At 45.6% G+C, this 70,574-nt stretch overlaps 2 long non-coding RNA genes across 2 annotated transcripts; both read left to right on the top strand.

The window, feature by feature from the left end:
* Positions 1-17,211: 17,211 nt before the first annotated feature.
* Positions 17,212-27,456, top strand: LOC140695455 (uncharacterized). The gene is made up of 3 exons (XR_012071140.1): positions 17,212-17,357; positions 25,823-25,895; positions 27,267-27,456. It is a non-coding gene; the product is annotated as an uncharacterized lncRNA (long non-coding RNA).
* A 333-nt stretch (positions 27,457-27,789) lies between these two features.
* On the top strand, positions 27,790-43,338 carry LOC140695458 (uncharacterized). Its single transcript, XR_012071143.1, has 3 exons — positions 27,790-27,912; positions 41,660-41,732; positions 43,107-43,338. It is a non-coding gene; the product is annotated as an uncharacterized lncRNA (long non-coding RNA).
* The last annotated feature ends 27,236 nt before the right edge of the window (positions 43,339-70,574 follow it).

Genomic DNA, 70,574 nt, shown 5'->3' with positions numbered 1-70,574 from the left:
CTTGTGCATGGGTGCCCTTTACTCCCGATGACACCTACTGGTCAATGTTGGCATTTCAAGGTGTAACATCCCTCTCAAGGAAAATACAAGAGGAAAACGAACTAAATATATACATTTAGCTTTGAATCCAAAGAACCTAGAGGCATTATAGCTATGAGAATCCTGCTGCAGCTATGCTAGGCTACTGAGAACCAGGTGTTCTTCTATCAGTGATGAGAACGCTTAATCATCCGATCATGTTGGGTAAAGCACTTGAATGCAACCAAGTCTGCACCCCCATGAGAGATTGCCCCCGGGGGCTTGACTCAATTGAAAGACGGTCCACATAAGCTGTTGTCTTTCATGTCATTGGCGACTTTTACAGTTCCGTTCACTATCTGACTTCTAATATTTACCTAGACTGTTTTGAAAAACGAGGCCTAATACAGATTCAAGTTCAGTCAAAGATTCCCCTCACTTACCACACTCCCTTCACCCCAGAGAAGACATAAACCCAGCATTTGCTGAATCTAGCGGAAGGCCATCGTTTCTTTGTGGGAGCTAAGTATTCAATTCCTATCTATTTCATACGAGAGTATTTGACCTTTATGGGGTTCCCTGTTGTTCTCAGAGAATGAAGCTAGAGGAACTCTGATTCTAGGAGAGGCTTGCTCTTCTCTTACTGGCTTCATTGCAGCTCAGGTACTGATCCCTCAAAATGGATGCCTGAGTGGAGGGAGGGAAGAGCAAGTGCTTGATAGCTAGGCCCAAACCTGGGAAAAGGCTTACCTGGGCTTGGTGCACTTTGATCTGAATGGCTGGAATTGCCCCTTGGGTCGTGTGGATTATCTGACCTCTTTCAAGAACATGAGCGTTTTTATCATCTCTGCCATCTCTTCTCTTTAGACGTCAGGGATCTTGGACCCGTTCATGAGCAGAGAATTGAGGAACTTCCTCCAGTCCACGGTGGCCCTCCGTAGGTTTCTGCTAGTATGAGCGAGGTTCAATATGTCTCATGAATGCCTTTCGAGCCTGCTATCCTCTACAGCTGTCTCCAGGCCAGTATTCTCTATTGTAGCAGAACATCTCTCATCAATGTGTTCGCATCTCTCCTCAATCCGTGCAGCCATGTTTTCGGCCAGCAATCTCTTCGTGTCTCCATAAAGTCGACTTCAACAGGACTGGGCAAGTCTGAAAGGACCTCGGAGCCTCTCCAGTAAGCTGAAGACAGGCAGATCTTCACTGTCTGCCCTTTCAGGTTCTGGAAACTGACCCGTGAACTCAGGTCTTTGGGCAGCAGCAGTATCTCGAACTGACACAGCTTCCCGGACCAAAGACCTAAGCCAAGCTCCACAGAGGGCGGCAGCCCCTCCATCGCACTGATCCACCCACAGAACTCTGCCCGGTTACCTAGGATCCACCAGCCACAACAAGCCTCGCGGTACACACCAACATTCCACCTGGAATCCAACGGCTAACTGCCATCCCCAATGCTGCTGCATCTTGTCAGTGTTGGGGGAGGGGCTGCATCCGACGAGAGGTTCCTAAGGTAAATGTGATTCTACCCACTAGCGTCCCATGGGCCTTTGTTCTTCCCTCTTTCCTTTTGTTCAGATCTGTATGCACTGTAGCAACGGAGGGAAGTGTGTCCATTTTCAGTTGATGTTTCACACGTCTTTAAACTTTCTAACAGTTCACAGTACACAGAGACCCACTAGGGAAACTATTGTTCCTGTAATATGGGCACACCCGCAATACATAGCCGTCGGTTGATTTCTGCTGAAACACCCGCATTCACGGGACAACTATCCATTTGTTTCAAGGGGCTGAATTCCTAGGACTGATACAATCCCCAATGTGCACTTTACTGCCTGTCTCTTTTGATCTTAGTACACTTTTGCGGAGCTACTTTTCCTTGTTATAGGCTTGTGCCATTTCTTCTCGACGTAGTGTAGAAGATGGCATTCATCATCCTGTTGGAAGACTTGCAAGGCTATATCACGGACTAGGAATCCATTGGATTCCAAATCGGCATTTGGGTTAGGTCACGATATGCTCATATGAATCAATATTTACGAATATAAATGCACGCCTCTGATTTCCGAATACAGGTGTGCTGAGTACATTCAAGCCGCGATACTGGGTCGATGCGTACTGAATGATCTTTGACATCACCTTGAGTAATTTCTTTTGAATATTCATGTTACCCTACCCTTTGGTGTTGTTTGTTTGTTTGATTCTTTCTTGGTCTGCTTCTCGTTTGCTTTGCAAACACGTCAGGCCATGCATCTCTCCGTTTGCTTCCAACAGATAGTCATATAAGCTGACTCCCTTAAGATAGTGCTTCCAATCCCCTATGATTTCCTGCTTCCCTCTCCCATCTTTAGGGTTTTGATGTCCTCCTTGCTTTCTTCTTGTTTCTTCTTTCCACTCATGCTTTTCTTGCATTTCCAATAAGGGTTTTCTTCTTTCCATTTCATCTTGCTGCTTATCCCTTCAGGGGAGAATTCTCAACCTTTCTTTTAGGATAAGTTTCGAACTGCTGAATTCTTTTAAGATTTGCAGTCTGTGGCATTCTCTAGCTCTGCTGTTATTAGAAATGGTGGTCATGTGGCATAGGCTACCCTAGATGGCAGCATTTTGCCATTCAAGCTATGGTCTATGTCCTGGCACTCCTCCCTGTCCTGCAATATTGCTGCTGAGATAGCAGCTGAAACCCCTCTGGAGGTTCTCTTGTGACTATGTTGCTTTCCTCCAGGCGCATTTTAAATCACTGGGATGCTCATGAACTTTGTTGATTTGGATCATACAGCTGCTGCTAAGTCTATTGGGATTCCAACTCTTTTGGACGCTGTGTACTTCCTGAATTCGCCTAGATGATTCTATCTTGGCTTTCAGCAAGTTTCAGTCTGATTTTTCTACACATAACTTTTCAAACATTGTTTGTTTCTTTATCTCTTGCTTTTCCATCTGGGACTCTTTCGAATTTTAGTCTTTCATGCCTTGTCTTCAACCAGGATTCAACAGCAATGTTTTCATTGGTTTGCACTTGCTTTCCTATGTGTGCTTCTCACCGAGGGATTTCTGTTCCCCTGTCTTCAAGGTCTTTCACGCGTCACTCTGCAATATCTCGTCTGCTTAGGACGGAATGTTAGCCCTGATATTTTCTCATCCACTGAGTTTTCTGAGATTAGTTGGCTCGTCTTTCGGCTTTCTCTTCCCCTTTTCTGGTATTCTGCCTTTTGTGATTCTGAGACACTGTTGTTCTTCAGTGTTTCCCTCACCTCCATTTTCAATACTTGCTCTGGAGAGCGTTTTGCAGTCTAGTTGTCTGAAAGCTTATCTTTAGGGCCTTCAATCTCTTTGGAACTGAAAATGGTACTTCCTTTTCCTTTTACTGTATTTCTTCATCTCTACTGGTCAGGTAATTTCAGGTATCTAATGTAGACTTCTAGGGCTTGGTTAAGTGAAAACTTTAGACTCTAGGCTCTACACAATTGCATGGGATTTCTGTGAGGACAAATTTTCCTAGACTTTGATGCCATGTCCTGTTCCTGTGTGTGCTGTCTGGTCTATCTCCAATTGCTGGTGTTGCCTTTGTTGTGATGAACACCCCATACTATTTCGATTTAGATAACCTCACTTTGATTACGCTTATCTCACAAATCTGAAAGAGCACAGGACACTTCCTCTGGTGGAAATGGAGCTTCTAAAGGTTCTCAGCTCTGCATTCTACTCTATGTTATTTTGGAGTGTTTCCAGAAGAGCAGAGTGTGAGTGCGCTTGTGCTTTGTAGTGCCACGGGAATGTCCCACTGAAACCAGTTCTTCCAAGAGCTTCTCTGTCTACAGAAACACCAGTGGAAGCATATCTATGGATGTCACACATCAGGGCCTGCTGGAATGATCCCGCAGCCCGAACTTGGTGTCCTCGCTGCCGAACAGTGCTGGTGCCATCCAAAATATAGCATCCGCTTTTGAGAGATAAACTGAAGGAAATCCTTCCTCTTCTCACGCTGTGGTCTTGGACCACACTTCTTTGTCCTCTCATCCTTGTGGCACGGGTGCACGAAGGCAACCACAGAGCTGTTGCACATCCTGTGCCTCAAACCAAACCATAATCACAGCCCAGGTTATGAATGTAGCAGATCCTAAGGCTTTTCATTCTGAATTCAAACCCAAGGCCCCCTGGATCCCTCAGACCCGATGCACAATATCTCTGATTCAGCCCCACACATGCTCTATTGGCAAAATGCCAAATTGGTCTCTGGTCCTGCAGATGCACTGGGTGTGGCCATGGGACATATCGATAATTTCAACTGCGTGCGCCAGGGTGGTTGCTTGCTCATTGGGGTCCCAGGTCGGTTTGCTCTCTTGATAGGACCCACCACATCCCACAACGCACTCCAGATCCCTGAGACTCAGCGGGTGCCATCATCCGTAGCCCTATCCCCACCTGAACGCTGCCTCTGCTACCTCAAATTTGGCAGCTCGGAGCTTGGTCTCAGAATCAACTGTGGGGATATTTTGCACTGGATTCTTTGAGTTCTGTCAGCCAAGCATCTGCTGTGCACTCTTCTAACACTCAGCGCATCACCTTCAATCCCATGTCTCCTGTCCGCTTGAGAGTGTGCGTCCAAGTTAAAGAGAGTTTCACCTTTACTGCTCCATCAACAGGGCTCAGACCATGCACTGGTATCCATTCCCTGCTTTTCCTTCTCCTGCTTCCAGGTGTTCTGAGGCCTCATCCTGTCTTTGGAAGTAACAGAACTCTCTTCGGCAAGTGTCCTGTGCCAAGGGCTGGGTGAGTGAATGTTTCCATTGCTGTGTTCATGGGAGCGAGTGAACGAAGGTTGCACTGCTTCTCTGTCAACTGGGCATCGATGAATCAACACTTTCTAGATACATTTCACAGAAATGTGATTTTTTTTTATCTCTTTGTTTCTATACAGCCGTGGTGGGAGGGATTGTCGGAAGACTCCAGTTTTGACATTGTGTTGATATCTCATTTGCAGTCTTGAAAAATTTAATAGAATTTATAGAAATGTTTTGGGAGTTATACGAAAATGAAGTTAGTTTCTGAAACATACTAAATCGACCTAGAAGCCAGACTTGTCAATTTCGGTAACATTTTGTCAGCTCTAAGGAAAACATAGACAGATAGAATGCAAAGTAGCAGTCCGAACTGTTAAAGGGGTCATGTCAACTCTTTACTGTTGAAGCCTCCGAAACCAACAGGAACCATGAAATAACTAATGGAAACATGAAATAGCCCCCAAGCTTGGATTCACTTGTGCATGTGGTGCCCTTTACTCCCGATGACACCTACTGGTCAATGTTGGCATTTCAAGGTGTAACATCCCTCTCAAGGAAAATACAAGAGAAAACGAACTAAATATATACATTTAGCTTTGAATCCAAAGAACCTAGAGGCATTATAGCTATGAGAATCCTGCTGCAGCTATGCTAGGCTACTGAGAACCAGGTGTTCTTCTATCAGTGATGAGAACGCTTAATCATCCGATCATGTTGGGTAAAGCACTTGAATGCAACCAAGTCTGCACCCCCATGATAGATTGCCCCCGGGGGCTTGACTCAATTGAAAGACGGTCCACATAAGCTGTGTCTTTCATGTCATTGGCGACTTTTACAGTTCAGCTCACTATCTGACTTCTAATATTTACATAGACTGTCTTGAAAAACAGAGGCCTAATACAGATTCAAGTTCAGTCAAAGATTCCCCTCACTTACCACACTCCCTTCACCCCAGAGAAGACATAAACCCAGCATTTGCTGAATCTAGCGGAAGGCCATCGTTTCTTTGTGGGAGCTAAGTATTCAATTCCTATCTATTTCATACGAGAGTATTTGACCTTTATGGGGTTCCCTGTTGTTCACAGAGAATGAAGCTAGAGGAACTCTGATTCTAGGAGAGGCTTGCTCTTCTCTTACTGGCTTCATTGCAGCTCAGGTACTGATCCCTCAAAATGGATGCCTGAGTGGAGGGGAGGGAAGAGCAAGTGCTTGATAGCTAGGCCCAAACCTGGGAAAAGGCTTACCTGGGCTTGGTGCACTTTGATCTGAATGGCTTGGAATTGCCCCTTGGGTCGTGTGGATTATCTGACCTCTTTCAAGAACATGAGCGTTTTTATCATCTCTGCCATCTCTTCTCTTTAGACGTCAGGGATCTTGGACCCGTTCATGGAGCAGAGAATTGAGGAACTTCCTCCAGTCCACGGTGGCCCTCCGTAGGTTTCTGCTAGTATGAGCGAGGTTCAATATGTCTCATGAATGCCTTTCGAGCCTGCTATCCTCTACAGCTGTCTCCAGGCCAGTATTCTCTATTGTAGCAGAACATCTCTCATCAATGTGTTCGCATCTCTCCTCAATCCGTGCAGCCATGTTTTCGGCCAGCATCTCTTCGTGTCTCCCATAAAGTCGACTTCAACAGGACTGGGCAAGTCTGAAAGGACCTCGGAGCCTCTCCAGTAAGCTGAAGACAGGCAGATCTTCCACTGTCTGCCCTTTCAGGTTCTGGAAACTGACCCGTGAACTCAGGTCTTTGGGCAGCAGCAGTATCTCGAACTGACACAGCTTCCCGGACCAAAGACCTAAGCCAAGCTCCACGGAGGGCGGCAGCCCCTCCATCGCACTGATCCACCCACAGAACTCTGCCCGGTTACCTAGGATCCACCAGCCACAACAAGCCTCGCGGTACACACCAACATTCCACCTGGAATCCAACGGCTCACTGCCATCCCCAATGGCTGCTGCATCTTGTCAGTGTTGGGGGAGGGGCTGCATCCGACGAGAGGTTCCTAAGGTAAATGTGATTCTACCCACTAGCGTCCCATGGGCCTTTGTTCTTCCCTCTTTCCTTTTGTTCAGATCTGTATGCACTGTAGCAACGGAGGGAAGTGTGTCCATTTTCAGTTGAATGTTTCACACGTCTTTAAACTTTCTAACAGTTCACAGTACACAGAGACCCACTAAGGGAAACTATTGTTCCTGTAATATGGGCACACCCGCAATACATAGCCGTCGGTTGATTTCTGCTGAAACACCCGCATTCACGGGACAACTATCCATTTGTTTCAAGGGGGCTGAAATTCCTAGGACTGATACAATCCCCAATGTGCACTTTACTGCCTGTCTCTTTTGATCTTAGTACACTTTTGCGGAGCTACTTTTCCTTGTTATAGGCTTGTGCCATTTCTTCTCGACGTAGTGTAGAAGATGGCATTCATTCATCCTGTTGGAAGACTTGCAAGGCTATATCACGGACTAGGAATCCATTGGATTCCAAATCGGCATTTGGGTTAGGTCACGATATGCTCATATGAATCAATATTTACGAATATAAATGCACGCCTCTGATTTCCGAATACAGGTGTGCTGAGTACATTCAAGCCGCGATACTGGGTCGATGCGTACTGAATGATCTTTGACATCACCTTGAGTAATTTCTTTTGAATATTCATGTTACCCTACCCTTTTGGTGTTGTTTGTTTGTTTGATTCTTTCTTGGTCTGCTTCTCGTTTGCTTTGCAAACACGTCAGGCCATGCATCTCTCCGTTTGCTTCCAACAGATAGTCATATAAGCTGACTCCCTTAAGATAGTGCTTCCAATCCCCTTTGATTTCCTGCTTCCCTCTCCCATCTTTAGGGTTTTGATGTCCTCCTTGCTTTCTTCTTGTTTCTTCTTTTCCACTCATGCTTTTCTTGCATTTCCAATAAGGGTTTTCTTCTTTCCATTTCATCTTGCTGCTTATCCCTTCAGGGGAGAATTCTCAACCTTTCTTTTAGGATAAGTTTCGAACTGCTGAATTCTTTTAAGATTTGCAGGTCTGTGGCATTCTCTAGCTCTGCTGTTATTAGAAATGGTGGTCATGTGGCATAGGCTACCCTAGATGGCAGCATTTTGCCATTCAAGCTATGGTCTATGTCCTGGCACTCCTCCCTGTCCTGCAATATTGCTGCTGAGATAGCAGCTGAAACCCCTCTGGAGGTTCTCTTGTGACTATGTTGCTTTCCTCCAGGCGCATTTTAAATCACTGGGATGCTCATGAACTTTGTTGATTTGGATCATACAGCTGCTGCTAAGTCTATTGGGATTCCAACTCTTTTGGACGCTGTGTACTTCCTGAATTCGCCTAGATGATTCTATCTTGGCTTTCAGCAAGTTTCAGTCTGATTTTTGTACACATAACTTTTCAAACATTGTTTGTTTCTTTATCTCTTGCTTTTCCATCTGGGACTCTTTCGAATTTTAGTCTTTCATGCCTTGTCTTCAACCAGGATTCAACAGCAATGTTTTCATTGGTTTGCACTTGCTTTCCTATGTGTGCTTCTCACCGAGGGATTTCTGTTCCCCTGTCTTCAAGGTCTTTCACGCGTCCCTCTGCAATATCTCGTCTGCTTAGGACGGAATGTTAGCCCTGATATTTTCTCATCCACTGAGTTTTCTGAGATTAGTTGGCTCGTCTTTAGGCTTTCTCTTCCCCTTTTCTGGTATTCTGCCTTTTGTGATTCTGAGACACTGTTGTTCTTCAGTGTTTCCCTCACCTCCATTTTCAATACTTGCTCTGGAGAGCGTTTTGCAGTCTAGTTGTCTGAAAGCTTATCTTTAGGGCCTTCAATCTCTTTGGAACTGAAAATGGTACTTCCTTTTCCTTTTACTGTATTTCTTCATCTCTACTGGTCAGGTAATTTCAGGTATCTAATGTAGACTTCTAGGGCTTGGTTAAGTGAAAACTTTAGACTCTAGGCTCTACACAATTGCATGGGATTTCTGTGAGGACAAATTTTCCTAGACTTTGATGCCATGTCCTGTTCCTGTGTGTGCTGTCTGGTCTATCTCCAATTGCTGGTGTTGCCTTTGTTGTGATGAACACCCCATACTATTTCGATTTAGATAACCTCACTTTGATTACGCTTATCTCACAAATCTGAAAGAGCACAGGACACTTCCTCTGGTGGAAATGGAGCTTCTAAAGGTTCTCAGCTCTGCATTCTACTCTATGTTATTTTGGAGTGTTTCCAGAAGAGCAGAGTGTGAGTGCGCTTGTGCTTTGTAGTGCCACGGGAATGTCCCACTGAAACCAGTTCTTCCAAGAGCTTCTCTGTCTACAGAAACACCAGTGGAAGCATATCTATGGATGTCACACATCAGGGCCTGCTGGAATGATCCCGCAGCCCGAACTTGGTGTCCTCGCTGCCGAACCGTGCCGGTGCCATCCAAAATGTAGCATCCGCTTTTGAGAGATAAACTGAAGGAAATCCTTCCTCTTCTCACGCTGTGGTCTTGGACCACACTTCTTTGTCCTCTCATCCTTGTGGCACGGGTGCACGAAGGCAACCACAGAGCTGTTGCACATCCTGTGCCTCAAACCAAACCATAATCACAGCCCAGGTTATGAATGTAGCAGATCCTAAGGCTTTTCATTCTGAATTCAAACCCAAGGCCCCCTGGATCCCTCAGACCCGATGCACAATATCTCTGATTCAGCCCCACACATGCTCTATTGGCAAAATGCCAAATTGGTCTCTGGTCCTGCAGATGCACTGGGTGTGGCCATGGGACATATCGATAATTTCAACTGCGCGCGCCAGGGTGGTTGCTTGCTCATTGGGGTCCCAGGTCGGTTTGCTCTCTTGATAGGACCCACCACATCCCACAACGCACTCCAGATCCCTGAGACTCAGCGGGTGCCATCATCCGTAGCCCTATCCCCACCTGAACGCTGCCTCTGCTACCTCAAATTTGGCAGCTCGGAGCTTGGTCTCAGAATCAACTGTGGGGATATTTTGCACTGGATTCTTTGAGTTCTGTCAGCCAAGCATCTGCTGTGCACTCTTCTAACACTCAGCTCATCACCTTCAATCCCATGTCTCCTGTCCGCTTGAGAGTGTGCGTCCAAGTTAAAGAGAGTTTCACCTTTACTGCTCCATCAACAGGGCTCAGACCATGCACTGGTATCCATTCCCTGCTTTTCCTTCTCCTGCTTCCAGGTGTTCTGAGGCCTCATCCTGTCTTTGGAAGTAACAGAACTCTCTTCGGCAAGTGTCCTGTGCCAAGGGCTGGGTGAGTGGATATTTCATTGCTGTGTTCATGGGAGCGAGTGAGCGCAGGTTGCACTGTTTCTCTGTCAATTGGGCATCGATGAATCAACACTTTCCAGATACATTTCACAGAAATGTGATTTTTTTATCTCTTTGTTTCTATACAGCCGTGGTGTGAGGGATTGTCGGAAGACTCCAGTTTTGACATTGTGTTGATATCTCATTTGCAGTCTTTAAAAATTTAATAGAATTTATAGAAATGTTTTGGGAGTTTACGAAAATGAAGTTAGTTTCTGAAACATACTAAATCGACCTAGAAGCCAGACTTGTCAATTTCGGTAACATTTTGTCAGCTCTAAGGGAAACATAGACAGATAGAATGCAAAGTAGCAGTCCGAACTGTTAAAGGGGTCATGTCAACTCTTTACTGTTGAAGCCTCCGAAACCAAGAGGAACCATGAAATAACTAATGGAAACATGAAATAACCCCCAAGCTTGGATTCACTTGTGCATGTGGTGCCCTTTACTCCCGATGACACCTACTGGTCAATGTTGTCATTTCAAGGTGTAACATCCCTCTCAAGGAAAATACAGGAGAAAACGAACTAAATATATACATTTAGCTTTGAATCCAAAGAACCTAGAGGCATTATAGCTATGAGAACCCTGCTGCAGCTATGCTAGGCTACTGAGAACCAGGTGTTCTTCTATCAGTGATGAGAACGCTTAATCATCCGATCATGTTGGGTAAAGCACTTGAATGCAACCAAGTCTGCACCCCCATGATAGATTGCCCCCGGGGGCTTGACTCAATTGAAAGACGGTCCACATAAGCTGTGTCTTTCATGTCATTGGCGACTTTTACAGTTCCGTTCACTATCTGACTTCGAATATTTACCTAGACTGTCTTGAAAAACGGAGGCCTAATAGAGATTCAAGTTCAGTCAAAGATTCCCCTCACTTACCACACTCCCTTCACCCCAGAGAAGACATAAACCCAGCATTTGCTGAATCTAGCGGAAGGCCATCGTTTCTTTGTGGGAGCTAAGTATTCAATGCCTATCTATTTCATACGAGAGTATTTGACCTTTATGGGGTTCCCTGTTGTTCACAGAGAATGAAGCTAGAGGAACTCTGATTCTAGGAGAGGCTTGCTCTTCTCTTACTGGCTTCATTGCTGCTCAGGTACTGATCCCTCAAATGGATGCCTGAGTGGAGGGGAGGGAAGAGCAAGTGCTTGATAGCTAGGCCCAAACCTGGGAAAAGGCTTACCTGGGCTTGGTGCACTTTGATCTGAATGGCTTGGAATTGCCCCTTGGGTCGTGTGGATTATCTGACCTCTTTCAAGAACATGAGCGTTTTTATCATCTCTGCCATCTCTTCTCTTTGGACGTCAGGGATCTTGGACCCGTTCTTGGAGCAGAGAATTGAGGAACTTCCTCCAGTCCACGGTGGCCCTCCGTATGTTTCTGCTAGTATCAGTGAGGTTCAATATGTCTCATGAATGCCTTTCGAGCCTGCTATCCTCTACAGCTGTCTCCAGGCCAGTATTCTCTATTGTAGCAGAACATCTCTCATCAATGTGTTCGCATCTCTCCTCAATCCGTGCAGCCATGTTTTCGGCCAGCATCTCTTCGTGTCTCCCATAAAGTCGACTTCAACAGGACTGGGCAAGTCTGAAAGGACCTCGGAGCCTCTCCAGTAAGCTGAAGACAGGCAGATCTTCCACTGTCTGCCCTTTCAGGTTCTGGAAACTGACCCGTGAACTCAGGTCTTTGGGCAGCAGCAGTATCTCGAACTGACACAGCTTCCCGGACCAAAGACCTAAGCCAAGCTCCACAGAGGGCGGCAGCCCCTCCATCGCACTGATCCACCCACAGAACTCTGCCCGGTTACCTAGGATCCACCAGCCACAACAAGCCTCGCGGTACACACCAGCATTCCACCTGGAATCCAACGGCTAACTGCCATCCCCAATGGCTGCTGCATCTTGTCAGTGTTGGGGGAGGGGCTGCATCCGACGAGAGATTCCTAAGGTAAATGTGATTCTACCCACTAGCGTCCCATGGGCCTTTGTTCTTCCCTCTTTCCTTTTGTTCAGATCTGTATGCACTGTAGCAACGGAGGGAAGTGTGTCCATTTTCAGTTGAATGTTTCACACGTCTTTAAACTTTCTAACAGTTCACAGTACACAGAGACCCACTAAGGGAAACTATTGTTCCTGTAATATGGGCACACCCGCAATACATAGCCGTCGGTTGATTTCTGCTGAAACACCCGCATTCACGGGACAACTATCCATTTGTTTCAAGGGGGCTGAAATTCCTAGGACTGATACAATCCCCAATGTGCACTTTACTGCCTGTCTCTTTTGATCTTAGTACACTTTTGCGGAGCTACTTTTCCTTGTTATAGGCTTGTGCCATTTCTTCTCGACGTAGTGTAGAAGATGGCATTCATTCATCCTGTTGGAAGACTTGCAAGGCTATATCACGGACTAGGAATCCATTGGATTCCAAATCGGCATTTGGGTTAGGTCACGATATGCTCATATGAATCAATATTTACGAATATAAATGCACGCCTCTGATTTCCGAATACAGGTGTGCTGAGTACATTCAAGCCGCGATACTGGGTCGATGCGTACTGAATGATCTTTGACATCACCTTGAGTAATTTCTTTTGAATATTCATGTTACCCTACCCTTTTGGTGTTGTTTGTTTGTTTGATTCTTTCTTGGTCTGCTTCTCGTTTGCTTTGCAAACACGTCAGGCCATGCATCTCTCCGTTTGCTTCCAACAGATAGTCATATAAGCTGACTCCCTTAAGATAGTGCTTCCAATCCCCTATGATTTCCTGCTTCCCTCTCCCATCTTTAGGGTTTTGATGTCCTCCTTGCTTTCTTCTTGTTTCTTCTTTCCACTCATGCTTTTCTTGCATTTCCAATAAGGGTTTTCTTCTTTCCATTTCATCTTGCTGCTTATCCCTTCAGGGGAGAATTCTCAACCTTTCTTTTAGGATAAGTTTCGAACTGCTGAATTCTTTTAAGATTTGCAGGTCTGTGGCATTCTCTAGCTCTGCTGTTATTAGAAATGGTGGTCATGTGGCATAGGCTACCCTAGATGGCAGCATTTTGCCATTCAAGCTATGGTCTATGTCCTGGCACTCCTCCCTGTCCTGCAATATTGCTGCTGAGATAGCAGCTGAAACCCCTCTGGAGGTTCTCTTGTGACTATGTTGCTTTCCTCCAGGCGCATTTTAAATCACTGGGATGCTCATGAACTTTGTTGATTTGGATCATACAGCTGCTGCTAAGTCTATTGGGATTCCAACTCTTTTGGACGCTGTGTACTTCCTGAATTCGCCTAGATGATTCTATCTTGGCTTTCAGCAAGTTTCAGTCTGATTTTTGTACACATAACTTTTCAAACATTGTTTGTTTCTTTATCTCTTGCTTTTCCATCTGGGACTCTTTCGAATTTTAGTCTTTCATGCCTTGTCTTCAACCAGGATTCAACAGCAATGTTTTCATTGGTTTGCACTTGCTTTCCTATGTGTGCTTCTCACCGAGGGATTTCTGTTCCCCTGTCTTCAAGGTCTTTCACGCGTCCCTCTGCAATATCTCGTCTGCTTAGGACGGAATGTTAGCCCTGATATTTTCTCATCCACTGAGTTTTCTGAGATTAGTTGGCTCGTCTTTAGGCTTTCTCTTCCCCTTTTCTGGTATTCTGCCTTTTGTGATTCTGAGACACTGTTGTTCTTCAGTGTTTCCCTCACCTCCATTTTCAATACTTGCTCTGGAGAGCGTTTTGCAGTCTAGTTGTCTGAAAGCTTATCTTTAGGGCCTTCAATCTCTTTGGAACTGAAAATGGTACTTCCTTTTCCTTTTACTGTATTTCTTCATCTCTACTGGTCAGGTAATTTCAGGTATCTAATGTAGACTTCTAGGGCTTGGTTAAGTGAAAACTTTAGACTCTAGGCTCTACACAATTGCATGGGATTTCTGTGAGGACAAATTTTCCTAGACTTTGATGCCATGTCCTGTTCCTGTGTGTGCTGTCTGGTCTATCTCCAATTGCTGGTGTTGCCTTTGTTGTGATGAACACCCCATACTATTTCGATTTAGATAACCTCACTTTGATTACGCTTATCTCACAAATCTGAAAGAGCACAGGACTCTTCCTCTGGTGGAAATGGAGCTTCTAAAGGTTCTCAGCTCTGCATTCTACTCTATGTTATTTTGGAGTGTTTCCAGAAGAGCAGAGTGTGAGTGCGCTTGTGCTTTGTAGTGCCACGGGAATGTCCCACTGAAACCAGTTCTTCCAAGAGCTTCTCTGTCTACAGAAACACCAGTGGAAGCATATCTATGGATGTCACACATCAGGGCCTGCTGGAATGATCCCGCAGCCCGAACTTGGTGTCCTCACTGCCGAACAGTGCTGGTGCCATCCAAAATATAGCATCCGCTTTTGAGAGATAAACTGAAGGAAATCCTTCCTCTTCTCACGCTGTGGTCTTGGACCACACTTCTTTGTCCTCTCATCCTTGTGGCACGGGTGCACGAAGGCAACCACAGAGCTGTTGCACATCCTGTGCCTCAAACCAAACCATAATCACAGCCCAGGTTATGAATGTAGCAGATCCTAAGGCTTTTCATTCTGAATTCAAACCCAAGGCCCCCTGGATCCCTCAGACCCGATGCACAATATCTCTGATTCAGCCCCACACATGCTCTATTGGCAAAATGCCAAATTGGTCTCTGGTCCTGCAGATGCACTGGGTGTGGCCATGGGACATATCGATAATTTCAACTGCGCGCGCCAGGGTGGTTGCTTGCTCATTGGGGTCCCAGGTCGGTTTGCTCTCTTGATAGGACCCACCACATCCCACAACGCACTCCAGATCCCTGAGACTCAGCGGGTGCCATCATCCGTAGCCCTATCCCCACCTGAACGCTGCCTCTGCTACCTCAAATTTGGCAGCTCGGAGCTTGGTCTCAGAATCAACTGTGGGGATATTTTGCACTGGATTCTTTGAGTTCTGTCAGCCAAGCATCTGCTGTGCACTCTTCTAACACTCAGCGCATCACCTTCAATCCCATGTCTCCTGTCCGCTTGAGAGTGTGCGTCCAAGTTAAAGAGAGTTTCACCTTTACTGCTCCATCAACAGGGCTCAGACCATGCACTGGTATCCATTCCCTGCTTTTCCTTCTCCTGCTTCCAGGTGTTCTGAGGCCTCATCCTGTCTTTGGAAGTAACAGAACTCTCTTCGGCAAGTGTCCTGTGCCAAGGGCTGGGTGAGTGAATGTTTCCATTGCTGTGTTCATGGGAGCGAGTGAACGAAGGTTGCACTGCTTCTCTGTCAACTGGGCATCGATGAATCAACACTTTCTAGATACATTTCACAGAAATGTGATTTTTTTTTATCTCTTTGTTTCTATACAGCCGTGGTGGGAGGGATTGTCCGAAGACTCCAGTTTTGACATTGTGTTGATATCTCATTTGCAGTCTTTAAAAATTTAATAGAATTTATAGAAATGTTTTGGGAGTTATACGAAAATGAAGTTAGTTTCTGAAACATACTAAATCGACCTAGAAGCCAGACTTGGCAATTTCGGTAACATTTTGTCAGCTCTAAGGAAAACATAGACAGATAGAATGCAAAGTAGCAGTCCGAACTGTTAAAGGGGTCATGTCAACTCTTTACTGTTGAAGCCTCCGAAACCAACAGGAACCATGAAATAACTAATGGAAACATGAAATAGCCCCCAAGCTTGGATTCACTTGTGCATGTGGTGCCCTTTACTCCCGATGACACCTACTGGTCAATGTTGGCATTTCAAGGTGTAACATCCCTCTCAAGGAAAATACAAGAGAAAACGAAGTAAATATATACATTTAGCTTTGAATCCAAAGAACCTAGAGGCATTATAGCTATGAGAATCCTGCTGCAGCTATGCTAGGCTACTGAGAACCAGGTGTTCTTCTATCAGTGATGAGAACGCTTAATCATCCGATCATGTTGGGTAAAGCACTTGAATGCAACCAAGTCTGCACCCCCATGATAGATTGCCCCCGGGGGCTTGACTCAATTGAAAGACGGTCCACATAAGCTGTGTCTTTCATGTCATTGGCGACTTTTACAGTTCCGTTCACTATCTGACTTCTAATATTTACCTAGACTGTTTTGAAAAACGGAGGCCTAATACAGATTCAAGTTCAGTCAAAGATTCCCCTCACTTACCACACTCCCTTCACCCCAGAGAAGACATAAACCCAGCATTTGCTGAATCTAGCGGAAGGCCATCGTTTCTTTGTGGGAGCTAAGTATTCAATTCCTATCTATTTCATACGAGAGTATTTGACCTTTATGGGGTTCCCTGTTGTTCACAGAGAATGAAGCTAGAGGAACTCTGATTCTAGGAGAGGCTTGCTCTTCTCTTACTGGCTTCATTGCAGCTCAGGTACTGATCCCTCAAAATGGATGCCTGAGTGGAGGGGAGGGAAGAGCAAGTGCTTGATAGCTAGGCCCAAACCTGGGAAAAGGCTTACCTGGGCTTGGTGCACTTTGATCTGAATGGCTTGGAATTGCCCCTTGGGTCGTGTGGATTATCTGACCTCTTTCAAGAACATGAGCGTTTTTATCATCTCTGCCATCTCTTCTCTTTAGACGTCAGGGATCTTGGACCCGTTCATGGAGCAGAGAATTGAGGAACTTCCTCCAGTCCACGGTGGCCCTCCGTAGGTTTCTGCTAGTATGAGCGAGGTTCAATATGTCTCATGAATGCCTTTCGAGCCTGCTATCCTCTACAGCTGTCTCCAGGCCAGTATTCTCTATTGTAGCAGAACATCTCTCATCAATGTGTTCGCATCTCTCCTCAATCCGTGCAGCCATGTTTTCGGCCAGCATCTCTTCGTGTCTCCCATAAAGTCGACTTCAACAGGACTGGGCAAGTCTGAAAGGACCTCGGAGCCTCTCCAGTAAGCTGAAGACAGGCAGATCTTCCACTGTCTGCCCTTTCAGGTTCTGGAAACTGACCCGTGAACTCAGGTCTTTGGGCAGCAGCAGTATCTCGAACTGACACAGCTTCCCGGACCAAAGACCTAAGCCAAGCTCCACGGAGGGCGGCAGCCCCTCCATCGCACTGATCCACCCACAGAACTCTGCCCGGTTACCTAGGATCCACCAGCCACAACAAGCCTCGCGGTACACACCAACATTCCACCTGGAATCCAACGGCTAACTGCCATCCCCAATGGCTGCTGCATCTTGTCAGTGTTGGGGGAGGGGCTGCATCCGACGAGAGGTTCCTAAGGTAAATGTGATTCTACCCACTAGCGTCCCATGGGCCTTTGTTCTTCCCTCTTTCCTTTTGTTCAGATCTGTATGCACTGTAGCAACGGAGGGAAGTGTGTCCATTTTCAGTTGAATGTTTCACACGTCTTTAAACTTTCTAACAGTTCACAGTACACAGAGACCCACTAAGGGAAACTATTGTTCCTGTAATATGGGCACACCCGCAATACATAGCCGTCGGTTGATTTCTGCTGAAACACCCGCATTCACGGGACAACTATCCATTTGTTTCAAGGGGGCTGAAATTCCTAGGACTGATACAATCCCCAATGTGCACTTTACTGCCTGTCTCTTTTGATCTTAGTACACTTTTGCGGAGCTACTTTTCCTTGTTATAGGCTTGTGCCATTTCTTCTCGACGTAGTGTAGAAGATGGCATTCATTCATCCTGTTGGAAGACTTGCAAGGCTATATCACGGACTAGGAATCCATTGGATTCCAAATCGGCATTTGGGTTAGGTCACGATATGCTCATATGAATCAATATTTACGAATATAAATGCACGCCTCTGATTTCCGAATACAGGTGTGCTGAGTACATTCAAGCCGCGATACTGGGTCGATGCGTACTGAATGATCTTTGACATCACCTTGAGTAATTTCTTTTGAATATTCATGTTACCCTACCCTTTTGGTGTTGTTTGTTTGTTTGATTCTTTCTTGGTCTGCTTCTCGTTTGCTTTGCAAACACGTCAGGCCATGCATCTCTCCGTTTGCTTCCAACAGATAGTCATATAAGCTGACTCCCTTAAGATAGTGCTTCCAATCCCCTTTGATTTCCTGCTTCCCTCTCCCATCTTTAGGGTTTTGATGTCCTCCTTGCTTTCTTCTTGTTTCTTCTTTTCCACTCATGCTTTTCTTGCATTTCCAATAAGGGTTTTCTTCTTTCCATTTCATCTTGCTGCTTATCCCTTCAGGGGAGAATTCTCAACCTTTCTTTTAGGATAAGTTTCGAACTGCTGAATTCTTTTAAGATTTGCAGGTCTGTGGCATTCTCTAGCTCTGCTGTTATTAGAAATGGTGGTCATGTGGCATAGGCTACCCTAGATGGCAGCATTTTGCCATTCAAGCTATGGTCTATGTCCTGGCACTCCTCCCTGTCCTGCAATATTGCTGCTGAGATAGCAGCTGAAACCCCTCTGGAGGTTCTCTTGTGACTATGTTGCTTTCCTCCAGGCGCATTTTAAATCACTGGGATGCTCATGAACTTTGTTGATTTGGATCATACAGCTGCTGCTAAGTCTATTGGGATTCCAACTCTTTTGGACGCTGTGTACTTCCTGAATTCGCCTAGATGATTCTATCTTGGCTTTCAGCAAGTTTCAGTCTGATTTTTGTACACATAACTTTTCAAACATTGTTTGTTTCTTTATCTCTTGCTTTTCCATCTGGGACTCTTTCGAATTTTAGTCTTTCATGCCTTGTCTTCAACCAGGATTCAACAGCAATGTTTTCATTGGTTTGCACTTGCTTTCCTATGTGTGCTTCTCACCGAGGGATTTCTGTTCCCCTGTCTTCAAGGTCTTTCACGCGTCCCTCTGCAATATCTCGTCTGCTTAGGACGGAATGTTAGCCCTGATATTTTCTCATCCACTGAGTTTTCTGAGATTAGTTGGCTCGTCTTTAGGCTTTCTCTTCCCCTTTTCTGGTATTCTGCCTTTTGTGATTCTGAGACACTGTTGTTCTTCAGTGTTTCCCTCACCTCCATTTTCAATACTTGCTCTGGAGAGCGTTTTGCAGTCTAGTTGTCTGAAAGCTTATCTTTAGGGCCTTCAATCTCTTTGGAACTGAAAATGGTACTTCCTTTTCCTTTTACTGTATTTCTTCATCTCTACTGGTCAGGTAATTTCAGGTATCTAATGTAGACTTCTAGGGCTTGGTTAAGTGAAAACTTTAGACTCTAGGCTCTACACAATTGCATGGGATTTCTGTGAGGACAAATTTTCCTAGACTTTGATGCCATGTCCTGTTCCTGTGTGTGCTGTCTGGTCTATCTCCAATTGCTGGTGTTGCCTTTGTTGTGATGAACACCCCATACTATTTCGATTTAGATAACCTCACTTTGATTACGCTTATCTCACAAATCTGAAAGAGCACAGGACACTTCCTCTGGTGGAAATGGAGCTTCTAAAGGTTCTCAGCTCTGCATTCTACTCTATGTTATTTTGGAGTGTTTCCAGAAGAGCAGAGTGTGAGTGCGCTTGTGCTTTGTAGTGCCACGGGAATGTCCCACTGAAACCAGTTCTTCCAAGAGCTTCTCTGTCTACAGAAACACCAGTGGAAGCATATCTATGGATGTCACACATCAGGGCCTGCTGGAATGATCCCGCAGCCCGAACTTGGTGTCCTCGCTGCCGAACCGTGCCGGTGCCATCCAAAATGTAGCATCCGCTTTTGAGAGATAAACTGAAGGAAATCCTTCCTCTTCTCACGCTGTGGTCTTGGACCACACTTCTTTGTCCGCTCATCCTTGTGGCACGGGTGCACGAAGGCAACCACAGAGCTGTTGCACATCCTGTGCCTCAAACCAAACCATAATCACAGCCCAGGTTATGAATGTAGCAGATCCTAAGGCTTTTCATTCTGAATTCAAACCCAAGGCCCCCTGGATCCCTCAGACCCGATGCACAATATCTCTGATTCAGCCCCACACATGCTCTATTGGCAAAATGCCAAATTGGTCTCTGGTCCTGCAGATGCACTGGGTGTGGCCATGGGACATATCGATAATTTCAACTGCGCGCGCCAGGGTGGTTGCTTGCTCATTGGGGTCCCAGGTCGGTTTGCTCTCTTGATAGGACCCACCACATCCCACAACGCACTCCAGATCCCTGAGACTCAGCGGGTGCCATCATCCGTAGCCCTATCCCCACCTGAACGCTGCCTCTGCTACCTCAAATTTGGCAGCTCGAAGCTTGGGCTCAGAATCAACTGTGGGGATATTTTGCACTGGATTCTTTGAGTTCTGTCAGCCAAGCATCTGCTGTGCACTCTTCTAACACTCAGCGCATCACCTTCAATCCCATGTCTCCTGTCCGCTTGAGAGTGTGCGTCCAAGTTAAAGAGAGTTTCACCTTTACTGCTCCATCAACAGGGCTCAGACCATGCACTGGTATCCATTCCCTGCTTTTCCTTCTCCTGCTTCCAGGTGTTCTGAGGCCTCATCCTGTCTTTGGAAGTAACAGAACTCTCTTCGGCAAGTGTCCTGTGCCAAGGGCTGGGTGAGTGGATATTTCATTGCTGTGTTCATGGGAGCGAGTGAGCGCAGGTTGCACTGTTTCTCTGTCAATTGGGCATCGATGAATCAACACTTTCCAGATACATTTCACAGAAATGTGATTTTTTTATCTCTTTGTTTCTATACAGCCGTGGTGTGAGGGATTGTCGGAAGGCTCCAGTTTTGACATTGTGTTGATATCTCATTTGCAGTCTTTAAAAATTTAATAGAATTTATAGAAATGTTTTGGGAGTTTACGAAAATGAAGTTAGTTTCTGAAACATACTAAATCGACCTAGAAGCCAGACTTGTCAATTTCGGTAACATTTTGTCAGCTCTAAGGGAAACATAGACAGATAGAATGCAAAGTAGCAGTCCGAACTGTTAAAGGGGTCATGTCAACTCTTTACTGTTGAAGCCTCCGAAACCAAGAGGAACCATGAAATAACTAATGGAAACATGAAATAACCCCCAAGCTTGGATTCACTTGTGCATGTGGTGCCCTTTACTCCCGATGACACCTACTGGTCAATGTTGTCATTTCAAGGTGTAACATCCCTCTCAAGGAAAATACAGGAGAAAACGAACTAAATATATACATTTAGCTTTGAATCCAAAGAACCTAGAGGCATTATAGCTATGAGAACCCTGCTGCAGCTATGCTAGGCTACTGAGAACCAGGTGTTCTTCTATCAGTGATGAGAACGCTTAATCATCCGATCATGTTGGGTAAAGCACTTGAATGCAACCAAGTCTGCACCCCCATGATAGATTGCCCCCGGGGGCTTGACTCAATTGAAAGACGGTCCACATAAGCTGTGTCTTTCATGTCATTGGCGACTTTTACAGTTCCGTTCACTATCTGACTTCGAATATTTACCTAGACTGTCTTGAAAAACGGAGGCCTAATAGAGATTCAAGTTCAGTCAAAGATTCCCCTCACTTACCACACTCCCTTCACCCCAGAGAAGACATAAACCCAGCATTTGCTGAATCTAGCGGAAGGCCATCGTTTCTTTGTGGGAGCTAAGTATTCAATGCCTATCTATTTCATACGAGAGTATTTGACCTTTATGGGGTTCCCTGTTGTTCACAGAGAATGAAGCTAGAGGAACTCTGATTCTAGGAGAGGCTTGCTCTTCTCTTACTGGCTTCATTGCTGCTCAGGTACTGATCCCTCAAATGGATGCCTGAGTGGAGGGGAGGGAAGAGCAAGTGCTTGATAGCTAGGCCCAAACCTGGGAAAAGGCTTACCTGGGCTTGGTGCACTTTGATCTGAATGGCTTGGAATTGCCCCTTGGGTCGTGTGGATTATCTGACCTCTTTCAAGAACATGAGCGTTTTTATCATCTCTGCCATCTCTTCTCTTTGGACGTCAGGGATCTTGGACCCGTTCTTGGAGCAGAGAATTGAGGAACTTCCTCCAGTCCACGGTGGCCCTCCGTATGTTTCTGCTAGTATCAGTGAGGTTCAATATGTCTCATGAATGCCTTTCGAGCCTGCTATCCTCTACAGCTGTCTCCAGGCCAGTATTCTCTATTGTAGCAGAACATCTCTCATCAATGTGTTCGCATCTCTCCTCAATCCGTGCAGCCATGTTTTCGGCCAGCTTCTCTTCGTGTCTCCCATAAAGTCGACTTCAACAGGACTGGGCAAGACTGAAAGGACCTCGGAGCCTCTCCAGTAAGCTGAAGACAGGCAGATCTTCCACTGTCTGCCCTTTCAGGTTCTGGAAACTGACCCGTGAACTCAGGTCTTTGGGCAGCAGCAGTATCTCGAACTGACACAGCTTCCCGGACCAAAGACCTAAGCCAAGCTCCACAGAGGGCGGCAGCCCCTCCATCGCACTGATCCACCCACAGAACTCTGCCCGGTTACCTAGGATCCACCAGCCACAACAAGCCTCGCGGTACACACCAACATTCCACCTGGAATCCAACGGCTAACTGCCATCCCCAATGGGTGCTGCATCTTGTCAGTGTTGGGGGAGGGGCTGCATCTGACGAGAGGTTCCTAAGGTAAATGTGATTCTACCCACTAGCGTCCCATGGGCCTTTGTTCTTCCCTCTTTCCTTTTGTTCAGATCTGTATGCACTGTAGCAACGGAGGGAAGTGTGTCCATTTTCAGTTGAATGTTTCACACGTCTTTAAACATTCTAACAGTTCACAGTACACAGAGACCCACTAAGGGAAACTATTGTTCCTGTAATATGGGCACACCCGCAATACATAGCCGTCGGTTGATTTCTGCTGAAACACCCGCATTCACGGGACATCTATCCATTTGTTTCAAGGGGGCTGAAATTCCTAGGAATGATACAATCCCCAATGTGCACTTTACTGCCTGTCTCTTTTGATCTTAGTACACTTTTGCGGAGCTACTTTTCCTTGTTATAGGCTTGTGCCATTTCGACTCGACGTAGTGTTGAAGATGGCATTCATTCATTCTGTTGGAAGACTTGCAAGGCTATATCACGGACTAGGAATCCATTGGATTCCAAATCGGCATTTGGGTTAGGTCACGATATGCTCATATGAATCAATATTTACGAATATAAATGCACGCCTCTGATTTCCGAATACAGGTGTGCTGAGTACATTCAAGCCGCGATACTGGGTCGATGCGTACTGAATGATCCTTGACATCACCTTGAGTAATTTCTTTTGAATATTCATGTTACCCTACCCTTTTTGTGTTGTTTGTTTGTTTGATTCTTTCTTGGTCTGCTTCTCGTTTGCTTTGCAAACACGTCAGGCCATGCATCTCTCCGTTTGCTTCCAACAGAGAGTCATATAAGCTGACTCCCTTAAGATAGTGCTTCCAATCCCCTATGATTTCCTGCTTCCCTCTCCCATCTTTAGGGTTTTGATGTCCTCCTTGCCTTCTTCTTGTTTCTTCTTTTCCACTCATGCACTTCTAGCATTTCCAATAAGGGTTTTCTTCTTTCCATTTCATCTTGCTGCTTATCCCTTCAGGGGAGAATTCTCAACCTTTCTTTTAGGATAAGTTTCGAACTGCTGAATTCTTTTAAGATTTGCAGGTCTGTGGCATTCTCTAGCTCTGCTGTTATTAGAAATGGTGGCCATGTGGCATAGGCTACCCTAGATGGCAGCATTTTGCCATTCAAGCTATGTTCTATGTCCTGGCACCCCTCCCTGTCCTGCAATATTTCTGCTGAGATAGCAGCTGAAACCCCTCTGGAGGTTCTCTTGTGACTATGTTGCTTTCCTCCAGGCGCATTTTAAATCACTGGGATGCTCATGAACTTTGTTGATTTGGATCATACAGCTGCTGCTAAGTCTATTGGGATTCCAACTCTTTTGGACGCTGTGTACTTCCTGAATTCGCCTAGATGATTCGATCTTGGCTTTCAGCAAGTTTCAGTCTGATTTTTGTACACATAACTTTTCAAACATTGTTTGTTTCTTTATCTCTTGCTTTTTCATCTGGGACTCTTTCGAATTTTAGTCTTTCATGCCTTGTCTTCAACCAGGATTCAACAGCAATGTTTTCATTGGTTTGCACTTGCTTTCCTATGTGTGCTTCTGACCGAGGGATTTCTGTTCCCCTGTCTTCAAAGTCATTCACGCGTCCCTCTGCAATATCTCGTCTGCTTAGGACGGAATGTTAGCCCTGATATTTTCTCATCCACTGAGTTTTCTGAGATTATTTGGCTCGTCTTTAGGCTTTCTCTTCCCCTTCTCTGGTATTCTGCCTTTTGTGATTCTGAGACACTGTTGTTCTTCAGTGTTTCCCTCACCTCCATTTTCAATACTTGCTCTGGAGAGCGTTTTGCAGTCTAGTTGTCTGAAAGCTTATCTTTAGGGCCTTCAATCTCTTTGGAACTGAAAATGGTACTTCCTTTTCCTTTTACTGTATTTCTTCATCTCTACTGGTCAGGTAATTTCAGGTATCTAATGTAGACTTCTAGGGCTTGGTTAAGTGAAAACTTTAGACTCTTGGCTCTACACAATTGCATGGGATTTCTGTGAGGACAAATTTTCCTAGACATTGATGCCATGTCCTATTCCTGTGTGTGTTATCTGGTCTATCTCCAATTGCTGGTGTTGCCTTTGTTGTGATGAACACCCCATACTATTTCGATTAGGATAACCTCATTTTGATTACGCTTATCTCACAAATCTGAAAGAGCACAGGACACTTCCTCAGGTGGAAATGGAGCTTCTAAAGGTTCTCAGCTCTGCATTCTACTCTATGTTATTTTGGAGTGTTTCCAGAAGGGCAGAGTGTGAGTGCGCTTGTGCTTTGTAGTGCCACGGGAATGTCCCACTGAATCCAGTTCTTCCAAGAGCTTCTCTGTCTACAGAAACACCAGTGGAAGCATATCTATGGAAGTCACACATCAGGGCCTGCTGGAATGATCCCGCAGCCCGAACTTGTTGTCCTCGCTGCCGAACCGTGCCGGTGCCATCCAAAATGTAGCATCCGCTTTTGAGAGATAAACTGAAGGAAATCCTTCCTCTTCTCACGCTGTGGTCTTGGACCACACTTCCTTGTCCTCTCATCCTTGTGGCACGGGTGCACGAAGGCAACCACAGAGCTGTTGCACATCCTGTGCCTCAAACCAAACCATAATCACAGCCCAGGTTATGAATGTAGCAGATCCTAAGGCTTTTCATTCTGAATTCAAACCCAAGGCCCCCTGGATCCCTCAGACCCGATGCACAATATCTCTGATTCAGCCCCACACATGCTCTATTGGCAAAATGCCAAATTGGTCTCTGGTCCTGCAGATGCACTGGGTGTGGCCATGGGACATATCGATAATTTCAACTGCGTGCGCCAGGGTGGTTGCTTGCTCATTGGGGTCCCAGGTCGGTTTGCTCTCTTGATAGGACCCACCACATCCCACAACGCACTCCAGATCCCTGAGACTCAGCGTCTGCCACCATCCGTAGCCCTATCCCTCCCTGAACGCTGCCTCTGCTACCTCAAATTTGGCAGCTCGGATCTTTGTCTCAGAATCAACTGTGGGGATATTTTGCACTGGATTCTTTGAGTTCTGGCAGCCAAGCACCTGCTGTGCACTCTTCTAACACTCAGCGCAACACCTTCAATCCCATGTCTCCTGGCCGGTTGAGAGTGTGCGTCCAAGTTAAAGAGAGTTTCACCTTTACTTCTCCATCAACAGGGCTCAGACCATGCACTGGTATCCATTCCCTGCTTTTCCTTCTCCTGCTTCCAGGTGTTCTGAGGCCTCATCCTGTCTTTGGAAGTAACAGACCTCTCTTCGGCAAGTGTCCTGTGCCAAGGGCTGGGTGAGTGGATGTTTCCATTGCTGTGTTCATGGGAGCGAGTGAGCGCAGGTTGCACTGCTTCTCTGTCAACTGGGCATCGATGAATCAACACTTTCTAGATACATTTCACAGAAATGTGATTTTTTTATCTCTTGGTTTCTATACAGCCGTGGTGGGAGGGATTGTCCGAAGACTCCAGTTTTGACATTGTGTTGATGTCTCATTTGCAGTCTTTAAAAATTTAATAGAATTTATAGAAATGTTTTGGGAGCTATACGAAAATGAAGTTAGTTTCTAAAACATACCAAATCGAACTAGAAGCCAGATTTGTCAATTTCGGTAACATTTTGTCAGCTCTAAGGAAAACATAGACAGATAGAATGCAAAGTAGCAGTCCGAACTGTCAAAGGGGTCATGTCAACTATTTACTGTTGAAGCCTCCGAAACCAAGAGGAACCATGAAATAACTAATCGAAACATGAAAAAACCCCCAACCTTGTATTCACTTGTGCATGTGGTGCCCTTTACTCCCGATGACACCTACTGGTCAATGTTGGCATTTCAAGGTGTAACATCCCTCTCAAGGAAAATACAAGAGGAAACGAACTAAATATATATATTTAGCTTTGAATCCAAAGAACCTAGAGGCATTATAACTATGAGAACCCTGCTGCAGCTATGCTAGGCTACTGAGAACCAGGTGTTCTTCTATCAGTGATGAGAACGCTTAATCATCCGATCATGTTGGGTAAAGCACTTGAATGCAACCAAGTCTGCACCCCCATGATAGATTGCCCCCGGGGGCTTGACTCAATTGAAAGACGGTCCACATAAGCTGTGTCTTTCATGTCATTGGCGACCTTTACCGTTCAGCTCACTATCTGACATCTAATATTTACCTAGACTGTCTTGAAAAAGGGAGGACTAATACAGATTCAAGTTCAGTCAAAGATTCCCCTCACTTACCACACTCCCTTCACCCCAGAGAAGACATAAACCCAGCATTTGCTGAATCTAGCGGAAGGCCATCGTTTCTTTGTGGGAGCTAATTATTCAATTCCTATCTATTTCATACGAGAGTATTTGACCTTTATGGGGTTCCCTGTTGTTCACAGAGGATGAAGCTAGAGGAACTCTGATTCTAGGAGGGGCTTGCTCTTCTCTTACTGGCTTCATTGCAGCTCAGGTACTGATCCCTCAAAATGGATGCCTGAGTGGAGGGGAGGGAAGAGCAAGTGCTTGATAGCTAGGCCCAAACCTGGGAAAAGGCTTACCTGGGCTTGGTGCACTTTGATCTGAATGGCTTGGAATTGCCCCTTGGGTCGTGTGGATTATCTGACCTCTTTCAAGAACATGAGCGTTTTTATCATCTCTGCCATCTCTTCTCTTTAGACGTCAGGGATCTTGGACCCGTTCTTGGAGCAGAGAATTGAGGAACTTCCTCCAGTCCACGGTGGCCCTCCGTAGGTTTCTGCTAGTATCAGCGAGGTTCAATATGTCTCATGAATGCCTTTCGAGCCTGCTATCCTCTACAGCTGTCTCCAGGCCAGTATTCTCTATTGTAGCAGAACATCTCTCATCAATGTGTTCGCATCTCTCCTCAATCCGTGCAGCCATGTTTTCGGCCAGCTTCTCTTCGTGTCTCCCATAAAGTCGACTTCAACAGGACTGGGCAAGTCTGAAAGGACCTCGGAGCCTCTCCAGTAAGCTGAAGACAGGCAGATCTTCCACTGTCTGCCCTTTCAGGTTCTGGAAACTGACCCGTGAACTCAGGTCTTTGGGCAGCAGCAGTATCTCGAACTTACACAGCTTCCCGGACCAAAGACCTAAGCCAAGCTCCACAGAGGGCGGCAGCCCCTCCATCGCACTGATCCACCCACAGAACTCTGCCCGGTTACCTAGGATCCACCAGCCACAACAAGCCTCGCGGTACACACCAACATTCCACCTGGAATCCAACGGCTAACTGCCATCCCCAATGGCTGCTGCATCTTGTCAGTGTTGGGGGAGGGGCTGCATCCGACGAGAGGTTCCTAAGGTAAATGTGATTCTACCCACTAGCGTCCCATGGGCCTTTGTTCTTCCCTCTTTCCTTTTGTTCAGATCTGTATGCACTGTAGCAACGGAGGGAAGTGTGTCCATTTTCAGTTGAATGTTTCACACGTCTTTAAACTTTCTAACAGTTCACAGTACACAGAGACCCACTAAGGGAAACTATTGTTCCTGTAATATGGGCACACCCGCAATACATAGCCGTCGGTTGATTTCTGCTGAAACACCCGCATTCACGGGACATCTATCCGTTTGTTTCAAGGGGGCTGAAATTCCTAGGACTGATACAATCCCCAATGTGCACTTTACTGCCTGTCTCTTTTGATCTTAGTACACTTTTGCGGAGCTACTTTTCCTTGTTATAGGCTTGTGCCATTTCTTCTCGACGTAGTGTATAAGATGGCATTCATTCATCCTGTTGGAAGACTTGCAAGTCTATATCACGGACTAGGAATCCATTGGATTCCAAATCGGCATTTGGGTTAGGTCACGATATGCTCATATGAATCAATATTTACGAATATAAATGCACGCCTCTGATTTCCGAATACAGGTGTGCTGAGTACATTCAAGCCGCGATACTGGGTCGATGCGTACTGAATGATCCTTGACATCACCTTGAGTAATTTCTTTTGAATATTCATGTTACCCTACCCTTTTTGTGTTGTTTGTTTGTTTGATTCTTTCTTGGTCTGCTTCTCGTTTGCTTTGCAAACACGTCAGGCCATGCATCTCTCCGTTTGCTTCCAACAGAGAGTCATATAAGCTGACTCCCTTAAGATAGTGCTTCCAATCCCCTATGATTTCCTGCTTCCCTCTCCCATCTTTAGGGTTTTGATGTCCTCCTTGCTTTCTTCTTGTTTCTTCTTTTCCACTCATGCTTTTCTTGCATTTCCAATAAGGGTTTTCTTCTTTCCATTTCATCTTGCTGCTTATCCCTTCAGGGGAGAATTCTCAACCTTTCTTTTAGGATAAGTTTCGAACTGCTGAATTCTTTTATGATTTGCAGGTCTGTGGCATTCTCTAGCTCTGCTGTTATTAGAAATGGTGGTCATGTGGCTTAGGCTACCCTAGATGGCAGCATTTTGCCATTCAAGCTATGGTCTATGTCCTGGCACTCCTCCCTGTCCTGCAATACTGCTGCTGAGATAGCAGCTGAAACCCCTCTGGAGGTTCTCTTGTGACTATGTTGCTTTCCTCCAGGCGCATTTTAAATCACTGGGATGCTCATGAACTTTGTTGATTTGGATCATACAGCTGCTGCTAAGTCTATTGGGATTCCACCTCTTTTGGACGCTGTGTTCTTCCTGAATTCGCCTAGATGATTCTATCTTGGCTTTCAGCAAGTTCAGTCTGATTTTTCTACACATATCTTTTCAAACATTGTTTGTTTCTTTATCTCTTGCTTTTCCATCTGGGACTCTTTCGAATTTTAGACTTTCATGCCTTGTCTTCAACCAGGATTCAACAGCAATGTTTTCATTGGTTTGCACTTGCTTTGCTATGTGTGCTTCTGACCGAGGGATTTCTGTTCCCCTGTCTTCAAAGTCATTCACGCGTCCCTCTGCAATATCTCGTCTGCTTAGTACGGAATGTTAGCCCTGATATTTTCTCATACACTGAGTATTCTGATATTATTTGGCTCGTCTTTAGGCTTTCTCTTCCCCTTTTCTGGTATTCTGCCTTTTGTGATTCTGAGACACTGTTGTTCTTCAGTGTTTCCCTCACCTCCATTTTCAATACTTGCTCTGGAGAGCGTTTTGCAGTCTAGTTGTCTGAAAGCATACCTTTAGGGCCTTCAATCTCTTCGGAACTGAAAATGGTACTTCCTTTTCCTTTTACTGTATTTCTTCATCTCTACTGGTCAGGTAATTTCAGGTATCTAATGTAGACTTCGAGGGCTTTGTTAAGTGAAAACTTTAGACTCTTGGCTCTACACAATTGCATGGGATTTCTGTGAGGACAAATTTTCCTAGACATTGATGCCATGTCCTGTTCCTGTGTGTACTGTCTGGTCTATCTCCAATTGCTAGTGTTGCCTTTGTTGTGATGAACACCCCATACTATTTCGATTTAGATAACCTCACTTTGATTACGCTTATCTCAAAAATCTGAAAGAGCACAGGACACTTCCTCTGGTGGAAATGGAGCTTCTAAAGGTTCTCAGATCTGCATTCTACTCTATGTTATTTTGGAGTGTTTCCAGAAGGGAAGAGTGTGAGTGCGCTTGTGCTTTGTAGTGCCACGGGAATGTCCCACTGAAACCAGTTCTTCCAAGAGCTTCTCTGTCTACAGAAACACCAGTGGAATCATATCTATGGAAGTCACACATCAGGGCCTGCTGGAATGATCCCGCAGCCCGAACTTGTTGTCCTCGCTGCGGAACCGTGCCGGTGCCATCCAAAATGTAGCATCCACTTTTGAGAGATAAACTGAAGGAAATCCTTCCTCTTCTCACGGTGTGGTCTTGGACCACACTTCCTTGTCCTCTCATCCTTGTGGCACGGGTGCACGAAGGCAAACACAGAGCTGTTGCACATCCTGTGCCTCAAACCAAACCATAATCACAGCCCAGGTTATGAATGTAGCAGATCCTAAAGCTTTTCATTTTGAATTCAAACCCAAGGCCCCCTGGATCCCTCAGACCCGATGCACAATATCTCTGATTCAGCCCCACACATGCTCTATTGGCAAAATGCCAAATTGGTCTCTGGTCCTGCAGATGCACTGGGTGTGGCCATGGGACATATCGATAATTTCAACTGCGCGCGCCAGGGTGGTTGCTTGCTCATTGGGGCCACAGGTCGGTTTGCTCTCTTGATAGGACCCAACACATCCCACAACGCACTCCAGATCCCTGAGACTCAGCGTGTGCCAACATCCGTAGCCCTATCCCTCCCTGAACGCTGCCTCTGCTACTTCAAATTTGGCAGCTCGGAGCTTGGTCTCAGAATCAACGGTGGGGATATTTTGCACTGGATTCTTTGAGTTCTGTCAGCCAAGCATCTGCTGTGCACTCTTCTAACACTCAGCCCATCACCTTCAAACCCTTGTCTCCTGTCCGCTTGAGAGTGTGCGTCCAAGTTAAAGAGGGTTTCACCTTTACTGCTCCATCAACAGGGCTCAGACCATGCACTGGTATCCATTCCCTGCTTTTCCTTCTCCTGCTTCCAGGTGTTCTGAGGCCTCATCCTGTCTTTGGAAGTAACAGACCTCTCGTTGGCAAGTGTCCTGTGCCAAGGGCTGGGTGAGTGGATGTTTCCATTGCTATGTTCATGGGAGCGAGTGAGCGCAGGTTACACTGCTTCTCTGTCAACTGGGCATCGATGAATCAACACTTTCCAGATACATTTCACGGAAATGTGATTTTATTTTATCTCTTGGTTTCTATACAGCCGTGGTGGGAGGGATTGTCCGAAGACTTCAGTTTTGACATTGTGTTGATGTCTCATTTGCAGTCTTTAAAAATTTAATAGAATTTATAGAAATGTTTTGGGAGTTATACGAAAATGAAGTTAGTTTCTGAAACATACTAAATCGACCTAGAAGCCAGACTTGTCAATTTCGGTAACATTATGTCAGCTCTAAGGAAAACATAGACAGATAGAATGCAAAGTAGCAGTCCGAACTGTTAAAGGGGTCATGTCAACTCTTTACTTTTGAAGCCTCCGAAACCAACAGGAACCATGAAATAACTAATGGAAACATGAAATAACCCCCAAGCTTGGATTCACTTGTGCATGTGGTGCCCTTTACTCCCGATGACACCTACTGGTCAATGTTGGCATTTCAAGGTGTAACATCCCTCTCAAGGAAAATACAAGAGGAAACGAACTAAATATATACATTTAGCTTTGATTCCAAAGAACCTATAGGCATTATAGCTATGAGAACCCTGCTGCAGCTATGCTAGGCTACTGAGAACCAGGTGTTCTTCTATCAGTGATGAGAACGCTTAATCATCCGATCATGTTGGGTAAAGCACTTGAATGCAACCAAGTCTGCACCCCCATGATAGATTGCCCCCGGGGGCTTGACTCAATTGAAAGATGGTCCACATAAGGTGTGTCTTTCATGTCATTGGCGACTTTTACAGTTCCGTTCACTATCTGACTTCTAATATTTACCTAGACTGTCTTGAAAAACGGAGGCCTAATACAGATTCAAGTTCAGTCAAAGATTCCCCTCACTTACCACACTCCCTTCACCCCAGAGAAGACATAAACCCAGCATTTGCTGGATCTAGCGGAAGGCCATCGTTTCTTTGTGGGAGCTAAGTATTCAATTCCTATCTATTTCATACGAGAGTATTTGACCTTTATGGGGTTCCCTGTTGTTCACAGAGGATGAAGCTAGAGGAACTCTGATTCTAGGAGGGGCTTGCTCTTCTCTTACTGGCTTCATTGCAGCTCAGGTACTGATCCCTCAAAATGGATGCCTGAGTGGAGGGGAGGGAAGAGCAAGTGCTTGATAGCTAGGCCCAAACCTGGGAAAAGGCTTACCTGGGCTTGGTGCACTTTGATCTGAATGGCTTGGAATTGCCCCTTGGGTCGTGTGGATTATCTGACCTCTTTCAAGAACATGAGCGTTTTTATCATCTCTGCCATCTCTTCTCTTTAGACGTCAGGGATCTTGGACCCGTTCTTGGAGCAGAGAATTGAGGAACTTCCTCCAGTCCACGGTGGCCCTCCGTAGGTTTCTGCTAGTATCAGCGAGGTTCAATATGTCTCATGAATGCCTTTCGAGCCTGCTATCCTCTACAGCTGTCTCCAGGCCAGTATTCTCTATTGTAGCAGAACATCTCTCATCAATGTGTTCGCATCTCTCCTCAATCCGTGCAGCCATATTTTCGGCCAGCTTCTCTTCGTGTCTCCCATAAAGTCGACTTCAACAGGACTGGGCAAGTCTGAAAGGACCTCGGAGCCTCTCCAGTAAGCTGAAGACAGGCAGATCTTCCACTGTCTGCCCTTTCAGGTTCTGGAAACTGACCCGTGAACTCAGGTCTTTGGGCAGCAGCAGTATCTCGAACTGACACAGCTTCCCGGACCAAAGACCTAAGCCAAGCTCCACAGAGGGCGGCAGCCCCTCCATCGCACTGATCCACCCACAGCACTCTGCCCGGTTACCTGGGATCCACCAGCCACAACAAGCCTCGCGGTACACACCAACATTCCACCTGGAATCCAACCGCTAACTGCCATCCCCAATGGCTGCTGCATCTTGTCAGTGTTGGGGGAGGGGCTGCATCCGACGAGAGGTTCCTAAGGTAAATGTGATTCTACCCACTAGCGTCCCATGGGCCTTTGTTCTTCCCTCTTTCCTTTTGTTCAGATCTGTATGCACTGTAGCAACGGAGGGAAGTGTGTCCATTTTCACTTGAATGTTTCACACGTCTTTAAACTTTCTAACAGTTCACAGTACACAGAGACCCACTAAGGGAAACTATTGTTCCTGTAATATGGGCACACCCGCAATACATAGCCGTCGGTTGATTTCTGCTGAAACACCCGCATGCACGGGACATCTATCCATTTGTTTCAAGGGGGCTGAAATTCCTAGGAATGATACAATCCCCAATGTGCACTTTACTGCCTGTCTCTTTTGATCTTAGTACACTTTTGCGGAGCTACTTTTCCTTGTTATAGGCTTGTGCCATTTCTTCTCGACGTAGTGTAGAAGATGGCATTCATTCATCCTGTTGGAAGACTTGCAAGTCTATATCACGGACTAGGAATCCATTGGATTCCAAATCGGCATTTGGGTTAGGTCACGATATGCTCATATGAATCAATATTTACGAATATAAATGCACGCCTCTGATTTCCGAATACAGGTGTGCTGAGTACATTCAAGCCGCGATACTGGGTCGATGCGTACTGAATGATCCTTGACATCACCTTGAGTAATTTCTTTTGAATATTCATGTTACCCTACCCTTTTTGTGTTGTTTGTTTGTTTGATTCTTTCTTGGTCTGCTTCTCGTTTGCTTTGCAAACACGTCAGGCCATGCATCTCTCCGTTTGCTTCCAACAGAGAGTCATATAAGCTGACTTCCTTAAGATAGTGCTTCCAATCCCCTATGATTTCCTGCTTCCCTCTCCCATCTTTAGGGTTTTGATGTCCTCCTTGCCTTCTTCTTCTTTCTTCTTTTCCACTCATGCTCTTCTTGCATTTCCAATAAGGGTTTTCTTCTTTCCATTTCATCTTGCTGCTTATCCCTTCAGGGGAGAATTCTCAACCTTTCTTTTAGGATAAGTTTCGAACTGCTGAATTCTTTTAAGATTTGCAGGTCTGTGGCATTCTCTAGCTCTGCTGTTATTAGAAATGGTGGTCATGTGGCATAGGCTACCCTAGATGGCAGCATTTTGCCATTCAAGCTATGGTCTATGTCCTGGCACTCCTCCCTGTCCTGCAATATTGCTGCTGAGATAGCAGCTGAAACCCCTCTGGAGGTTCTCTTGTGACTATGTTGCTTTCCTCCAGGCGCATTTTAAATCACTGGGATGCTCATGAACTTTGTTGATTTGGATCATACAGCTGCTGCTAAGTCTATTGGGATTCCAACTCTTTTGGACGCTGTGTACTTCCTGAATTCGCCTAGATGATTCTATCTTGGCTTTCAGCAAGTTTCAGTCTGATTTTTCTACACATAACTTTTCAAACATTGTTTGTTTCTTTATCTCTTGCTTTTCCATCTGGGACTCTTTCGAATTTTAGTCTTTCATGCCTTGTCTTCAACCAGGATTCAACAGCAATGTTTTCATTGGTTTTCACTTGCTTTCCTATGTGTGCTTCTCACCGAGGGATTTCTGTTCCCCTGTCTTCAAAGTCATTCACGCGTCCCTCTGCAATATCTCGTCTGCTTAGGACGGAATGTTATCCCTGATATTTTCTCATCCACTGAGTTTTCTGAGATTATTTGGCTCGTCTTTAGGCTTTCTCTTCCCCTTTTCGGGTATTCTGCCTTTTGTGATTCTGAGACACTGTTGTTCTTCAGTGTTTCCCTCACCTCCATTTTCAATACTTGCTCTGGAGAGCGTTTTGCAGTCTAGTTGTCTGAAAGCTTATCTTTAGGGCCTTCAATCTCTTTGGAACTGAAAATGGTACTTCCGTTTCCTTTTACTGTATTTCTTCATCTCTACTGGTCAGGTAATTTCAGGTATCTAATGTAGACTTCCAGGGCTTGGTTAAGTGAAAACTTTAGATCTTGGCTCTACACAATTGCATGGGATTTCTGTGAGGACAAATTTTCCTAGACATTGATGCCATGTCCTGTTCCTGTGTGTGTTGTCTGGTCTATCTCCAATTGCTGGTGTTGCCTTTGTTGTGATGAACCCCCCATACTATTTCGATTTAGATAACCTCACTTTGATTACGCTTATCTCACAAATCTGAAAGAGCACAGGACACTTCCTCTGGTGGAAATGGAGCTTCTAAAGCTTCTCAGCTCTGCATTCTACTCTATGTTATTTTGAAGTGTTTCCAGAAGAGCAGAGTGTGAGTGCGCTTGTGCTTTGTAGTGCCACGGGAATGTCCCACTGAAACCAGTTCTTCCAAGAGCTTCTCTGTCTACAGTAACACCAGTGGAATCATATCTATGGATGTCACACATCAGGGCCTGCTGGAATGATCCCGCAGCCCGAACTTGGTGTCCTCGCTGCTGAACCGTGCCGGTGCCATCCAAAATGTAGCATCCGCTTTTGAGAGATAAACTGAAGGAAATCCTTCCTCTTCTCACGCTGTGGTCTTGGACCACACTTCCGTGTCCTCTCATCTTGTGGCACGGGTGCACGAAGGCAACCACAGAGCTGTTGCACATCCTGTGCCTCAAACCAAACCATAATCACAGCCCAGGTTATGAATGTAGCAGATCCTAAGGCTTTTCATTCTGAATTCAAACCCAAGGCCCCCTGGATCCCTCAGACCCGATGCACAATATCTCTGATTCAGCCCCACACATGCTCTATTGGCAAAATGCCAAATTGGTCTCTGGTCCTGTAGATGCACTGGGTGTGGCCATGGGACATATCGATAATTTCAACTGTGCGCACCAGGGTGGTTGCTTGCTCATTGGGGCCACAGGTCGGTTTGCTCTCTTGATAGGACCCAACAGATCCCACAACGCACTCCAGATCCCTGAGACTCAGCGTGTGCCAACATCCGTAGCCCTATCCATCCCTGAACGCTGCCTCTGCTACCTCAAATTTGGCAGCTCGGAGCTTGGTCTCAGAATCAAAGGTGGGGATATTTTGCACTGGATTCTTTGAGTTCTGTCAGCCAAGCATCTGCTGTGCACTCTTCTAACACACAGCGCATCACCTTTAAACCCTTGTCTCCTGTCCGCTTGAGAGTGTGCGTCCAAGTTAAAGAGAGTTTCACCTTTACTGCTCCATCAGCAGGGCTCAGACCATGCACTGGTATCCATTCACTGCTTTTCCTTCTCCTGCTTCCAGGTGTTCTGAGGCCTCATCCTGTCTTTGGAAGTAACAGACCTCTCGTCGGCAAGTGTCCTGTGCCAAGGGCTGGGTGAGTGGATGTTTCCATTGCTGTGTTCATGGGAGCGAGTGAGCGCAGGTTACACTGCTTCTCTGTCAACTGGGCATCGATGAATCAACACTTTCCAGATACATTTCACAGAAATGTGATTTTATTTTATCTCTTTGTTTCTATACAGCTGTGGTGGGAGGGATTGTCCGAAGACTCCAGTTTTGACATTGTGTTGATGTCTCATTTGCAGTCTTTAAAAATTTAATAGAATTTATATAAATGTTTTGGGAGTTTTACGAAAATGAAGTTAGTTTCTGAAACATACTAAATCGACCTAGAAGCCAGACTTGTCAATTTCTGTAACATTATGTCAGCTCTAAGGAAAACATAGACAGATAGAATGCAAACGAGCAGTCCGAACTGTTAAAGGGGTCATGTCAACTCTTTACTGTTGAAGCCTCCGAAACCAACAGGAACCATGAAATAACTAATGGAAACATGAAATAACCCCCAAGCTTGGATTCACTTGTGCATGTGGTGCCCTTTACTCCCGATGACACCTACTGTTCAATGTTGGCATTTCAAGGTGTAACATCCCTCTCAAGGAAAATACAAGAGGAAACGAACTAAATATATACATTTAGTTTGAATCCAAAGAACCTAGAGGCATTATAGCTATGAGAACCCTGCTGCAGCTATGCTAGGCTACTGAGAACCAGGTGTTCTTCTATCAGTGATGAGAACGCTTAATCATCCGATCATGTTGGGTAAAGCACTTGAATGCAACCAAGTCTGCACCCCCATGATAGATTGCCCCCGGGGGCTTGACTCAATTGAAAGATGGTCCACATAAGCTGTGTCTTTCATGTCATTGGCGACTTTTACAGTTCCGTTCACTATCTGACTTCTAATATTTACCTAGACTGTCTTGAAAAACGGAGGCCTAATACAGATTCAAGTTCAGTCAAAGATTCCCCTCACTTACCACACTCCATTCACCCCAGAGAAGACATAAACCCAGCATTTGCTGAATCTAGCGGAAGGCCATCGTTTCTTTGTGGGAGCTAAGTATTCAATTCCTATCTATTTCATACGAGAGTATTTGACCTTTATGGGGTTCCCTGTTGTTCACAGAGGATGAAGCTAGAGGAACTCTGATTCTAGGAGGGGCTTGCTCTTCTCTTACTGGCTTCATTGCAGCTCAGGTACTGATCCCTCAAAATGGATGCCTGAGTGGAGGGGAGGGAAGAGCAAGTGCTTGATAGCTAGGCCCAAACCTGGGAAAAGGCTTACCTGGGCTTGGTGCACTTTGATCTGAATGGCTTGGAATTGCCCCTTGGGTCGTGTGGATTATCTGACCTCTTTCAAGAACATGAGCGTTTTTATCATCTCTGCCATCTCTTCTCTTTAGACGTCAGGGATCTTGGAACCGTTCTTGGAGCAGAGAATTGAGGAACTTCCTCCAGTCCACGGTGGCCCTCCGTAGGTTTCTGCTAGTATCAGCGAGGTTCAATATGTCTCATGAATGCCTTTCGAGCCTGCTATCCTCTACAGCTGTCTCCAGGCCAGTATTCTCTATTGTAGCAGAACATCTCTCATCAATGTGTTCGCATCTCTCCTCAATCCGTGCAGCCATGTTTTCGGCCAGCTTCTCTTCGTGTCTCCCATAAAGTCGACTTCAACAGGACTGGGCAAGTCTGAAAGGACCTCGGAGCCTCTCCAGTAAGCTGAAGACAGGCAGATCTTCCACTGTCTGCCCTTTCAGGTTCTGGAAACTGACCCGTGAACTCAGGTCTTTGGGCAGCAGCAGTATCTCGAACTGACACATCTTCCCGGAACAAAGACCTAAGCCAAGCTCCACAGAGGGCGGCAGCCCCTCCATCGCACTGATCCACCCACAGCACTCTGCTCGGTTACCTAGGATCCACCAGCCACAACAAGCCTCGCGGTACACACCAACATTCCACCTGGAATCCAACCGCTAACTGCCATCCCCAATGGCTGCTGCATCTTGTCAGTGTTGGGGGAGGGGCTGCATCCGACGAGAGGTTCCTAAGGTAAATGTGATTCTACCCACTAGCGTCCCATGGGCCTTTGTTCTTCCCTCTTTCCTTTTGTTCAGATCTGTATGCACTGTAGCAACGGAGGGAAGTGTGTCCATTTTCAGTTGAATGTTTCACACGTCTTTAAACTTTCTAACAGTTCACAGTACACAGAGACCCACTAAGGGAAACTATTGTTCCTGTAATATGGGCACACCCGCAATACATAGCCGTCGGTTGATTTCTGCTGAAACACCCGCATGCACGGGACATCTATCCATTTGTTTCAAGGGGGCTGAAATTCCTAGGACTGATACAATCCCCAATGTGCACTTTACTGCCTGTCTCTTTTGATCTTAGTACACTTTTGCGGAGCTACTTTTCCTTGTTATAGGCTTGTGCCATTTCTTCATGACGTAGTGTAGAAGATGGCATTCATTCATCCTGTTGGAAGACTTGCAAGTCTATATCACGGACTAGGAATCCATTGGATTCCAAATCGGCATTTGGGTTAGGTCACGATATGCTCATATGAATCAATATTTACGAATATAAATGCACGCCTCTGATTTCCGAATACAGGTGTGCTGAGTACATTCAAGCCGCGATACTGGGTCGATGCGTACTGAATGATCCTTGACATCACCTTGAGTAATTTCTTTTGAATATTCATGTTACCCTACCCTTTTTGTGTTGTTTGTTTGTTTGATTCTTTCTTGGTCTGCTTCTGGATTGTTTTGCAAACACGTCAGGCCATGCATCTCTCCGTTTGCTTCCAAGAGAGAGTCATATAAGCTGACTCCCTTAAGATAGTGCTTCCAATCCCCTATGATTTCCTGCTTCCCTCTCCCATTTTTAGGGTTTTGATGTCCTCCTTGCCTTCTTCTTGTTTCTTCTTTTCCACTCATGCTCTTCTTGCATTTCCAATAAGGGTTTTCTTCTTTCCATTTCATCTTGCTGCTTATCCCTTCAGGGGAGAATTCTCAAAATTTCTTTTAGGATAAGTTTCGAACTGCTGAATTCTTTTAAGATTTGCAGGTCTGTGGCATTCTCTAGCTCTGCTGTTATTAGAAATGGTGGTCATGTGGCATAGGCTACCCTAGATGGCAGCATTTTGCCATTCAAGCTATGGTCTATGTCCTGGCACTCCTCCCTGTCCTGCAATATTGCTGCTGAGATAGCAGCTGAAACCCCTCTGGAGGTTCTCTTGTGACTATGTTGCTTTCCTCCAGGCGCAATTTAAATCACTGGGATGCTCATGAACTTTGTTGATTTGGATCATACAGCTACTGCTAAGTCTATTGGGATTCCACCTCTTTTGGACGCTGTGTACTTCCTGAATTCACCTAGATGATTCTATCTTGGCTTTCAGCAAGTTTCAGTCTGATTTTTCTACACATAACTTTTCAAACATTGTTTGTTTCTTTATCTCTTGCTTTTCCACCTGGGACTCTTTCGAATTTTAGTCTTTCATGCCTTGACTACAACCAGGAATCAACAGCAATGTTTTCATTGGTTTGCACTTGCTTTGCTATGTGTGCTTCTGACCGAGGGATTTCTGTTCCCCTGTCTTCAAAGTCATTCACGCGTCCCTCTGCAATATCTCGTCTGCTTAGGACGGACTGTTAGCCCTGATATTTTCTCATCCACTGAGTTTTCTGAGATTATTTGGCTCGTCTTTAGGCTTTCTCTTCCCCTTTTCTGGTATTCTGCCTTTTGTGATTCTGAGACACTGTTGTTCTTCAGTGTTTCCCTCACCTCCATTTTCAATACTTGCTCTGGAGAGCGTTTTGCAGTCTAGTTGTCTGAAAGCTTATCTTTAGGGCCTTCAATCTCTTTGGAACTGAAAATGGTACTTCCTTTTCCTTTTACTGTATTTCTTCATCTCTACTGGTCAGGTAATTTCAGGTATCTAATGTAGATTTCTAGGGCTTGGTTAAGTGAAAATTTTAGACTCTTGGCTCTACACAATTGCATGGGATTTCTGTGAGGACAAATATTCATAGACATTGATGCCATGTCCTGTTCCTGTGTGTGCTGTCTGGTCTATCTCCAATTGCTGGTGTTGCCTTTGTTGTGATGAACACCCCATACTATTTCGATTTAGATAACCTCACTTTGATTACGCTTATCTCACAAATCTGAAAGAGCACAGGACACTTCCTCTGGTGGAAGTGGAGCTTCTAAAGGTTCTCAGCTCTGCATTCTACTCTATGTTATTTTGGAGTGTTTCCAGAAGGGCAGAGTGTGAGTGCGCTTGTGCTTTGTAGTGCCACGGGAATGTCCCACTGAAACCAGTTCTTCCAAGAGCTTCTCTGTCTACAGAAACACCAGTGGAAGCATATCTATGGATGTCACACATCAGGGCCTGCTGGAATGATCCCGCAGCCCGAACTTGGTGTCCTCGCTGCTGAACCGTGCCGGTGCCATCCAAAATGTAGCATCCGCTTTTGAGAGATAAACTGAAGGAAATCCTTCCTCTTCTCACGCTGTGGTCTTGGACCACACTTCCTTATCCTCTCATCCTTGTGGCACGGGTGCACGAAGGCAACCACAGAGCTGTTGCATATCCTGTGCCTCAAACCAAACCATAATCACAGCCCAGGTTATGATTGTAGCAAATCCTAAGGCTTTTCATTCTGAATTCAAACCCAAGGCCCCCTGGATCCCTCAGACCCGATGCACAATATCTCTGATTCAGCCCCACACATGCTCTATTGGCAAAATGCCAAATTGGTCTCTGGTCCTGCAGATGCACTGGGTGTGGCCATGGGACATATCGATAATTTCAACTGCGTGCACCAGAGTGGTTGCTTGCTCATTGTGGTCCCAAGTCGGTTTGCTCTCTTGATAGGACCCACCACATCCCACAACACACTCCAGATCCCTGAGACTCAGCGTGTGCCACCATCCGTAGCCCTATCCCTCCCTGAACGCTGCCTCTGCTACCTCAAATTTGACAGCTCGGAGCTTGGTCTCAGAATCAAATGTGGGGATATTTTGCACTGGATTCTTTGAGTTCGGTCAGCCAAGCATCTGCTGTGCACTCTTCTAACACTCAGCGCATCACCTTCAATCCCATGTCTCCTGTCTGCTTGAGAGTGTGCGTCCAAGTTAAAGAGAGTTTCACCTTTACTGATCCATCAACAGGGCTCAGACCATGCAGTGGTATCCATTCCCTGCTTTTCCTTCTCCTGCTTCCAGGTGTTCTGAGGCCTCATCCTGTCTTTGGAAGTAACAGACCTCTCTTCGGCAAGTATCCTTTGCCAAGGGCTGGGTGAGTGGATGTTTCCATTGCTGTGTTCATGGGAGCGAGTGAGCGCAGGTTGCACTGCTTCTCTGTCAACTGGGCATCGATGAATCAACACTTTCCAGATACATTTCACAGAAATGTGATTTTTTTTTTATCTCTTTGTTTCTATAAAGCCGTGGTGGGAGGGATTGTCCGAAGACTCCAGTTTTGACATTGTGTTGATATCTCATTTGCAGTCTTTAAAAATTTAATAGAATTTATAGAAATGTTTTGGGAGTTATACGAAAATGAAGTTAGTTTCTGAAACATACTAAATCGACCTAGAAGCCAGACTTGTCAATTTTGGTAACATTTTGTCAACTCTAAGGAAAACATAGGCAGATAGAATGCAAACTAGCAGTCCGAACTCTTAAAGGGGTCATGACAACTGTTTACTTTTGAAGCCTCCGAAACCAACAGGAACCATGAAATAACTAATGGAAACATGAAACAACCCCCAAGCTTGGATTCACTTGTGCATGTGGTGCCCTTTACTCCCGATGACACCTACTGGTCAATGTTGGCATTTCAAGGTGTAACATCCCTCTCAAGGAACATACAAGAGGAAACGAACTAAATATATACATTTAGCTTTGAATCCAAAGAACCTCGAGGCTTTATAGCTATGAGAACCCTGCTGCAGCTATGCTAGGCTACTGAGAACCAGGTGTTCTTCTATCAGTGATGAGAACGCTTAATCATCCGATCATGTTGGGTAAAGCACTTGAATGCAACCAAGTCTGCACCCCCATGATAGATTGCCCCCGGGGGCTTGACTCAATTGAAAGACGGTCCACATAAGCTGTGTCTTTCATGTCATTGGCGACTTTTACCTTTCAGTTCACTATCTGACTTCTAATATTTATCTAGACTGTCTTGAAAAACGGAGGCCTAATACAGATTCAAGTTCAGTCAAAGATTCCCCTCACTTACCACACTCCCTTCACCCCAGAGAAGACATAAACCCAGCATTTGCTGAATCTAGCGGAAGGCCTTCGTTTATTTGTGGGAGCTAAGTATTCAATTCCTATCTATTTCATACGAGAGTATTTGACCTTTATGGGGTTCCCTGTTGTTCACAGAGGATGAAGCTAGAGGAACTCTGATTCTAGGAGGGGCTTGCTCTTCTCTTACTGGCTTCATTGCAGCTCAGGTACTGATCCCTCAAAATGGATGCCTGAGTGGAGGGGAGGGAAGAGCAAATGCTTGATAGCTAGGCCCAAACCTGGGAAAAGGCTTACCTGAGCTTGGTGCACTTTGATCTAAATGGCTTGGAATTGCCCCTTGGGTCGTGTGGATTATCTGACCTCTTTCAAGAACATGAGCGTTATTATCATCTCTGCCTTCTCTTCTCTTTAGACGTCAGGGATCTTGGACCCGTTCTTGGAGCAGAGAATTGAGGAACTTCCTCCAGTCCACGGTGGCCCTCCGTAGGTTTCTGCTAGTATCAGCGAGGTTCAATATGTCTCATGAATGCCTTTCGAGCCTGCTATCCTCTACAGCTGTCTCCAGGCCAGTATTCTCTATTGTAGCAGAACATCTCTCATCAATGTGTTCGCATCTCTCCTCAATCCGTGCAGCCATATTTTCGGCCAGCTTCTCTTCGTGTCTCCCATAAAGTCGACTTCAACAGGACTGGGCAAGTCTGAAAGGACCTCGGAGCCTCTCCAGTAAGCTGAAGACAGGCAGATCTTCCACTGTCTGCCCTTTCAGGTTCTGGAAACTGACCCGTGAACTCAGGTCTTTGGGCAGCAGCAGTATCTCGAACTGACACAGCTTCCCGGACCAAAGACTTAAGCCAAGCTCCACAGAGGGCGGCAGCCCCTCCATCGCACTGATCCACCCACAGAACTCTGCCCGGTTACCTAGGATCCACCAGCCACAACAAGCCTCGCGGTACACACCAACATTCCACCTGGAATCCAACCGCTAACTGCCATCCCCAATGGCTGCTGCATCTTGTCAGTGTTGGGGGAGGGGCTGCATCCGACGAGAGATTCCTAAGGTAAAAGTGATTCTACCCACTAGCGTCCCATGGGCCTTTGTTCTTCCCTCTTTCCTTTTGTTCAGATCTGTATGCACTGTAGCAACGGAGGGAAGTGTGTCCATTTTCAGTTGAATGTTTCACACGTCTTTAAACTTTCTAACAGTTCACAGTACACAGAGACCCACTAAGGGAAACTATTGTTCCTGTAATATGGGCACACCCGCAATACATAGCCGTCGGTTGATTTCTGCTGAAACACCCGCATGCACGGGACATCTATCCATTTGTTTCAAGGGGGCTGAAATTCCTAGGACTGATACAATCCCCAATGTGCACTTTGCTGCCTGTCTCTTTTGATCTTAGTACACTTTTGCGGAGCTACTTTTCCTTGCTATAGGCTTGTGCCATTTCTTCTCGACGTAGTGTAGAAGATGGCATTCATTCATCCTGTTGGAAGACTTGCAAGTCTATATCAAGGACTAGGAATCCATTGGATTCCAAATCGGCATTTGGGTTAGGTCACGATATGCTCATATGAATCAATATTTACGAATATAAATGCACGCCTCTGATTTCCGAATACAGGTGTGCTGAGTACATTCAAGCCGCGATACTGGGTCGATGCGTACTGAATGATCCTTGACATCACCTTGAGTAATTTCTTTTGAATATTCATGTTAACCTACCCTTTTTGTGTTGTTTGTTTGTTTGATTCTTTCTTGGTCTGCTTCTCGTTTGCTTTGCAAACACGTCAGGCCATGCATCTCTCCGTTTGCTTCCAACAGAGAGTCATATAAGCTGACTCCCTTAAGATAGTGCTTCCAATCCCCTGTGATTTCCTGCTTCCCTCTCCCATCTTTAGGGTTTTGATGTCCTCCTTGCTTTCTTTTTGTTTCTTCTTTTCCACTCATGCTCTTCTTGCATTTCCAATAAGGGTTTTCTTCTTTCCATTTCATCTTGCTGCTTATCCCTTCAGGGGAGAATTCTCAACCTTTCTTTTAGGATAAGTTTCGAACTGCTGAATTCTTTTAAGATTTGCAGGTCTGTGGCATTCTCTAGCTCTGCTGTTATTATAAATGGTGGTCATGTGGCATAGGCTACCCTAGATGGCAGCATTTTGCCATTCAAGCTATGGTCTATATCCTGGCACTCCTCCCTGTCCTGCAATACTGCTGCTGAGATAGCAGCTGAAACCTCTCTGGAGGTTCTCTTGTGACTATGTTGCTTTCCTCCAGGCGCATTTTAAATCACTGGGCTGCTTATGAACTTTGTTGATTTGGATCATACAGCTGCTGCTAAGTCTATTGGGATTCCAACTCTTTTGGACGCTGTGTACTTCCTAAATTCGCCTAGATGATTCTATCTTGGCTTTCAGCAAGTTTCAGTCTGATTTTTCTACACATAATTTTTCAAACATTGTTTGTTTCTTTATCTCTTGCTTTTCCACCTGGGACTCTTTCGAATTTTAGTCTTTCATGCCTTGACTACAACCAGGAATCAACAGCAATGTTTTCATTGGTTTGCACTTGCTTTGCTATGTGTGCTTCTGACCGAGGGATTTCTGTTCCCCTCTCTTCAAAGTCATTCACGCGTCCCTCTGCAATATCTCGTCTGCTTAGGACGGAATGTTAGCCCTGATATTTTCTCATCCACTGAGTTTTCTGAGATTATTTGGCTCGTCTTTAGGCTTTCTCTTCCCCTTTTCTGGTATTCTGCCTTTTGTGATTCTGAGACACTGTTGTTCTTCAGTGTTTCCCTCACCTCCATTTTCAATACTTGCTCTGGAGAGCGTTTTGCAGTCTAGTTGTCTGAAAGCTTATCTTTAGGGCCTTCAATCTCTTTGGAACTGAAAATGGTACTTCCTTTTCCTTTTACTGTATTTCTTCATCTCTACTGGTCAGGTAATTTCAGGTATCTAATGTAGACTTCTAGGGCTTGGTTAAGTGAAAACTTTAGACTCTTGGCTCTACACAATTGCATGGGATTTCTGTGAGGACAAATATTCATAGACATTGATGCCATGTCCTGTTCCTGTGTGTGCTGTCTGGTCTATCTCCAATTGCTGGTGTTGCCTGTGTTGTGATGAACACCCCATACTATTTCGATTTAGATAACCTCACTTTGATTACGCTTATCTCACAAATCTGAAAGAGCACAGGACACTTCCTCTGGTGGAAGTGGAGCTTCTAAAGGTTCTCAGCTCTGCATTCTACTCTATGTTATTTTGGAGTGTTTCCAGAAGGGCAGAGTGTGAGTGCGCTTGTGCTTTGTAGTGCCACGGGAATGTCCCACTGAAACCAGTTCTTCCAAGAGCTTCTCTGTCTACAGAAACACCAGTGGAAGCATATCTATGGATGTCACACATCAGGGCCTGCTGGAATGATCCCGCAGCCCGAACTTGGTGTCCTCGCTGCTGAACCGTGCCGGTGCCATCCAAAATGTAGCATCCGCTTTTGAGAGATAAACTGAAGGAAATCCTTCCTCTTCTCACGCTGTGGTCTTGGACCACACTTCCTTATCCTCTCATCCTTGTGGCACGGGTGCACGAAGGCAACCACAGAGCTGTTGCACATCCTGTGCCTCAAACCAAACCATAATCACAGCCCAGGTTATGAATGTAGCAAATCCTAAGGCTTTTCATTCTGAATTCAAACCCAAGGCCCCCTGGATCCCTCAGACCCGATGCACAATATCTCTGATTCAGCCCCACACATGCTCTATTGGCAAAATGCCAAATTGGTCTCTGGTCCTGCAGATGCACTGGGTGTGGCCATGGGACATATCGATAATTTCAACTGCGTGCACCAGGGTGGTTGCTTGCTCATTGTGGTCCCAAGTCGGTTTGCTCTCTTGATAGGACCCACCACATCCCACAACACACTCCAGATCCCTGAGACTCAGCGTGTGCCACCATCCGTAGCCCTATCCCTCCCTGAACGCTGCCTCTGCTACCTCAAATTTGACAGCTCGGAGCTTGGTCTCAGAATCAAATGTGGGGATATTTTGCACTGGATTCTTTGAGTTCGGTCAGCCAAGCATCTGCTGTGCACTCTTCTAACACTCAGCGCATCACCTTCAATCCCATGTCTCCTGTCTGCTTGAGAGTGTGCGTCCAAGTTAAAGAGAGTTTCACCTTTACTGATCCATCAACAGGGCTCAGACCATGCAGTGGTATCCATTCCCTGCTTTTCCTTCTCCTGCTTCCAGGTGTTCTGAGGCCTCATCCTGTCTTTGGAAGTAACAGACCTCTCTTCGGCAAGTATCCTTTGCCAAGGGCTGGGTGAGTGGATGTTTCCATTGCTGTGTTCATGGGAGCGAGTGAGCGCAGGTTGCACTGCTTCTCTGTCAACTGGGCATCGATGAATCAACACTTTCCAGATACATTTCACAGAAATGTGATTTTTTTTTATCTCTTTGTTTCTATAAAGCCGTGGTGGGAGGGATTGTCCGAAGACTCCAGTTTTGACATTGTGTTGATATCTCATTTGCAGTCTTTAAAAATTTAATAGAATTTATAGAAATGTTTTGGGAGTTATACGAAAATGAAGTTAGTTTCTGAAACATACTAAATCGACCTAGAAGCCAGACTTGTCAATTTTGGTAACATTTTGTCAGCTCTAAGGAAAACATAGGCAGATAGAATGCAAACAAGCAGTCCGAACTCTTAAAGGGGTCATGACAACTGTTTACTTTTGAAGCCTCCGAAACCAAGAGGAACCATGAAATAACTAATGGAAACATGAAACAACCCCCAAGCTTGGATTCACTTGTGCATGTGGTGCCCTTTACTCCCGATGACACCTACTGGTCAATGTTGGCATTTCAAGGTGTAACATCCCTCTCAAGGAACATACAAGAGGAAACGAACTAAATATATACATTTAGCTTTGAATCCAAAGAACCTAGAGGCTTTATAGCTATGAGAACCCTGCTGCAGCTATGCTAGGCTACTGAGAACCAGGTGTTCTTCTATCAGTGATGAGAACGCTTAATCATCCGATCATGTTGGGTAAAGCACTTGAATGCAACCAAGTCTGCACCCCCATGATAGATTGCCCCCGGGGGCTTGACTCAATTGAAAGACGGTCCACATAAGCTGTGTCTTTCATGTCATTGGCGACTTTTACCTTTCAGTTCACTATCTGACTTCTAATATTTATCTAGACTGTCTTGAAAAACGGAGGCCTAATACAGATTCAAGTTCAGTCAAAGATTCCCCTCACTTACCACACTCCCTTCACCCCAGAGAAGACATAAACCCAGCATTTGCTGAATCTAGCGGAAGGCCTTCTTTTATTTGTGGGAGCTAAGTATTCAATTCCTATCTATTTCATACGAGAGTATTTGACCTTTATGGGGTTCCCTGTTGTTCACAGAGGATGAAGCTAGAGGAACTCTGATTCTAGGAGGGGCTTGCTCTTCTCTTACTGGCTTCATTGCAGCTCAGGTACTGATCCCTCAAAATGGATGCCTGAGTGGAGGGGAGGGAAGAGCAAGTGCTTGATAGCTAGGCCCAAACCTGGGAAAAGGCTTACCAGGGCTTGGTGCACTTTGATCTGAATGGCTTGGAATTGCCCCTTGGGTCGTGTGGATTATCTGACCTCTTTCAAGAACATGAGCGTTTTTATCATCTCTGCCATCTCTTCTCTTTAGACGTCAGGGATCTTGGACCCGTTCTTGGAGCAGAGAATTGAGGAACTTCCTCCAGTCCACGGTGGCCCTCCGTAGGTTTCTGCTAGTATCAGCGAGGTTCAATATGTCTCATGAATGCCTTTCGAGCCTGCTATCCTCTACAGCTGTCTCCAGGCCAGTATTCTCTATTGTAGCAGAACATCTCTCATCAATGTGTTCGCATCTCTCCTCAATCCGTGCAGCCATATTTTCGGCCAGCTTCTCTTCGTGTCTCCCATAAAGTCGACTTCAACAGGACTGGGCAAGTCTGAAAGGACCTCGGAGCCTCTCCAGTAAGCTGAAGACAGGCAGATCTTCCACTGTCTGCCCTTTCAGGTTCTGGAAACTGACCCGTGAACTCAGGTCTTTGGGCAGCAGCAGTATCTCGAACTGACACAGCTTCCCGGACCAAAGACTTAAGCCAAGCTCCACAGAGGGCGGCAGCCCCTCCATCGCACTGATCCACCCACAGAACTCTGCCCGGTTACCTAGGATCCACCAGCCACAACAAGCCTCGCGGTACACACCAACATTCCACCTGGAATCCAACCGCTAACTGCCATCCCCAATGGCTGCTGCATCTTGTCAGTGTTGGGGGAGGGGCTGCATCCGACGAGAGATTCCTAAGGTAAAAGTGATTCTACCCACTAGCGTCCCATGGGCCTTTGTTCTTCCCTCTTTCCTTTTGTTCAGATCTGTATGCACTGTAGCAACGGAGGGAAGTGTGTCCATTTTCAGTTGAATGTTTCACACGTCTTTAAACTTTCTAACAGTTCACAGTACACAGAGACCCACTAAGGGAAACTATTGTTCCTGTAATATGGGCACACCCGCAATACATAGCCGTCGGTTGATTTCTGCTGAAACACCCGCATGCACGGGATATCTATCCATTTGTTTCAAGGGGTTGAAATTCCTAGGAATGATACAATCCCCAATGTGCACTTTGCTGCCTGTCTCTTTTGATCTTAGTACACTTTTGCGGAGCTACTTTTCCTTGCTATAGGCTTGTGCCATTTCTTCTCGACGTAGTGTAGAAGATGGCATTCATTCATCCTGTTGGAAGACTTGCAAGTCTATATCAAGGACTAGGAATCCATTGGATTCCAAATCGGCATTTGGGTTAGGTCACGATATGCTCATATGAATCAATATTTACGAATATAAATGCACGCCTCTGATTTCCGAATACAGGTGTGCTGAGTACATTCAAGCCGCGATACTGGGTCGATGCGTACTGAATGATCCTTGACATCACCTTGAGTAATTTCTTTTGAATATTCATGTTAACCTACCCTTTTTGTGTTGTTTGTTTGTTTGATTCTTTCTTGGTCTGCTTCTCGTTTGCTTTGCAAACACGTCAGGCCATGCATCTCTCCGTTTGCTTCCAACAGAGAGTCATATAAGCTGACTCCCTTAAGATAGTGCTTCCAATCCCCTGTGATTTCCTGCTTCCCTCTCCCATCTTTAGGGTTTTGATGTCCTCCTTGCTTTCTTCTTGTTTCTTCTTTTCCACTCATGCTCTTCTTGCATTTCCAATAAGGGTTTTCTTCTTTCCATTTCATCTTGCTGCTTATCCCTTCAGGGGAGAATTCTCAACCTTTCTTTTAGGATAAGTTTCGAACTGCTGAATTCTTTTAAGATTTGCAGGTCTGTGGCATTCTCTAGCTCTGCTGTTATTAGAAATGGTGGTCATGTGGCATAGGCTACCCTAGATGGCAGCATTTTGCCATTCAAGCTATGGTCTATATCCTGGCACTCCTCCCTGTCCTGCAATACTGCTGCTGAGATAGCAGCTGAAACCCCTCTGGAGGTTCTCTTGTGACTATGTTGCTTTCCTCCAGGCGCATTTTAAATCACTGGGCTGCTTATGAACTTTGTTGATTTGGATCATACAGCTGCTGCTAAGTCTATTGGGATTCCAACTCTTTTGGACGCTGTGTACTTCCTAAATTCGCCTAGATGATTCTATCTTGGCTTTCAGCAAGTTTCAGTCTGATTTCCTACACATAAATTTTCAAACATTGTTTGTTTCTTTATCTCTTGCTTTTCCATCTGGGACTCTTTCGAATTTTAGTCTTTCATGCCTTGTCTTCAACCAGGATTCAACAGCAATGTTTTCATTGGTTTGCACTTGCTTTGCTATGTGTGCTTCTGACCGAGGGATTTCTGTTCCCCTGTCTTCAAAGTCATTCACGCGTCTCTCTGCAATATCTCGTCTGCTTAGGACGGAATGTTAGCCCTGATATTTTCTCATCCACTGAGTTTTCTGAGATTATTTGTCTCGTCTTTAGGCTTTCTCTTCCCCTTTTCTGGTATTCTGCCTTTTGTGATTCTGAGACACTGTTGTTCTTCAGTGTTTCCCTCACCTCCATTTTCAATACTTGCTCTGGAGAGCGTTTTGCAGTCTAGTTGTCTGAAAGCTTATCTTTAGGGCCTTCAATCTCTTTGGAGCTGAAAATGGTATTTCCTTTTCCTTTTACTGTATTTCTTCATCTCTACTGGTCAGGTAATTTCAGGTATCTAATGTAGACTTCTAGGGCTTGGTTAAGTGAAACTTTAGACTCTTGGCTCTACACAATTGCATGGGATTTCTGTGAGGACAAATTTTCCTAGACATTGATGCCATGTCCTGTTCCTGTGTGTGTTGTCTGGTCTATCTCCAATTGCTGGTGTTGCCTTTGTTGTGATGAACACCCCATACTATTTCGATTTAGATAACCTCACTTTGATTACGCTTATCTCACAAATCTGAAAGAGCACAGGACACTTCCTCTGGTGGAAATGGAGATTCTAAAGGTTCTCAGCTCTGCATTCTACTCTATGTTATTTTGGAGTGTTTCCAGAAGAGCAGAGTGTGAGTGCGCTTGTGCTTTGTAGTGCCACGGGAATGTCCCACTGAAACCAGTTCTTCCAAGAGCTTCTCTGTCTACAGAAACACCAGTGGAAGCATATCTATGGATGTCACACATCAGGGCCTGCTGGAATGATCCCGCAGCCCGAACTTGGTGTCCTCGCTGCCGAACCGTGCCGGTGCCATCCAAAATGTAGCATCCGCTTTTGAGAGATAAACTGAAGGAAATCCTTCCTCTTCTCACGCTGTGGTCTTGGACCACACTTCCTTGTCCTCTCATCCTTGTGGCACGGGTGCACGAAGGCAACCACAGAGCTGTTGCACATCCTGTGCCTCAAACCAAACCATAATCACAGCCCAGGTTATGAATGTAGCAGATCCTAAGGCTTTTCATTCTGAATTCAAACCCAAGGCCCCCTGGATCCCTCAGACCCGATGCACAATATCTCTGATTCAGCCCCACACATGCTCTATTGGCAAAATGCCAAATTGGTCTCTGGTCCTGCAGATGCACTGAGTGTGGCCATGGGACATATCGATAATTTCAACTGTGCGCGCCAGGGTGGTTGCTTGCTCATTGGGGTCCCAGGTTGGTTTGCTCTCTTGATAGGACCCACCACATCCCACAACGCACTCCAGATCCCTGAGACCCAGCGTGTGCCACCATCCGTAGCCCTATCCCTCCCTGAACGCTGCCTCTGCTACCTCAAATTTGGCAGCTCGGATCTTGGTCTCAGAATCAACGGTGGGGTTATTTTGCACTGGATTCTTTGAGTTCTGTCAGCCAAGTATCTGCTGTGCACTCTTCTAACACTCAGCGCATCACCTTAAATCCCATGTCTCCTGTCCGCTTGAGAGTGTGCGTCCACGTTAATGAGAGTTTCACCTTTACTGCTCCATCAACAGGGCTCAGACCATGCACTGGTATCCATTCCCTGCTTTTCCTTCTCCTGCTTCCAGGTGTTCTGAGGCCTCATCCTGTCTTTGGAAGTAACAGACCTCTCTTCGGCAAGTGTCCTGTGCCAAGGGCTGGGTGAGTGGATGTTTCATTGCTGTGTTCATGGGAGCGAGTGAGCGCAGGTTGCACTGTTTCTCTGTCAACTGGGCATCGATGAATCAACACTTTCCAGATACATTTCACAGAAATGTGATTTTTTTATCTCTTTGTTTCTATACAGCCGTGGTGGGAGGGATTGTCGGAAGACTCCAGTTTTGACATTGTGTTGATATCTCATTTGCAGTCTTTAAAAATTTAATAGAATTTATAGAAATGTTTTGGGAGTTATACGAAAATGAAGTTAGTTTCTGAAACATACTAAATCGACCTAGAAGCCAGACTTGTCAATTTCGGTAACATTTTGTCAGCTCTAAGGGAAACATAGACAGATAGAATGCAAAGTAGCAGTCCGAACTGTTAAAGGGGTCATGTCAACTCTTTACTGTTGAAGCCTCCGAAACCAACAGGAACCATGAAATAACTAATGGAAACATGAAATAACCCCCAAGCTTGGATTCACTTGTGCATGTGGTGCCCTTTACTCCCGATGACACCTACTGGTCAATGTTGGCATTTCAAGGTGTAACATCCCTCTCAAGGAAAATACAAGAGAAAACGAACTAAATATATACATTTAGCTTTGAATCCAAAGAACCTAGAGGCATTATATCTATGAGAATCCTGCTGCAGCTATGCTAGGCTACTGAGAACTAGGTGTTCTTCTATCAGTGATGAGAACGCTTAATCATCCGATCATGTTGGGTAAAGCACTTGAATGCAACCAAGTCTGCACCCCCATGATAGATTGCCCCCGGGCTTGACTCAATTGAAAGACGGTCCACATAAGCTGTGTCTTTCATTTCATTGGCGACTTTTACAGTTCCGTTCACTATCTGACTTCTAATATTTACCTAGACTGTTTTGAAAAACGGAGGCCTAATACAGATTCAAGTTCAGTCAAAGATTCCCCTCACTTACCACACTCCCTTCACCCCAGAGAAGACATAAACCCAGCATTTGCTGAATCTAGCGGAAGGCCATCGTTTCTTTGTGGGAGCTAAGTATTCAATTCCTATCTATTTCATACGAGAGTATTTGACCTTTATGGGGTTCCCTGTTGTTCACAGAGAATGAAGCTAGAGGAACTCTGATTCTAGGAGAGGCTTGCTCTTCTCTTACTGGCTTCATTGCAGCTCAGGTACTGATCCCTCAAAATGGATGCCTGAGTGGAGGGGAGGGAAGAGCAAGTGCTTGATAGCTAGGCCCAAACCTGGGAAAAGGCTTACCTGGGCTTGGTGCACTTTGATCTGAATGGCTTGGAATTGCCCCTTGGGTCGTGTGGATTATCTGACCTCTTTCAAGAACATGAGCGTTTTTATCATCTCTGCCATCTCTTCTCTTTAGACGTCAGGGATCTTGGACCCGTTCTTGGAGCAGAGAATTGAGGAACTTCCTCCAGTCCACGGTGGCCCTCCGTATGTTTCTGCTAGTATGAGCGAGGTTCAATATGTCTCATGAATGCCTTTCGAGCCTGCTATCCTCTACAGCTGTCTCCAGGCCAGTATTCTCTATTGTAGCAGAACATCTCTCATCAATGTGTTCGCATCTCTCCTCAATCCGTGCAGCCATATTTTCGGCCAGCTTCTCTTCGTGTCTCCCATAAAGTCGACTTCAACAGGACTGGGCAAGTCTGAAAGGACCTCGGAACCTCTCCAGTAAGCTGAAGACAGGCAGATCTTCCACTGTCTGCCCTTTCAGGTTCTGGAAACTGACCCGTGAACTCAGGTCTTTGGGCAGCAGCAGTATCTCGAACTGACACAGCTTCCCGGACCAAAGACCTAAGCCAAGCTCCACAGAGGGCGGCAGCCCCTCCATCGCACTGATCCACCCACAGAACTCTGCCCGGTTACCTAGGATCCACCAGCCACAACAAGCCTCGCGGTACACACCAACATTCCACCTGGAATCCAACCGCTAACTGCCATCCCCAATGGCTGCTGCATCTTGTCAGTGTTGGGGGAGGGGCTGCATCCGACGAGAGGTTCCTAAGGTAAATGTGATTCTACCCACTAGCGTCCCATGGGCCTTTGTTCTTCCCTCTTTCCTTTTGTTCAGATCGGTATGCACTGTAGCAACGGAGGGAAGTGTGTCCATTTTCAGTTGAATGTTTCACACGTCTTTAAACTTTCTAACAGTTCACAGTACACAGAGACCCACTAAGGGAAACTATTGTTCCTGTAATATGGGCACACCCGCAATACATAGCCGTCGGTTGATTTCTGCTGAAACACCCGCATGCACGGGACATCTATCCATTTGTTTCAAGGGGGCTGAAATTCCTAGGAATGATACAATCCCCAATGTGCACTTTGCTGCCTGTCTCTTTTGATCTTAGTACACTTTTGCGGAGCTACTTTTCCTTGTTATAGGCTTGTGCCATTTCTTCTCGACGTAGTGTAGAAGATGGCATTCATTCATCCTGTTGGAAGACTTGCAAGTCTATATCACGGACTAGGAATCCATTGGATTCCAAATCGGCATTTGGGTTAGGTCACGATATGCTCATAGGAATCAATATTTACGAATATAAATGCACGCCTCTGATTTCCAAATACAGGTGTGCTGAGTACATTCAAGCCGCGATACTGGGTCGATGCGTACTGAATGATCCTTGACATCACCTTGAGTAATTTCTTTTGAATATTCATGTTACCCTACCCTTTTTGTGTTGTTTGTTTGTTTGATTCTTTCTTGGTCTGCTTCTCGTTTGCTTTGCAAACACGTCAGGCCATGCATCTCTCCGTTTGCTTCCAACAGAGAGTCATATAAGCTGACTCCCTTAAGATAGTGCTTCCAATCCCCTATGATTTCCTGCTTCCCTCTCCCATCTTTAGGGTTTTGATGTCCTCCTTGCCTTCTTCTTGTTTCTTCTTTTCCACTCATGCTCTTCTTGCATTTCCAATAAGGGTTTTCTTTTTTCCATTTCATCTTGCTGCTTATCCCTTCAGGGGAGAATTCTCAACCTTTCTTTTAGGATAAGTTTCGAACTGCTGAATTCTTTTAAGATTTGCAGGTCTGTGGCATTCTCTAGCTCTGCTGTTATTAGAAATGGTGGTCATGTGGCATAGGCTACCCTAGATGGCAGCATTTTGCCATTCAAGCTATGGTCTATGCCCTGGCACTCCTCCCTGTCCTGCAATATTACTGCTGAGATAGCAGCTGAAACCCCTCTGGAGGTTCTCTTGTGACTATGTTGCTTTCCTCCAGGCGCATTTTAAATCACTGGGATGCTCATGAACTTTGTTGATTTGGATCATACAGCTGCTGCTAAGTCTATTGGGATTCCAACTATTTTGGACGCTGTGTACTTCCTGAATTCGCCTAGATGATTCTATCTTGGCTTTCAGCAAGTTTCAGTCTGATTTTTCTACACATAACTTTTCAAACATTGTTTGTTTCTTTATCTCTTGCTTTTCCATCTGGGACTCTTTCGAATTTTAGTCTTTCATGCCTTGTCTTCAACCAGGATTCAACAGCAATGTTTTCATTGGTTTGCACTTGCTTTGCTATGTGTGCTTCTGACCGAGGGATTTGTGTTCCCCTGTCTTCAAAGTCATTCACGCGTCCCTCTGCAATATCTCGTCTGCTTAGGAAGGAATGTTAGCCCTGATATTTTCTCATCCACTCAGTTTTCTGAGATTATTTGGCTCGTCTTTAGGCTTTCTCTTCCCCTTTTCTGGTATTCTGCCTTTTGTGATTCTGAGACACTGTTGTTCTTCAGTGTTTCCCTCACCTCCATTTTCAATACTTGCTCTGGAGAGCGTTTTGCAGTCTAGTTGTCTGAAAGCTTATCTTTAGGGCCTTCAATCTCTTTGGAACTGAAAATGGTACATCCTTTTCCTTTTACTGTATTTCTTCATCTCTACTGGTCAGGTAATTTCAGGTATCTAATGTAGACTTCTAGGGCTTGGTTAAGTGAAAACTTTAGACTCTTGGCTCTACACAATTGCATGGGATTTCTGTGAGGACAAATTTTCCTAGACATTGATGCCATGTCCTGTTCCTGTGTGTGCTGTCTGGTCTATCTCCAATTGCTGGTGTTGCCTTTGTTGTGATGAACACCCCATACTATTTCGATTTAGATAACCTCACTTTGATTATGCTTATCTCACAAATCTGAAAGAGCACAGGACACTTCCTCTGGTGGAAATGGAGCTTCTAAAGCTTCTCAGCTCTGCATTCTACTCTATGTTATTTTGGAGTGTTTCCAGAAGAGCAGAGTGTGAGTGCGCTTGTGCTTTGTAGTGCCACGGGAATGTCCCACTGAAACCAGTTCTTCCAAGAACTTCTCTGTCTTCAGAAACACCAGTGGAAGCATATCTATGGATGTCACACATCAGGGCCTGCTGGAATGATCCCGCAGCCCGAACTTGCTGTCCTCGCTGCCGAACCGTGCCGGTGCCATCCAAAATGTAGCATCCGCTTTTGAGAGATTAACTGAAGGAAATCCTTCCTCTTCTCACACTGTGGTCTTGGACCACACTTCCTTGTCCTCTCATCTTGTGGCACGGGTGCACGAAGGCAACCACAGAGCTGTTGCACATCCTGTGCCTCAAACCAAACCATAATCACAGCCCAGGTTATGAATGTAGCAGATTCTAAGGCTTTTCATTCTTAATTCAAACCCAAGGCCCCCTGGATCCCTCAGACCCAATGCACAATATCTCTGATTCAGCCCCACACATGCTCTATTGGCAAAATGCCAAATTGGTCTCTGGTCCTGCAGATGCACTGGGTGTGGCCATGGGACATATCGATAATTTCAAATGCGCGCGCCAGGGTGGTTGCTTGTTCATTGGGGTCCCAGGTCGGTTTGCTCTCTTGATAGGACCCACCACATCCCACAACGCACTCCAGATCCCTGAGACTCAGCTTCTGCCACCATCCGTAGCCCTATCCCTCCCTGAAAGCTGCCTCTGCTACCTCAAATTTGGCAGCTCGGATCTTGGTCTCAGAATCAACTGTGGGGATATTTTGCACTGGATTCTTTGAGTTCTGTCAGCCAAGCATCTGCTGTGCACTCTTCTAACACTCAGCGCATCACCTTCAATCCCATGTCTCCCGTCCGCTTGAGAGTTTGCGTCCAAGTTAAAGAGAGTTTCACCTTTACTGCTCCATCAACAGGGCTCAGACCATGCACTGGTATCCATTCCCTGCTTTTCCTTCTCCTGCTTCCAGGTGTTCTGAGGCCTCTTCCTGTCTTTGGAAGTAACAGACCTCTCGTCGGCAAGTGTCCTGTGCAAAGGCTGGGTGAGTGGATGTTTCCATTGCTGTGTTCATGGCAGCGAGTGAGCGCAGGTTGCACTGCTTCTCTGTCAACTCGGCATCGATGAATCGACACTTCCCAGATACATTTCACAGAAATGTGATTTTTTTTATCTGTTTGATTCTATACAGCCGTGGTGTGAGGGATTGTCCGAAGACTCCAGTTTTGACATTGTGTTGATATCTCAATTGCAGTCTTTAAAAATTTAATAGAATTTATATAAATGTTTTGGGAGTTATACGAAAATGAAGTTAGTTTCTGAAACATACTAAATCGACCTAGAAGCCAGCCTTGTCAATTTTGGTAACATTTTGTCAGCTCTAAGGAAAACATAGACAGATAGAATGCAAACTAGCAGTCCGAACTGTTAAAAGGGTCATGTCAACTCTTTACTGTTGAAGCCTCCGAAACCAAGAGGAGCCATGAAATAACTAATGGAAACATGAAATAACCCCCAAGCTTGGATTCACTTGTGCATGTGGTGCCCTTTAATCCCGATGACACCTACTGGTCAATGTTGGCATTTCAAGATGTAACATCCCTCTCAAGGAAAATACAAGAGGAAACGAACTAAATATATACATTTAGCTTTGAATCCAAAGAACCTAGAGGCTTTATAGCTATGAGAACCCTGCTGCAGCTATGCTAGGCTACTGAGAACCAGGTGTTCTTCTATCAGTGATGAGAACGCTTAATCATCCGATCATGTTGGGTAAAGCACTTGAATGCAACCAAGTCTGCACCCCCATGATAGATTGCCCCCGGGGGCTTGACTCAATTGAAAGACGGTCCACATAAGCTGTGTCTTTCATGTCATTGGCGACTTTTATAGATCAGTTCACTATCTGACTTCTAATATTTACCTAGACTGTCTTGAAAAACGGAGGCCTAATACAGATTCAAGTTGAGTCAAAGATTCCCCTCACTAACCACACTCCCTTCACCCCAGAGAAGTCATAAACCCAGCATTGCTGAATCTAGCGGAAGGCCATCGTTTCTTTGTGGGAGCTAAGTATTCAATTCCTATCTATTTCATACGAGAGTATTTGACCTTTATGGGGTTCCCTGTTGTTCACAGAGGATGAAGCTAGAGGAACTCTGATTCTAGGAGGGGCTTGCTCTTCTCTTACTGGCTTCATTGCAGCTCAGGTACTGATCCCTCAAAATGGATGCCTGAGTGGAGGGGAGGGAAGAGCAAGTGCTTGATAGCTAGGCCCAAACCTGGGAAAAGGCTTACCTGGGCTTGGTGCACTTTGATCTGAATGGCTTGGAATTGCCCCTTGGGTCGTGTGGATTATCTGACCTCTTTCAAGAACATGAGCGTTTTTATCATCTCTGCCATCTCTTCTCTTTAGACGTCAGGGATCTTGGACCCGTTCTTGGAGCAGAGAATTGAGGAACTTCCTCCAGTCCACGGTGGCCCTCCGTAGGTTTCTGCTAGTATCAGCGAGGTTCAATATGTCTCATGAATGCCTTTCGAGCCTACTATCCTCTACAGCTGTCTCCAGGCCAGTATTCTCTATTGTAGCAGAACATCTCTCATCAATGTGTTCGCATCTCTCCTCAATCCGTGCAGCCATATTTTCGGCCAGCTTCTCTTCGTGTCTCCCATAAAGTCGACTTCAACAGGACTGGGCAAGTCTGAAAGGACCTCGGAGCCTCTGCAGTAAGCTGAAGACAGGCAGATCTTCCACTGTCTGCCCTTTCAGGTTCTGGAAACTGACCTGTGAACTCAGGTCTTTGGGCAGCAGCAGTATCTCGAACTGACACAGCTTCCCGGACCAAAGACCTAAGCCAAGCTCCACAGAGGGCGGCAGCCCCTCCATCGCACTGATCCACCCACAGAACTCTGCCCGTTTACCTAGGATCCACCAGCCACAACAAGCCTCGTGGTACACACCAACATTCCACCTGGAATCCAACGGCTAACTGCCATCCCCAATGGCTGCTGCATCTTGTCAGTGTTGGGGGAGGGGCTGCATCCGACGAGAGGTTCCTAAGGTAAATGTGATTCTACCCACTAGCGTCATATGGGCCTTTGTTCTTCCCTCTTTCCTTTTGTTCAGATCTGTATGCACTGTAGCAACGGAGGGAAGTGTGTCCATTTTCAGTTGAATGTTTCACACGTCTTTAAACTTTCTAACAGTTCACAGTACACAGAGACCCACTAAGGGAAACTATTGTTCCTGTAATATGGGCACACCCGCAATACATAGCTGTCGGTTGATTTCTGCTGAAATACCCGCATGCACGGGACATCTACCCATTTGTTTCAAGGGGGCTGAAATTCCTAGGAATGATACAATCCCCAATGTGCACTTTGCTGCCTGTCTCTTTTGATCTTAGTACACTTTTGCGGAGCTACTTTTCCTTGTTATAGGCTTGTGCCATTTCTTCTCGACGTAGTGTAGAAGATGGCATTCATTCATCCTGTTGGAAGACTTGCAAGTCTATATCACGGACTAGGAATCCATTGGATTCCAAATCGGCATTTGGGTTAGGTCACGATATGCTCATATGAATCAATATTTACGAATATAAATGCACGCCTCTGATTTCCAAATACAGGTGTGCTGAGTACATTCAAGCCGCGATACTGGGTCGATGCGTACTGAATGATCCTTGACATCACCTTGAGTAATTTCTTTTGAATATTCATGTTACCCTACCCTTTTTGTGTTGTTTGTTTGTTTGATTCTTTCTTGGTCGGCTTCTCGTTTGCTTTGCAAACAAGTCAGGCCATGCATCTCTCCGTTTGCTTCCAACAGAGAGTCATATAAGCTGACTCCCTTAAGATAGTGCTTCCAATCCCCTATGATTTCCTGCTTCCCTCTCCCATCTTTAGGGTTTTGATGTCCTCCTTGCCTTCTTCTTGTTTCTTCTTTTCCACTCATGCTCTTCTTGCATTTCCAATAAGGGTTTTCTTCTTTCCATTTCATCTTGCTGCTTATCCCTTCAGGGGAGAATTCTCAACCTTTCTTTTAGGATAAGTTTCGAACTGCTGAATTCTTTTAAGATTTGCAGGTCTGTGGCATTCTCTAGCTCTGCTGTTATTAGAAATGGTGGTCATGTGGCATAGGCTACCCTAGATGGCAGCATTTTGCCATTCAAGCTTTGGTCTATGTCCTGGCACTCCTCCCTGTCCTGCAATATTGCTGCTGAGATAGCAGCTGAAACCCCTCTGGAGGTTCTCTTGTGACTATGTTGCTTTCCTCCAGGCGCATTTTAAATCACTGGGATGCTCATGAACTTTGTTGATTTGGACCATACAGCTGCTGCTAAGTCTATTGGGATTCCACCTCTTTTGGACGCTGTGTACTTCCTGAATTCGCCTAGATGATTCTATCTTGGCTTTCAGCAAGTTTCAGTCTGATTTTTCTACACATAACTTTTCAAACATTGTTTGTTTCTTTATCTCTTGCTTTTCCATCTGGGACTCTTTCGAATTTTAGTCTTTCATGCCTTGTCTTCAACCAGGATTCAACAGCAATGTTTTCATTGGTTTGCACTTGCTTTGCTATGTGTGCTTCTGACCGAGGGATTTGTGTTCCCCTGTCTTCAAAGTCATTCACGCGTCCCTCTGCAATATCTCGTCTGCTTAGTACGGAATGTTAGCCCTGATATTTTCTCATCCACTGAGTTTTCTGAGATTATTTGGCTCGTCTTTAGGCTTTCTCTTCCCCTTTTCTGGTATTCTGCCTTTTGTGATTCTGAGACACTGTTGTTCTTCAGTGTTTCCCTCACCTCCATTTTCAATACTTGCTCTGGAGAGCGTTTTGCAGTCTAGTTGTCGGAAAGCTTATCTTTAGGGCCTTCAATCTCTTTGGAACTGAAAATGGTACTTCCTTTTCCTTTTACTGTATTTCTTCATCTCTACTGGTCAGGTAATTTCAGGTATCTATTGTAGACTTCTAGGGCTTGGTTAAGTGAAAACTTTAGACTCTTGGCTCTACACAATTGCATGGGATTTCTGTGAGGACAAATTTTCCTAGACATTGATGCCATGTCCTGTTCCTGTGTGTGCTGTCTGGTCTATCTCCAATTGCTGGTGTTGCCTTTGTTGTGATGAACACCCCATACTATTTCGATTTAGATAACCTCATTTTGATTATGCTTATCTCACAAATCTGAAAGAGCACAGGACACTTCCTCTGGTGGAAATGGAGATTCTAAAGCTTCTCAGCTCTGCATTCTACTCTATGTTATTTTGGAGTGTTTCCAGAAGAGCAGAGTGTGAGTGCGCTTGTGCTTTGTAGTGCCACGGGAATGTCCCACTGAAACCAGTTCTTCCAAGAACTTCTCTGTCTTCAGAAACACCAGTGGAAGCATATCTATGGATGTCACACATCAGGGCCTGCTGGAATGATCCCGCAGCCCGAACTTGCTGTCCTCGCTGCCGAACCGTGCCGGTGCCATCCAAAATGTAGCATCCGCTTTTGAGAGATAAACTGAAGGAAATCCTTCCTCTTCTCACACTGTGGTCTTGGACCACACTTCCTTGTCCTCTCATCTTGTGGCACGGGTGCACGAAGGCAACCACAGAGCTGTTGCACATCCTGTGCCTCAAACCAAACCATAATCACAGCCCAGGTTATGAATGTAGCAGATTCTAAGGCTTTTCATTCTTAATTCAAACCCAAGGCCCCCTGGATCCCTCAGACCCAATGCACAATATCTCTGATTCAGCCCCACACATGCTCTATTGGCAAAATGCCAAATTGGTCTCTGGTCCTGCAGATGCACTGGGTGTGGCCATGGGACATATCGATAATTTCAAATGCGCGCGCCAGGGTGGTTGCTTGTTCATTGGGGTCCCAGGTCGGTTTGCTCTCTTGATAGGACCCACCACATCCCACAACGCACTCCAGATCCCTGAGACTCAGCTTCTGCCACCATCCGTAGCCCTATCCCTCCCTGAAAGCTGCCTCTGCTACCTCAAATTTGGCAGCTCGGATCTTGGTCTCAGAATCAACTGTGGGGATATTTTGCACTGGATTCTTTGAGTTCTGTCAGCCAAGCATCTGCTGTGCACTCTTCTAACACTCAGCGCATCACCTTCAATCCCATGTCTCCCGTCCGCTTGAGAGTTTGCGTCCAAGTTAAAGAGAGTTTCACCTTTACTGCTCCATCAACAGGGCTCAGACCATGCACTGGTATCCATTCCCTGCTTTTCCTTCTCCTGATTCCAGGTGTTCTGAGGCCTCTTCCTGTCTTTGGAAGTAACAGACCTCTCGTCGGCAAGTGTCCTGTGCAAAGGCTGGGTGAGTGGATGTTTCCATTGCTGTGTTCATGGCAGCGAGTGAGCGCAGGTTGCACTGCTTCTCTGTCAACTCGGCATCGATGAATCGACACTTCCCAGATACATTTCACAGAAATGTGATTTTTTTTATCTGTTTGATTCTATACAGCCGTGGTGTGAGGGATTGTCCGAAGACTCCAGTTTTGACATTGTGTTGATATCTCAATTGCAGTCTTTAAAAATTTAATAGAATTTATATAAATGTTTTGGGAGTTATACGAAAATGAAGTTAGTTTCTGAAACATACTAAATCGACCTAGAAGCCAGCCTTGTCAATTTTGGTAACATTTTGTCAGCTCTAAGGAAAACATAGACAGATAGAATGCAAACTAGCAGTCCGAACTGTTAAAAGGGTCATGTCAACTCTTTACTGTTGAAGCCTCCGAAACCAAGAGGAGCCATGAAATAACTAATGGAAACATGAAATAACCCCCAAGCTTGGATTCACTTGTGCATGTGGTGCCCTTTAATCCCGATGACACCTACTGGTCAATGTTGGCATTTCAAGATGTAACATCCCTCTCAAGGAAAATACAAGAGGAAACGAACTAAATATATACATTTAGCATTGAATCCAAAGAACCTAGAGGCTTTATAGCTATGAGAACCCTGCTGCAGCTATGCTAGGCTACTGAGAACCAGGTGTTCTTCTATCAGTGATGAGAACGCTTAATCATCCGATCATGTTGGGTAAAGCACTTGAATGCAACCAAGTCTGCACCCCCATGATAGATTGCCCCCGGGGGCTTGACTCAATTGAAAGACGGTCCACATAAGCTGTGTCTTTCATGTCATTGGCGACTTTTATAGATCAGTTCACTATCTGACTTCTAATATTTACCTAGACTGTCTTGAAAAACGGAGGTCTAATACAGATTCAAGTTGAGTCAAAGATTCCCCTCACTAACCACACTCCCTTCACCCCAGAGAAGTCATAAACCCAGCATTGCTGAATCTAGCGGAAGGCCATCGTTTCTTTGTGGGAGCTAAGTATTCAATTCCTATCTATTTCATACGAGAGTATTTGACCTTTATGGGGTTCCCTGTTGTTCACAGAGGATGAAGCTAGAGGAACTCTGATTCTAGGAGGGGCTTGCTCTTCTCTTACTGGCTTCATTGCAGCTCAGGTACTGATCCCTCAAAATGGATGCCTGAGTGGAGGGGAGGGAAGAGCAAGTGCTTGATAGCTAGGCCCAAACCTGGGAAAAGGCTTACCTGGGCTTGGTGCACTTTGATCTGAATGGCTTGGAATTGCCCCTTGGGTCGTGTGGATTATCTGACCTCTTTCAAGAACATGAGCGTTTTTATCATCTCTGCCATCTCTTCTCTTTAGACGTCAGGGATCTTGGACCCGTTCTTGGAGCAGAGAATTGAGGAACTTCCTCCAGTCCACGGTGGCCCTCCGTATGTTTCTGCTAGTATCAGCGAGGTTCAATATGTCTCATGAATGCCTTTCGAGCCTGCTATCCTCTACAGCTGTCTCCAGGCCAGTATTCTCTATTGTAGCAGAACATCTCTCATCAATGTGTTCGCATCTCTCCTCAATCCGTGCAGCCATATTTTCGGCCAGCTTCTCTTCGTGTCTCCCATAAAGTCGACTTCAACAGGACTGGGCAAGTCTGAAAGGACCTCGGAGCCTCTCCAGTAAGCTGAAGACAGGCAGATCTTCCACTGTCTGCCCTTTCAGGTTCTGGAAACTGACCCGTGAACTCAGGTCTTTGGGCAGCAGCAGTATCTCGAACTGACACAGCTTCCCGGACCAAAGACCTAAGCCAAGCTCCACAGAGGGCGGCAGCCCCTCCATCGCACTCATCCACCCACAGAACTCTGCCCGGTTACCTAGGATCCACCAGCCACAACAAGCCTCGCGGTACACACCAACATTCCACCTGGAATCCAACCGCTAACTGCCATCCCCAATGGCTGCTGCATCTTGTCAGTGTTGGGGGAGGGGCTGCATCCGACGAGAGGTTCCTAAGGTAAATGTGATTCTACCCACTAGCGTCATATGGGCCTTTGTTCTTCCCTCTTTCCTTTTGTTCAGATCTGTATGCACTGTAGCAACGGAGGGAAGTGTGTCCATTTTCAGTTGAATGTTTCACACGTCTTTAAACTTTCTAACAGTTCACAGTACACAGAGACCCACTAAGGGAAACTATTGTTCCTGTAATATGGGCACACCCGCAATACATAGCTGTCGGTTGATTTCTGCTGAAACACCCGCATGCACGGGACATCTACCCATTTGTTTCAAGGGGGCTGAAATTCCTAGGAATGATACAATCCCCAATGTGCACTTTGCTGCCTGTCTCTTTTGATCTTAGTACACTTTTGTGGAGCTACTTTTCCTTGTTATAGGCTTGTGCCATTTCTTCTCGACGTAGTGTAGAAGATGGCATTCATTCATCCTGTTGGAAGACTTGCAAGTCTATATCACGGACTAGGAATCCATTGGATTCCAAATCGGCATTTGGGTTAGGTCACGATATGCTCATATGAATCAATATTTACGAATATAAATGCACGCCTCTGATTTCCAAATACAGGTGTGCTGAGTACATTCAAGCCGCGATACTGGGTCGATGCGTACTGAATGATCCTTGACATCACCTTGAGTAATTTCTTTTGAATATTCATGTTACCCTACCCTTTTTGTGTTGTTTGTTTGTTTGATTCTTTCTTGGTCTGCTTCTCGTTTGCTTTGCAAACACGTCAGGCCATGCATCTCTCCGTTTGCTTCCAACAGAGAGTCATATAAGCTGACTCCCTTAAGATAGTGCTTCCAATCCCCTATGATTTCCTGCTTCCCTCTCCCATCTTTAGGGTTTTGATGTCCTCCTTGCCTTCTTCTTGTTTCTTCTTTTCCAATCATGCTCTTCTTGCATTTCCAATAAGGGTTTTCTTCTTTCCATTTCATCTTGCTGCTTATCCCTTCAGGGGAGAATTCTCAACCTTTCTTTTAGGATAAGTTTCGAACTGCTGAATTCTTTTAAGATTTGCAGGTCTGTGGCATTCTCTAGCTCTGCTGTTATTAGAAATGGTGGTCATGTGGCATAGGCTACCCTAGATGGCAGCATTTTGCCATTCAAGCTTTGGTCTATGTCCTGGCACTCCTCCCTGTCCTGCAATATTGCTGCTGAGATAGCAGCTGAAACCCCTCTGGAGGTTCTCTTGTGACTATGTTGCTTTCCTCCAGGCGCATTTTAAATCACTGGGATGCTCATGAACTTTGTTGATTTGGACCATACAGCTGCTGCTAAGTCTATTGGGATTCCACCTCTTTTGGACGCTGTGTACTTCCTGAATTCGCCTAGATGATTCTATCTTGGCTTTCAGCAAGTTTCAGTCTGATTTTTCTACACATAACTTTTCAAACATTGTTTGTTTCTTTATCTCTTGCTTTTCCATCTGGGACTCTTTCGAATTTTAGTCTTTCATGCCTTGTCTTCAACCAGGATTCAACAGCAATGTTTTCATTGGTTTGCACTTGCTTTGCTATGTGTGCTTCTGACCGAGGGATTTGTGTTCCCCTGTCTTCAATGTCATTCACGCGTCCCTCTGCAATATCTCGTCTGCTTAGTACGGAATGTTAGCCCTGATATTTTCTCATCCACTGAGTTTTCTGAGATTATTTGGCTCGTCTTTAGGCTTTCTCTTCCCCTTTTCTGGTATTCTGCCTTTTGTGATTCTGAGACACTGTTGTTCTTCAGTGTTTCCCTCACCTCCATTTTCAATACTTGCTCTGGAGAGCGTTTTGCAGTCTAGTTGTCTGAAAGCTTATCTTTAGGGCCTTCAATCTCTTTGGAACTGAAAATGGTACTTCCTTTTCCTTTTACTGTATTTCTTCATTTCTACTGGTCAGGTAATTTCAGGTATCTATTGTAGACTTCTAGGGCTTGGTTAAGTGAAAACTTTAGACTCTTGGCTCTACACAATTGCATGGGATTTCTGTGAGGACAAATTTTCCTAGACATTGATGCCATGTCCTGTTCCTGTGTGTGCTGTCTGGTCTATCTCCAATTGCTGGTGTTGCCTTTGTTGTGATGAACACCCCATACTATTTCGATTTAGATAACCTCACTTTGATTACGCTTATCTCACAAATCTGAAAGAGCACAGGACACTTCCTCTGGTGGAAATGGAGATTCTAAAGCTTCTCAGCTCTGCATTCTACTCTATGTTATTTTGGAGTGTTTCCAGAAGTGCAGAGTGTGAGTGCGCTTGTGCTTTGTAGTGCCACGGGAATGTCCCACTGAAACCAGTTCTTCCAAGAGCTTCTCTGTCTTCAGAAACACCAGTGGAAACATATCTATGGATGTCACACATCAGGGCCTGCTGGAATGATCCCGCAGCCCGAACTTGCTGTCCTCGCTGCCGAACCGTGCCAGTGCCATCCAAAATGTAGCATCCGCTTTTGAGAGATAAACTGAAGGAAATCCTTCCTCTTCTCACACTGTGGTCTTGGACCACACTTCCTTGTCCTCTCATCTTGTGGCACGGGTGCACGAAGGCAACCACAGAGCTGTTGCACATCCTGTGCCTCAAACCAAACCATAATCACAGCCCAGGTTATGAATGTAGCAGATCCTAAGGCTTTTCATTCTGAATTCAAACCCAAGGCCCCCTGGATCCCTCAGACCCGATGCACAATATCTCTGATTCAGCCCCACACATGCTCTATTGACAAAATGCCAAATTGGTCTCTGGTCCTGCAGATGCACTGGGTGTGGCCATGGGACATATGGATAATTTCAACTGCGCGCGCCAGGGTGGTTGCTTCTTCATTGGGGTCCCAGGTCGGTTTGCTCTCTTGATAGGACCCACCACATCCCACAACGCACTCCAGATCCCTGAGACCCAGCTTCTGCCACCATCCGTAGCCCTATCCCTCCCTGAAAGCTGCCTCTGCTACCTCAAATTTGGCAGCTCGGATCTTGGTCTCAGAATCAACTGTGGGGATATTTTGCACTGGATTCTTTGAGTTCTGTCAGCCAAGCATCTGCTGTGCACTCTTCTAACACTCAGCGCATCACCTTCAATCCCATGTCTCCCGTCCGCTTGAGAGTGTGCGTCCAAGTTAAAGAGAGTTTCACCTTTACTGCTCCATCAACAGGGCTCAGACCATGCACTGGTATCCATTCCCTGCTTTTCCTTCTCCTGCTTCCAGGTGTTCTGAGGCCTCTTCCTGTCTTTGGAAGTAACAGACCTCTCGTCGGCAAGTGTCCTGTGCAAAGGCTGGGTGAGTGGATGTTTCCATTGCTGTGTTCATGGCAGCGAGTGAGCGCAGGTTGCATTGCTTCTCTGTCAACTCGGCATCGATGAATCGACACTTCCCAGATACATTTCACAGAAATGTGATTTTTTTTATCTCTTTGTTTCTATACAGCCGTGGTGTGAGGGATTGTCCGAAGACTCCAGTTTTGACATTGTGTTGATATCTCAATTGCAGTCTTTAAAAATTTAATAGAATTTATAGAATTGTTTTGGGAGTTATACGAAAATGAAATTAGTTTCTGAAACATACTAAATCGACCTAGAAGCCAGACTTGTCAATTTTGGTAACATTTTGTCAGCTCTAAGGAAAACATAGACAGATATAATGCAAAGTAGCAGTCCGAACTGTTAAAAGGGTCATGTCAACTCTTTACTGTTGAAGCCTCCGAAACCAAGAGGAGCCATGAAATAACTAATGGAAACATGAAATAACCCCCAAGCTTGGATTCACTTGTGCATGTGGTGCCCTTTACTCCCGATGACACCTACTGGTCAATGTTGGCATTTCAAGGTGTAACATCCCTCTCAAGGAAAATACAAGAGGAAACGAACTAAATATATACATTTAGCTTTGAATCCAAAGAACCTAGAGGCATTATAGCTATGAGAACCCTGCTGCAGCTATGCTAGGCTACTGAGAACCAGGTGTTCTTCTATCAGTGATGAGAACGCTTAACCATCCGATCATGTTGGGTAAAGCACTTGAATGCAACCAAGTCTGCACCCCCATGATAGATTGCCCCCGGGGGCTTGACTCAATTGAAAGACGGTCCACATAAGCTGTGTCTTTCATGTCATTGGCGACTTTTATAGATCAGTTCACTATCTGACTTCTAATATTTACCTAGACTGTCTTGAAAAACGGAGGCCTAATACAGATTCAAGTTGAGTCAAAGATTCCCCTCACTAACCACACTCACTTCACCCCAGAGAAGTCATAAACCCAGCATTGCTGAATCTAGCGGAAGGCCATCGTTTCTTTGTGGGAGCTAAGTATTCAATTCCTATCTATTTCATACGAGAGTATTTGACCTTTATGGGGTTCCCTGTTGTTCACAGAGGATGAAGCTAGAGGAACTCTGATTCTAGGAGGGGCTTGCTCTTCTCTTACTGGCTTCATTGCAGCTCAGGTACTGATCCCTCAAAATGGATGCCTGAGTGGAGGGGAGGGAAGAGCAAGTGCTTGATAGCTAGGCCCAAACCTGGGAAAAGGCTTACCTGGGCTTGGTGCTCTTTGATCTGAATTGCTTGGAATTGCCCCTTGGGTCGTGTGGATTATCTGACCTCTTTCAAGAACATGAGCGTTTTTATCATCTCTGCCATCTCTTCTCTTTAGACGTCAGTGATCTTGGACCCGTTCTTGGAGCAGAGAATTGAGGAAATTCCTCCAGTCCACGGTGGCCCTCTGTATGATTCTGCAAGTATCAGCGAGGTTCAATATGTCTCATGAATGCCTTTCGAGCCTGCTATCCTCTACAGCTGTCTCCAGGCCAGTATTCTCTATTGTAGCAGAACATCTCTCATCAATGTGTTCGCATCTCTCCTCAATCCGTGCAGCCATATTTTCGGCCAGCTTCTCTTCGTTTCTCCCATAAAGTCGACTTCAACAGGACTGGGCAAGTCTGAAAGGACCTCGGAGCCTCTCCAGTAAGCTGAAGACAGGCAGATCTTCCACTGTCTGCCCTTTCAGGTTCTGGAAACTGACCCGTGAACTCAGGTCTTTGGGCAGCAGCAGTATCTCGAACTGACACAGCTTCCCGGACCAAAGACCTAAGCCAAGCTCCACAGAGGGCGGCAGCCCCTCCATCGCACTCATCCACCCACAGAACTCTGCCCGGTTACCTAGGATCCACCAGCCACAACAAGCCTCGCGGTACACACCAACATTCCACCTGGAATCCAACCGCTAACTGCCATCCCCAATGGCTGCTGCATCTTGTTAGTGTTGGGGGAGGGGCTGCATCCGACGAGAGGTTCCTAAGGTAAATGTGATTCTACCCACTAGCGTCCCATGGGCCTTTGTTCTTCCCTCTTTCCTTTTGTTCAGATCTGTATGCACTGTAGCAACGGAGGGAAGTGTGTCCATTTTCAGTTGAATGTTTCACACGTCTTTAAACTTTCTAACAGTTCACAGTACACAGAGACCCACTAAGGGAAACTATTGTTCCTGTAATATGGGCACACCCGCAATACATAGCCGTCGGTTGATTTCTGCTGAAACACCCGCATGCACGGGACATCTATCCATTTGTTTCAAGGGGGCTGAAATTCCTAGGAATGATACAATCCCCAATGTGCACTTTGCTGCCTGTCTCTTTTGATCTTAGTACACTTTTGCGGAGCTACTTTTCCTTGTTATAGGCTTGTGCCATTTCTTCTCGACGTAGTGTAGAAGATGGCATTCATTCATCCTGTTGGA

The sequence above is a fragment of the Vicugna pacos genome, unplaced genomic scaffold (assembly GCF_048564905.1).
Source record: "Vicugna pacos unplaced genomic scaffold, VicPac4 scaffold_214, whole genome shotgun sequence".
NCBI lineage: Eukaryota > Metazoa > Chordata > Mammalia > Artiodactyla > Camelidae > Vicugna > Vicugna pacos.
The sequence above is the reverse complement of the archived record's forward strand: the minus strand, read 5'-3'. Positions and strand labels throughout refer to the sequence as shown.